This window comes from Pogonomyrmex barbatus, unplaced genomic scaffold (assembly GCF_055798465.1).
Source record: "Pogonomyrmex barbatus isolate J1 unplaced genomic scaffold, ASM5579846v1 scaffold2, whole genome shotgun sequence".
NCBI classification, from domain to species: Eukaryota; Metazoa; Arthropoda; class Insecta; order Hymenoptera; family Formicidae; genus Pogonomyrmex; species Pogonomyrmex barbatus.
In genome coordinates, this window is record NW_028297116.1 from 24,290,840 (window position 1) to 24,362,928 (window position 72,089).

General features: G+C 37.1%; 1 protein-coding gene and 3 pseudogenes across 1 annotated transcript; all 4 read right to left on the reverse strand.

Annotated features, from left to right (window-relative positions):
* Positions 1 to 15,861: 15,861 nt before the first annotated feature.
* On the reverse strand, positions 15,862 to 20,389 carry LOC148936806 (uncharacterized; annotated as a pseudogene).
* Positions 20,390 to 20,627: 238 nt separating this feature from the next.
* On the reverse strand, positions 20,628 to 21,297 carry LOC148936807 (uncharacterized; annotated as a pseudogene).
* A 6,172-nt stretch (positions 21,298 to 27,469) lies between these two features.
* LOC148936808 (uncharacterized) lies at positions 27,470 to 30,211 on the reverse strand (annotated as a pseudogene).
* On the reverse strand, positions 30,204 to 33,161 carry LOC105430045 (uncharacterized). The gene has a single exon (XM_089076634.1). The coding sequence runs from the start codon at positions 33,018 to 33,020 to the stop codon at positions 32,313 to 32,315; it is 708 nt and encodes a 235-aa protein (XP_088932760.1). The 5' UTR covers positions 33,021 to 33,161; the 3' UTR covers positions 30,204 to 32,312.
* Between the last annotated feature and the right edge of the window lie 38,928 nt (positions 33,162 to 72,089).

Below are 72,089 nucleotides of genomic sequence, written 5' to 3' on the forward strand. Positions count from 1 at the left end.
TCACGTTAACAGTTCGCCGTGATTGCGGGTCGCGCATTCGACATTTACTAGCATCGTGACCACGTTTTTTACAAATCTGACATATTAGTATTTCGTAATTCTGCTGTGAGTTTTGAATGAATTTTCTACAGTTACTGGCTAAATGTCCGTCTTTATAACAAATTTGGCAAGTTTCACGTTGTAAGCTAATATTTTGCATTTTTGCAATATTACCACGCCGTAAATCTGACATTGCGCGTAATTCTCTTTCTATGCGTATCACGTCGGCTACAGTTGCTTTAACATCTATCTGTGAATTTCTTAATATTCTTTGTTCGATCTCCGGTTTTAACCCCTTGACAAAGCATTTACACATGTTCCTTTCTAATGAATTTTTAATATTCTGTTCGGGAAGAGAAGGTCCCGAACTTCGATATGTTTCGAGTATTTGCTTCCCCAAAATTTTCACTCTATTCGCGTATGTTATTACGTCTTCGTCGTTCCCTTGATAGACAATTCCCCTTGTAGTTGATAGACATTTTTCGAAGGACCGTAAATTTGTTTTAAATATTTAGTGATTTGAGCAACGTTGTTAAAGTCTTGATCCTGAATAGTTCGACGTGCTTCTCCGATTATACGCGTTCTAATGATTTTAGCAAATTGAGGCTCAGCCTCATCAGGAAGCATAGATTTCGCCTCCTCGCAACCCTCGATAAAATAATTCAATGGAATATTTTGTCCATCGAAGTATGGAATGACGTCGACGGCGTATTTTAGCGTAGCGAAAGGATTATTTTGCGCCATTTTTAAAGATTCTAAGTTTTTTGCCTTTTCGTCAAAATTATCAGAATTATTACTAGCTGATGATGTTTCGCGTGTGGAAATGTTAGATTCAAATGTTTCGCAAGCAGTTTCGAATCGCTCCTCCGCTATCGAAGTGTCCTCCAGAGAAAAGGTGTTTGGAAGCGAGGAATTTAGATGGAGTGGATGTGTGTACCGTTTTCGATGCGTCTGGTTTGGGTTTACCGCCACACTCTAAACCGAGTTTATAAAGTTCATCTACTTCGGACTTATTCGAACTTGACCTCGTACTCATTCCCGCTAAAGATCGCACTTTTTATATCCTGGACGAGCCCCCAATTTTTATTCTAGCTCTGTTACGTCTGTGATTCTGGATGAAAGATAATATCTTTCGTCAGGAGGAGGAGAACTCGGGTGGACGCACGGAACCTCTTCTGTTCTCACGGAATGACGTCGTGAGGTCGATCCGCGAGTCGAACGCGCGTTAAGGGGGCAGGGATCGGGTCAGCATCGGTGACGTTATTACCTTTGCCTGCGTCCGCGCTATCAGTGGTCCGTTTTTTGGTCAGAGAACCGAATCTTTTTTACCAGGGATGGACCTAGTGCGATCCTCAGGGAGCCGGGAATGGCTCGGGGTCAAGTTTTAGGGTAAAGAAATTAAGACGGAATTCGGGTTAACTAATTTAATAATAATAATAAAATGAATTACAATGTTTTCTTTGTGTACATCAAAAGGGTTGAGATACTGGTTACAAAAAGAAAAGAAAAAATTTTATACATAAAATTTTGAAATATAGTAAATGATAGCAGGCAAAGGAAAATCTGGATTTATATACCCAATTGTTCCAATTGGGGTAAAAAATTAGTGATCGCGAGCATGTCGATGGGATCGGGTTGGAGGTGTGGCGGGGGATTAGGATGGGCGCTGCGGAAAGCCTTGACTGGGACGAGGTAGGGAAGAGGATCATGGGAAATATACATAGGGATGGTATCAGTGATTTGGTGTTTTGAGATCTGATCCCAAAACTGGCTGTCGGGTTTGAACTTTCTTTTGATGAAGAAGGTGCCAGGAGGTGGATGGGTGGGAGAGCGAGGAAATTGGCGGACGAGATTAAAGAACTTCTCCACGTCGAAGTTCTCTGGAGTGCACTGTTTTTCGAATTCGGCCGCGGAGCGGAGGGCGGTGGCGTATTGGTGTAGCGAGATGTTGGCTAGCCCCGATTCTACTTCTATCAATTGCTCCGCAAGTTCTTCGGCGTGGCAAGTTTCGCGACGAATCCGCTTATTTGACTTCTCCCGACGATGTCGCAATGCCCGTTTCGTTCGTCTATTCGGGATGGCGTTCGTTTGGTTCACTATGTAAAAGAGAATTAGATGAAAGAGAAATTGAGGAATCGAGATAAGGCAGCTTCACCGAATCAATCGGTGGCTTGCCAGGTTGGAATATTGTGGAATCGGGGGAGGCAGCTTCACCGAGTTAATCGACGGCTTGCCAAGTCGGAGTGTGAAGAAATCGGGGAAGACAGCTTCACCGAGTTAATCAGCGGCTTGCCAATTTGGAATGTTGGAGTGTTTTAATGAGACAAATATGTAGAGATCGCGAACTAAACTGCCAGTTTACCGCGGGAAAAAGTGATAAAGATGGACTTACTTTTATTGTAGCGGTCGTTGGTGATGGTCGAGAAGTGTAATGGCTAGGCTGAATCGTCGAATCACACGAAAATGTAAGAATCGCGCACAGATTCTAACTGATAAAAAGGATTTGTTGACAACTTCGGATGGTCCCGACCGTGAAGGTGTGGAGCGATGAGAAGCAGGAAGAGAGCGATCCGCTCCAAGTCGCGGTTTTTAAAGGGTTCCGAAGGGGTGGGAATATCTGAGGGCGTGATGGATTTCCGCGTTGGCTTGTCGAATGATAATTTAGGAAAATTGTGACTATAGAGGAAGGAGGGAAGCGGTGTTCTGTGAATTGTGGTTGTTTTTATATTTCCAGATTTCCTAGCGAATGATGGAATTAGTTAGTAAAAATTTTCCCGCCAGTTCACATCCTCAATCGTTCATTGGTGTAGCCGCCAACGGCCACTAATCGTTTCTTTTTGACTGGCGTTTTTTTTTTAGTTTCCCCACCAATTTGGGGAGTGTCACCCTCGAACGATCCGACGCGTTTCTTATCCGTTAGGAATTTGCTTTTGTTAATATTAATTTTTTATTGGTAGGTCATAAACTTGTCGGTGCCGACAAAGCTGTTTATCCCAAGAATTTTTTTTGATAGTGAGACATATCTCGAGAGGAAATTTTGTTTATTTAAGGTTTCCTTAGATCGTTCGAAGCGCTTCATTTATAGATTAGCAGCCGTTGTTTTTTTCTTCCCGAAAGAGAAGAATTCGTGAAGTCCTCCGAACGTAACAATAACAACAAGCTCTCAATTTGCAGACTGATATCGTTCGCCTTGATCCGCTTTATACGGAACTTTTTACCAAACATTGAGTGTTTCCATTTCTCATTATGTTACGTACCTTCGTCTTTGAATGTTGTATTATCAGTTGCGCTAATTTATTTATTAATTTTAATCTTAGTAATATTTTGTGCTATATATGTAAATTTTTTATTTCTATATTTTTTTTTATTTTTATATTAAGCTTTTAATTTTAATTCTTTTCAGTTGGCACTATATAGCACAAGATTGATCTTTATTGACGATTATCTATAACTGGGACTCAATTTCATATTGCTTGATTCTTTGACTTCTTATACTACCTTGTGTACTTCGTAGATATTAATTTTAATAATGCATTTTTTAATGTTACATTCGACACCTATTTATACTGAAGATGGTCCAAATCCGGGACCGAAACGTTTACGAGTCTGTAGTCTGAAAAGTTTTGAGTCTTAACATGAAGATGACGTTACTCGTCAAAACCATTCTAGTACTACAATAGTATATGCTTTGAAAGACTTTTGTGAAAATTTCAGCCATTTTGGCAGTTGTTGTTTGACAGTTTGTGTCAGTCGATGTCAGTGTTTTTGTAAAAATGGAAAAAATTGAATATCGTGCCGTGATTAAATTCTTATATTTGAAAGGCAATACGCCTGCGCAAATTAAACTCGAGTTGGACGCTGTTTACGGGGACTCTGCCCCATCATTTGCCACCGTAAAAAGATGGGCAGCTGAATTTAAACGTGGTCGTATCAGCTTGGCTGATGATGAGCGTTCGGGACGGCCAAAAACTGCGACCACCGCTGATAACATCGAAAATATTCACCAAATGGTACTGGACGACCGTCGAATCAAGGTTAGAGAGATAGCAGAGGCTATGGGCATATCGAAAGAACGCGTTTGTCTGTATATATTGACTGAAGAATTGGATATGCGCAAGCTATCCGCGCATTGGGTGCCGCGCTTGCTCACTTTGGACCAAAAACGAATTCGAATGAACATTTCCAAGGCCCTGTTGGAGCGGTTCAAGAGAAACGAGTCAGATTTTTTGCGTCGATTCATAACTGTAGATGAAACTTGGATCTACTACACTCCAGAGACAAAAGAACAGTCAAAACAGTGGACTGCAAAGGGTGAACCTGCTCCAAAAAAGGTGAAGATGGTTCCATCAGTTGGGAAGGTAATGGCGACTGTTTTTTGGGATAGTCACGGAATTGTGTGTATCGGCTATCTTGAAAAAGGTAAAACAATAACGGGAGCATATTACGCATCATTACTTGATAAGCTGAAGACAGAAATTGCAAAAAAACGGCCGCATTTGAAGAAGAAGAAAGTGCTGTTCCATCAAGACAACGCACCTGCTCACACTATTCTGTTTGGATTAAATTATAAATAGATTGAAAATTAATTATTACTACTATATTATTATTATAATTAGTTATTGTTAATGTTATTGTTAATGTAATTATGTAATTTTATTAATAGTACTAATTATTATATTATTGCAGTTGAAGTTAATTATTGTTTATTATTAATTATTATATTAGTTATTATTTTTTATTATATTATTATTATATATTTATATTGTAATCATTATTAATTTATTATTAATATTATTATATTATTTATTATTCATAAATTATTGATTGATAAAATAATAAGATATATAAATTTATTTTGTTTTGTTATATTTAAATACAATTTAAAAATTAGCTAAAATTAAAAATTAGCTAATATTTTTTGATATATATTTAATAAATTATGTTGACATGTGTGTGTATGTGTTGTTTGTTGTATTAAATAATAATAATGAGATTTTATTTTTATGAGAGATTTATTTAAATTAAGTAATATAATATAGAAGATAAATATAATTAATTGTCATTGCAATTTATTTATATAGAAATAGTGTTTGATTCATAAAAATATAAAATGTTAATATGATATATTGTAATAAATAAATGTAATAATAATAATAATAATAATAATAATAATAATAATAAATGTTAATATGATATTTATAATAAATAAATAAAAAGTTGAAAACAATTATTTTAAAAAAGATTAAATTAAGTTAAGTTAATTTAGTTTATATTATAATTTATTTATTATAAGGGAATAAGATTTTATTAGTAAAAGGAAAATTTGTTTTTTTAATGTTATTATTATAGTTAGTTGAAAATTTATTAGGAAATAATTATTGGATATAGGGAAATGGGAATAGGAGAAAAAGGGAAAGAAGGGAAGGAAAAGAAGATTAATAAACAGGAAAATTTTTAATCATTAATGGTTATTGAATAATGAAAAATTATATAATTATTTATAAATAAATATATTTTATATATTTATAGATAATTAATAATATAATATTTGTGTGATTTTTAAAGATTTGTTTTACGAAATGAGATATAGTATAACCTGATTTTAAAAATAATATTTAATGTTTAATTAGTATTATATATAATATAAAAAGACAAAAATGTAATAATTATGCTATATAATTTTATTATATAATCATGAACTATTGATAATTTAAATATAATTAATGAAGTAATGAAAAGCTAGGAAGAGGTAACAGATATAGAGATAGAAGATATAGAAGAGAAGAATTAATAAGGGTAAGAAGGGGTAAGAGGAGAGAGAGAGAGAGAGAGAGAGAGAGAAAGAGAGAGAGTAAAATTTTTAAATTTTTAATTTTTAATATTAAAATAAAAAATAATTTAAAGTAAAGAATTAATATAATTTATATGAAAGAGAATGATGGATGAAATTTTAATTAAATTTTTCAATTAATTTTTCTGAGTATTCAATAACTAATCCAATAGTTAAAATTTATAATGTTACGTCGCGATTATACGATTCTTCTCTTTCGGGTATTATTTATTAGAATTTAATTAAGCGAATAAACAGGTGACACATGTTTTGTTACGCTGTTAGATCGCAACAGTTACACAACTGATCTCTTCCGGGGACCGGTTATTAGAATTCGGCTAAGCGGGTAATCTCTATAATCTTAATCGCGGAAGAATAATGGTGTTACGCGACGATTGCACGATTCTTTTCTTTCGGATATCAGTTATTAGAATTTATTAGGTGTATAAAAAAGTTCTGAGCTTTTTTTTGTAAAATTCAATCTTTATTCAAAACCAAACAAAAAAATATTAATCAGCGAAATATTCCCTGTTTGCATCAACGACCTTTTGCCATCTTTCGGGTAGCTTGCGAATTCCTTGACGATAGAAGCTCACCGGCTTCGAAGCGATAAAGTCATCAATGCATTTTCGTATCTCTTCAAATCTCACGAAATGTGTATCAGCCAAATGATGTTGCAGCGATCGGAATAGGTAGTAATCGGAAGGCGCCATGTCTGGACTATACGCCGCGTGCGGGAGAAGTTCCCAGCCTAACGCAAAGATATGGTCCTGAGTCGCTTTCACAATATGTGATCGAGCATTGTCATGAAGCAAGATCACTTTACGACGTCCTTGGCCAAATGGCCTCTTTTCTTCTAATGCATCGCTCAAATTGGTCAATTGTTGTTGGTAGCGGTCTGCTGTGATTGTTTCACCCGGTTGTGACAACTCGTAATACAACACACCTTTCCAATCCCACCAGATACAGAGCAAAACCTTCTTGGCGTGGATATTGGGCTTTGGCGTCGATGTCGAAAGTTGACCAGGGTCAATCCATGATTTTCTACGTTTAGGGTTATCATAAAGAATCCACTTTTCATCGCCTGTAATGATTTTGTGCAGAAAATCTTTTTTTCGGAACTTTGAAAGCAAAGTGAGTGCAGTGTCACGCCGACGATTTTTGTTGTCTTCGGACAATTCATGCGGAATCCATCTGCCTTCCTTCTGAACCTTTCCCATCGTATGTAAACGTACGGAAATGGTTTGCTGCGTAACGCCAAGCTGTTCTGCAAGCTCTTTTCAGTTTGCGCAGAGTTTATATCCAGCAGTGCTTGCAATTCGTTCGTTTTAATCTTTTGAGGGCGTCCAGCATGCGGTTCATCTTCAAGACTGAAATCTCCTTGGCGAAATTTTTGGTACCATCTTTTACATGTAGTATGACTTACAGCGTTCTTTCCATATGCAGCACAAATCATTGTAGTGGCTTCAGCAGCATTTTTCTTCATATGAAACGAAGTGGATGGAAAATCGAATATGCTCTTTTGTTATTGCCATCGTGAACATGACTGATTTTTGAGGTTATGTGCATCAAACACCGAACCGTATGGCATTTTAGAAGGCCAAATGTCAACGCTTTAAAACCGCAAAAGGGCGGGAAGATATATAAAATTTAAATTGTTATTTCGGTTGTATGAAATCTAAAGCTCAGAACTTTTTTGTACACCTAATAATTAAGCGGATAAACGGATGACACATGTTCTGTTACGCTGTTAGATCGCGACGATTACGCAACTGATCCCTTCCGGGGATCGGTTACGCTAGAATTCGGTTAAGCGGATAATCCCTATTATCCTAATCGCGGAAGAACAACATGTGTACAGATGTTTTCCTCAACGAAATCACACATATAGCGCCCTTAAAGGTACGACTGCTACTTTTTTTTTCACTCGGCCAGAATAATTTTCAGTCAATTTGTTAGTAATTCAATCAGTCGGTGTCAGTCGAAATATTTTTTTTCACCAAGTATAAGTGACCAAGTTTCCTGGCGACACCACTTCCATCTTCATCACCTCGCAGGTCCCAAGTCTCCAGCTAAAATAATAGTAAGTTTAACTACACATAGTTAATAATAATGTTAATAATAACTCTTGGGTCTCTTCTTCTTATATTTTCTCATTTCTCCCTTACCTCCTTTTTATCCTCTGTCGTTTCTCCTTATATTTCTACTTCTTCTTCTCTCTCTCTTTTCCTCTTTGCTTTGACCATCGACCTCTCGGACTCCCTATGCATTGCGGAGCACTCAGCAGGTTCATGGCCGCCGAATAATTCGGCAAAATCTGTTTTTTCACTGTTTACTTCTCTTAGCCATCGAACCTCTCGAGCCCCCTATGCGTTGCGAAGTACTCAGCAGGCCACTGAATAATTCGGAGAATCTATTCTTTCGCAATTCTCACTTTCTCTGTTCACTTCTCTTGGCTGTCGAACCTCTCGGACTCCCTATGCGTTGTGGAGCACTCAGCAGGTTCATGGTCACCGAATAGTTCGGGAAATCTACTCTTTTACAATTTTCTCTTTCCCTTCTTCATTTCTCTCCTCCGTCGGATTTCTCGACTTCCCGACATATTTCAGAGATAGCCTTAAGGTTTACGTCCAATAATATTTCTCTCACACCCCAACTAATCCATTTCTTCCAATGAAATTTAATTACATCAAAAAATTACATCATCTTCTCTTTCCGGCGCTCAGAGACGGAGGCGAGCGCTGAAGAGGCTCCGTTATCGTCGCAATAAGCGAGCCCGTCGAGCAGCCAATTACCCCTTGGCAAGGACATCTGAGATTTTTACGCAGACTGACGAAACCACGAGTTGCTCCGGCACAACACTTTATTCACCGGGTATTTCCTCTCCGTCCTACTCCCCGATTAGACCATCTGAGGCTGGGTCACCCCTAGATTTCAGCGTACTCTCTTCCCGGAGCGCCATGACCCGGATTTCCAAATCCAAGATCCAAATTTCCTCAATAAAGAATCCTTGGACGAGTTCTGCGAACTCCGAACTTCTTACCCTCCCCCTTTAGATCTTATCACCAGAAATTCGACCTCCTCCCCGAAATAACCACACACACACACACACACACACACACACACACACACACACACACACACACACACACACACACACACACACACACACACACACACACACACACACACACACACACACACACGGATACAAAAATATAAATTTAAATATATAAAATAATTCAACGTAGAATAAGAATAGTTATAAAATGTGGGCAAACATACCAATACAATTGATTTCGTACATAAAAATCGAATAATGCATTCGAAAATTTCCTAAAATATTCAATCATATGTACATTATATAAATCTCCGCTCCTTTACTCATCTCGAACACAAAAAAAAACATTTGTAATACCTTTTTATTGATCAAATGTAAATATGCCTTAAACAAATATATTTAAAAACAAGAAGTAATAATATATATCTTGTAGTTTTATTAAATTTGTATCCATTCAAAATTATCAATTATATGTAGAATTCAAATTATTTAACGTTTAGTTATTTCCTCTCTCTTTCGTTCCTCGCTATCCCAAGATTCACACATGGTCCTGTCCCTGGCAAAAGAAATTAGATTCTCTTGCCTAAATTACGGACCGACGGGCGCACGTCACGCAGTCGAAGTCATAGCGTCTTTCTCAAGATGTTGACTCGCACTCGTGGATCTGCATGGTGCATCCGACTCGTAGGAATGTCTCAGCGCGCCCACCTGCGAGAGGGTATTTGGAGCGTCCTTTCTAGCCCATCCATTTTCCAAAAAAAAAAAAATAATTACCTCGGGCTGGACATAACAATAAAAATATAACTATTATAAATATAGCTACTAAAATTATTTCAATTCTAATTTTAAAATTTATGAGAATAATTAATTGGATTAAAAGAGAAATTTCAATATCAAAGATTAGAAAAATGAGACTGATTAAGAAAAATTGAATTCTAAAAGATAGATGATTTAGCGCAACAGGGTCAAATCCACATTCAAATGGCGATATTTTTTCATGGACATTAATTTGAGGTTTTTTGAAAAAAAAATATTTAAAAGGAATAAAATAGAAGAAATTATTAAAAAAGAAAATAATAAATATATTAAAGAAATTATTATTTATTAGGTGTACAAAAAAGTTCTGAGCTTTAGATTTCATACAACCGAAATAACAATTTAAATTTTATATATCTTCCCGCCCTTTTGCGGTTTTAAAGCGTTGAAATTTGGCCTTCTAAAATGCCATATGGTTTGACGTTTGATGCACATAACCTCAAAAATCAGTAGTGTTCACGATGGCAATAACAAAAGAGCATATTCGATTTTCTATCCACTTCGCGTTTCATCTGAAGAAAAATGCTGCTGAAGCCACTGCAATGATTTGTGCTGCATATGGAGAGAACGCTGTAAGTCATACTACATGTAAAAGATGGTATCAAAAATTTCATCAAGGAGATATATTTTAAGGAGAATAATTTTAAAATGGTGAATAAATGAATAAATTTAAATTTTAGTTTACAATAAAAGAAAATAACTGAAATTTTTTTATAGAATTTGAAAAATATAATGGTAGGATTAAAAAAAGAAAAATTTATAACAAAATTTATAATATTAATATAATATAACAAAGTATAATTAATAATTAATAATATATTTAAAGATTTATGTATATATACTGATGATTGTTTATTATAATATAAATATAAACAGTAGAAAATTTGAGATATATTATGATTATATTATGAATATTATTGATTTTATATACAAAAAAAGGATAATGAAAATGGAAATTATCGATTTTTAGATAAAATAAATTTGTATAGCAATTTTAAAATTTTATTATAATAGAATAGAATAATGGGATGGGAGTCAATGAATTTAAATAATTATTAAAAATTAAAATGTGAAATAATTGTTGTGATAGAATAATGAATAAAGTATTTGTTTAATGATAAATTAATTTTAATTTATTTTTGAATATTATATAATAAGATAAAAATAAATAATAAATGATGATAATAATGGATATAATTAATATTAATTTAAAGTATTATTATAATGTATATAATAATTATATAATAATTTAGAAGTCAAACTAATATAAAAATAAATATTTTTATATATTTATAAAGGGATTTTTAAGATCTTAATTAATTTAGTACCTTCATCAATAGATTGAAATATATAAAAATAATCAAACAACATCAATAAAATGTCAATATCAAACTCTTGCTTCAAATGGTGATAAGAAGAAAAATAAAATGAATTTAAGCGGGTAAAACAAAAAGAAATAATGTACCAATTATTACATGAAGACCATGGAATCCCGTAGCAATAAAAAAAAGTTGATCCACAGACTGATCAGCAATAGAAAAGGGTGATTCATTATATTCAATTAATTGAAGTATAGTAAAATATACTCTTAAAAGGATAGTAATTATTAGTCTTTTTTTTTCTTTCTTCTATATTTTTATTTAAAATTCTATAATGACATCATGTAATCGTTAGTCCGAATGATACTAAGATAATAGTGTTTATTAATGGAATATCAAAAAGATTAAAAGAGATAATACCAGGGGAAGTCATAATTGTTTAATTTCCATTCTAGGCGCAAGAGAAGAATGGAAGAGAAGAATTATTTATTTTTATTTAATCATAACTAATTTTGGCGCTTAAACTTCTCTGCTCTGCTATCTGTCTTAAATCTCGCTAACTACTGTTCAAAGCGCTCTCCCGTCAATTAAACATCCGCGCCAAATCTGAAGAGATTATTTTAACTAACACTCCCTTTTAATTCAGGTTCAAGCTCTGTTCGCGCGCTCCAGACTTCTCAAATCCTGTTTTAATATATACTTGTATAACGCTTATCTATTAACTTCTCTAAGTGCTTCTCTTTTATATATTAGTGTGTATATTAGTGTTGTCGTCACGTTTGCTTAAATTCGTTTAATCTAATTTTTGGTTCAAGCTACCAGCACGTCTCTATGTTTTTTAAATTTGAGATGATCCAACAATTTCATTAACAAATCTGCCGGTTGATTTTGCGAGCTACAGTATTTTATGACATTGTTATTTTCCGCGATCTTTTCTTGAATAAAACGAAACCTAATGTCGATATGTTTTGAGCATCTATTACATGCCTATTTTAATTATGTATATCGCACTCTGATTATCTATATGAAGTTCCGCGGTTACACTTTGTTCCCTTAGTTCCTCTAACACCGCTTTAAGATATAAAATTTCTTTACAACATTTCGCCGCCGCAATGAACTTTGCTTCGATGCTGGATAGTGCGACGACTGATTGCTTCCTTGAACACCAGCTCACAGGCCAGCCCGCAGTAGTTTATCATGTAGTCGGCGGTGCTTTTTCGGGGGAGGGGGGGAGGCGTTCTGGATCGTCTGCGTAATCCGAGTCGCAATAGGCTACTAATCTGTCCAGGTCCTTTTCTCCGCCGTTCTTAGCCCGAGTTCCTTGTTTCCCTGTAAATATCTTAATATTTTTTTGACATTTAAGAAATCTTTGTCTTTCGGATTCTGTGAATATCTGCTACTATAATTCACCGTGTAACTCAAGTCGAGTCTTGTTTTTGCGGTTAAATACAATAAACTTCCTACCGCTTGTCGGTATGGGAGGGTTTCCCTAAGGTTATCCATTTTAATTTCATCTTCCGGTAACATCGATGTGCTTGCAAATTTCGCATTTTCCATTCTATACGTTCCGAGAATTTGCTTGGTATAAGTTTTCTTGGCTGAGTTTGATGCTCTCTTTCAATTTTTTAAATTCCATTTCAAGAAATCTCAAAGGGTTTTCTTTTTCTGTCAGTTCGAACTCAATTTTTAAGTTTTTTATCAATTTCTGGATCTCTCTCTTATATTTTCCAACGATGATACCATCATCTATGTATATTGCTAGGAGTACTGATCCGTCTCGATGTCTAAACAAGCAGTTTTCTGTTTTCAGGTTTTCCAACCCTTGTCTTTTTAAAGATTTAGTGAATCTTTCATTCCATTTCTTCGGTGCTTATTTTAACCCATATAGAACCTTTTTCAGTTTGCAAACTTTTTCTTTGAATTCTTCGTATCCTTCCGGTAATAGCATATATATTTCTTCTTCTATTTCTCCGTAAAGGAAGACGGTTTTGATCAAATTTTATTACATTTTACTAGTTTTCTACAGCAGCTAGAGCGAGGATTATCCGCAGCGGCGCGCTGTTCATTACCGGGCTGTATATTTCTTCGTAGTTTATCTCTTCTCTTTGTTCACAGCCTCTTACAACTAATCTGGCTTTATATCTTTCTTTCTCTTTGATTTTGAAAATCCATTTATTAATGAGTACCTTTTTATTCTGCACCTTTTCTTCGTCGACCAATTCTCAGGTTTTGTTTATTGCCAGCGATGATTTTTCTTCCTGTATAACCCTTTTCCAATGTTTATTGTCCTTATTGTTTACTGCCTCCTCATAGATTAAGTAAATACAATCCGGGAATCTTTGTGGAGGTTTTCTTTTCCTAGCAGACTTCCGCAACAATCTTTCCTCCCTTTCTATATTTTCATCACTTGATGTATTCTGATCTTCCACTATGTTCATTGGGTCGTTTTCTTCCGCAACAGTTTGGCTATCCTTCTGCTCCTCTGTTTCGGCTTCTTCCCATTCGTCTATTTTCCTCGCTTCATCTCTATCCTCATTTATCACTACGGAATCTTTCTCTTCTTCTCACTGGGTGACTCGTCAAAAAGTACATCTCGCGAGATCACAACTTTCTTTCTCGTCGGGTTCCACAGTTTGTAAGCATTTTGAGTATATCTTATGAATCTGTAGCACTTATTTCTTTTATCCAGTTTTTTCAACTGACCTAGTTCTTTACCATAGGCTTCGCATCCAAATATTTTGAGCCACTTTAAGTTTGGTTTTGTTCCGTACCATAACTCGAAAGCAGTTTTACTACTCGTTTTGTTCGGACTCCTATTGTGCAAAAAAGCCGCCATCCGAACAACGTTTCCCACAATTCCTTACTATTTTCATGAAAGAGCATTGAAGTTGAAGAGCATTGCTCTGATCTTTTCGACTAGCGTCTATTGAGGCGCTCTGCCTTTCCGTTTAGTTGCGGCGAATACGGAGCTGTATAGTCTATGTTAATTCTCTTTTTCTTGCTTCAATTTTTAAACTCTTTGTTCGCGTATTCTTCCCCGTTATCACACTGTAAGTTAGCGATTTTCTTATTCCATTTCGTTTCGACGAGAGCTGCGTATTCTTTAAATTTTTCCAAAGCTTCCGATTTATTCTCCAGCAGGTAAACCATCGTAGTTCATATAGTCATCTAGGAACATTATAAAATATCTTTTTTTATCCCACGTGTTGGGACTTATTGGCCCGCAGATGTCGGAATGGATTATTTCTAGAGGGACGCTTTGCTCTTGTTCTTTGATCTTGGAATGATGTTCTCGCTTGCTTCGCTTCTATGCAGACTTTGCATCTTCCTTCTAATCTCGTAAAATCTCCTTTCTTTATCTTCATTCCTTGCGATAATTATTGAGATAATTGTTGCGACTCGATTATAGCAACTCGATCATATTGTCCGGGCTTAAATGGCTCAGTCTTCTGTGCCGTTTCCGCTTCATTTCTTGCGGCAGCTACATGGGCTTGTTGATTTTGTTACTTTCCTGATTCCAGAGCATAGAGTTGTTATACCCCGAATGAGCTACAACGATAATATTAGAGATAGTCGGGTTCGTTAAGCCTAAGGAGTTGGGACTTCGAGCAGGATCAAAAGAATGTAAGGACCTTCTTGAATTCACTAACACACTTTCTTTATTTTAATTGGTTTATTCAATAAATGCACAAATTCTTGAGATTAGTATTTCTTATTTTATTACTTTACACACGGTTAAACGTCGGCGGGCGGCTCGGCGCGTATCGCGTTACTCTGGCGGCCGACGACCGAGTATGTCACCTGAGACGCTGATAGTACGGCTCGTGTGAACTTCGCCGCGCTTTTGTAATATCTTGCGCGATGTTTATAATAATGATTCGTTTATAATAATGATTCGAACGACACGTTATTCATGACTCTGACGACTCCGCCTTGTATAACCGGTTATATAGTCTGATCGATGCCCGATCAGCATTCTGATCGGTTGCGTGATATTGATTGATCAATATTACGCTTGGTTTGATTATCAAATTTAGAAATTTGCTGATAGGCTTTTCGCAATGTTCTCGCGTGATACATTTCTGCGGTCTTTCCGCAAGTCTTTCCAAAGACTTTCGAAAGACTGGTCGCAATTTCGGCGGTCACACATTTGTGTCGTCTTTCGAAAAACTTTTCGAGATTCATGCGGCCTAATTTTGTTGCCATACGGACTACTTTTATTATTGGTTGTAGATCTGGCTACAACAGTCTTAAATCATTTTTCCTTTCTCGGAAAACTATTTTATTGTCTTTAGTAACCAAGACTCTGTCCCTTTCAAACAGGACTTTGCCTCCTTTTCGGGTTATAGCACTTATCGAGAACAAGTTTTTTTTCAAATCAGGGAACGTAGAATACGTTGTTCAACACACAGTTCGGAAAATCCACCTTTCCTTTCCCTCGGGCTTCCATGGATCCTTGCTTCTTCGCTACTCGTACTTCTGTGCAGAGTTGCAGTCTTCTTCAGTATTTTTATGTCATTCGTCATGTGCGACGTTGACCCTGAGTCTATGATCCATTTCTTGGAGTTAGATTCCTCTTAGGAAGGACATTTAATAGTTTTCTTCTTTATTTTCATTCTTTCCCTTTGTTCTGAAAAAACAATGTTTTTCAGAGTGGTTCTGCTTTTTACATATTCTACATCCCATTCTAATCTTCGTTTTGCAATCTTTTGCAATATGTCCTGTTTTTTGGCACGCGAAACATTTAATTCTTTTACTCACTGTTTCGGTTCCGTTTTCCGTTCTGCACGAGCGACTTATGTGTCCCCTTTTTCCACATCTGAAAGATCCCACTTTCTCTCGTCTGCTTTAAACGTTATCTGGTCTTCGTCATTCATTGTCTTACTTCTTGTTTCTTCCACCAAGAGTTTTGCCGTGAGATTTGTCAATGTCCTTTCTTCTACTGGTGCCGATTCCCACGCACTCGTGAAGAATTTATAATTATCGGACAAAGTTGTTAGTATCTGGAGATGATCATGTTATCGTTAATTTTCTCGCCTAACATCTTTAATCTATAGGTTAGATTTTTAAGTTCCGCTATATGTGTAGTCACATCAATAGGTTTCTTTTGCTTGTATTCAAAAAACTTTTGCATCAACGCGCACTTTTGCTGTTCCGAGTCTCTTTCGTAGATCGTTTTTAGTCTGCCCCATTTCAAAACTAATCTAGCTCATAATATGTAGCAGCTGTTTATCTATTGTTGTGACTATGATTCTTTGTGCTTTCGCGTCATTTTTTTCCATAACTCAGACTGTACCGTTTCCATCAAAGGTTATGCCGTTTCATAGAGTCTATTTGCTTTTAAAATTATTCCCACCTGGAATTTCCGATAGCCTCCCTTAAGTTTCTCCACACAATCCAGATTTTCTCCACTTGTGCTTATTGCCACCTTCCTCCTTCTTTACTTCTTTTATTTTAATCAATTTTCAGTTTTCCGCGTGTCGCCACGTGCGTGGACCCCATAACCTCTTGGAATCGGAGGGAAGGGCGTGCGGAAAAATAACCTCTGTGTAGTCTGTGTTTACTCGAAAAATATGATGTATTAGAGATGATGTATAACAGTATTACAGCGTGCAAAAGAACAGTTAATTGCCGAACAATGTTTCTTCGATACAACCGGAAGATATCCGCATTCTAGGCTCCGCTATACCAGAAAGAGGGCTATTCTCCTCCTTTGTTTTCCACGCATGCGCTTAAGCTTCTCTGCTCTGCTATCTGTCTTAAATCTCGCTAACTACCACGGTTCAGGACGCTCTCCCGCCTGCTTTATCAATTAAACGTCCGCGCCAAACCCGAATCTGGATTATTTTAACTAACAGTATATGAACAATCTATATGACAATTTATATGAACAATCTCATAAAATATTAAGTTTTTCGTAAAATAAACGAAGTAAATCAGTATAATTATATTAAAAACTTAAAATTTTCCTTAAGGATCCTTTATCTTTTATATTTGATTGAAATTATGTGTTCATAAATAGTGTATATTCGTGTGTATAAATCGTATAAATACGTATAAATTGTACAATATCAACTAAATTCGTAATATCTCGGAAATGTCCCTTATTTAGATATTATTATTTATACCTAGTTTGATGCCTAATATATTATGTATAAATTTTCATAATTTAATGTATATCTTTCTATTTGAAAAAGAAATACAGTTTTGTATAATTTAATTTGAAGTTGTAAGCATTTTGATATTATATAATCATTTTTATCCGACAATTTACAAGTTTTATGTTGTAAAATAAATGTAGACACTTCGTCTGGAGAAGATTCACCAATAATTGGTGCAAAGTAATTTATTTTAATTTTTAACCTAAAGTAATAAATGAAAATGTTGAATACCTCTTGAATATCTTAATATTCTCATTGTCAAAAATAATGTATTATTTCTCCAATCGGATAATCTTTGGAATAAATAAAATCAAGCATTGCTCGAAACTTATTGTCGAGAAATCTCGATGTTGATACAGGATCTCTAGCAATGAGAACACTGATAAATAAAGAAGTCTCATTAGCCTCCTTTTACTTCACGAATATATTCGCCTAATTCATTCCACATATACTCGCTAGGACTCAATGTTAGAAATCATGTTGCAGGACCGTAATGTTGTCATATAATTTAAATCACTTCTTGGTTTACGCCAATATTGTTCCGTATTTCTTAAAGTAGAAAAAATAGTATTTAAATCAGATTCTAATAAATCTTTTTGCAATGCTTCTAAATATTCTGAAGCCGGTCTCGCAAATTAGTTATATTCAATTTATGATAAATACCACGATTTAATTGACGCATATTCGCATTATTTAATAAATAAAATAAATATTGTTGGTTTAATCTATATTGTGGATGTTTAGATTTCAAACGACATTTGATAAATTTATGATCATGAAGTTTAATCGGTCTAGTTGACATTGTCCATTAATATCAAAGGAATATAAATCTGGGAAACACGGACCTAAAACTTTTTCACGGTTATCTAAAGGTAAATCTTGAATTTTTAACATTTGATATAAATTGGTAGCAGATTCACGTGTTTTTTTTTCATATAAAGGATTCATATAAAGGATAAATGATATATTGATCATTATGACCATCACTGTCATCAACAATTTGAGTTAATATTGCTTTGTACTGATTATTTAAAACAGTTTCAACGTTATTGTTCGTTTCTTTCATTGTATCTTTTGGATTCAATAATTTGTGATCATCATCCAAAACAAATTCATCATTGTTTTCCGTTTCTTGTATTTGAAATTCTATTATTTCAATTTCTTTAAACATAATGTATCGTGAGTTTCTGACAGTATAATATGACGATAAAGAGGATTGTTACGCTTACCCATTATCATATTAAAGCATCAAATACTTTTTTAACATTTACCATTTCTTCCTAAATAATCTTGGATTTTGTCGGAATACTTCTAACTAAAATGTATAATTCATGATTTACATTTATTAGTAAGGATCGGTATCCTTACATAATTTGTTTCACGTTTCTTGTAAAGGAAGTTTAAACGAAAAGTTCTTTTACTTTTTGTATCATTTGCCTTTGAGACAATTTTTTGTTAATTACAGTTCCCATTTTAACAACAGTTTGAAATACCTTAGCTCTTTGTATGAGAATTTTTTCGAATGTGTTAAGAGATACTATTACTTCGAGTACATTATGAACAATAAGATTATTTAAAACGTAATACGCAGGCATTAATCCGTTACGGAATTTGCGTTCGCAATAATCATATATATATTGTGAATTAATATTTTGTTCTTTTATATACGACATTAAATCTCTCCAAATTGGAATATTTATTTATGTTTCAAATTTATTAATTTCGGATACATTTCTTTTGTAACAAAGTCTTTCACATAATACACAAACCTATCGAGGTGTGTCCATGGAGCACTTAATTAAAGCTTTAAATGCGTTTTTCTATTTATAAATAATATCCTCATCACCCAAAACATTATCAGTATACTGATGTTTGTACATACGATTTGCTGTTTTTTGTGCCAAAGTTATAATTTCATTTAACATATCTAAATCAGCAGAAGTTAAAGCTGTCTCTAAATTTAACATCTTTTTATAGAAATTAGTTATATGATAAATTAAACGTTTAAAATATCTGACTTTTGAAAAATGAAGAGATAACAATTGAACAGGAAGAAACATTGCTTTGCAAAGAGTTGTATCTATGTAACAAATATGTGTGTGGCCTAATTTCGAATTCTCTTTTATTGTACATTTATGAATTTTCTGTAATTCCGATATTTTCTTGAAAGTAAATGTATTTATCGCTCGAAGGTATGTTTCATAACGATCAATTAAAAGCGGATCATCGGTTTTACATAATTCATTGCATAATCAAGATTTGTTTGTTTGTCCTTTCATCAAATAATAATACATTTGTATTTTAACTTTTTAAGTCCACAAATTGTGATAAAGTAATGTTACAATACATAGAATCAATAAAATAATAATTTTCACGAAGTTGTATGCCTCGATTTGCCACAAAATGCACCTAATTTATCACTAATTGTTTTATTTTATATTATTTAATAGCAAGAGTCAAGCATACCTCTGATTTCTTTTTTAGTAAAGCTAACATTTTATACATATTGCGGATATAACTGTCTCGAATGTGCATACAACATAGGATTTTTTCGGCTTTTAATCGTTTTTTCAGTTTGATTTTTAATATCAAGTTTATTATAAATCTCCTTAATAACTTTAAGATTATGAAATTTAATATTATTTTGTGACCAAAACTTTTCATATTTTCTAATATTTTTTGCAACATCGCGATTATTATTTCTAATAAGAGTGGACTTCAATTTCTTTTTTTCATAATGTCATTTATTATATAACGGTCATAATTTATTTCTTTTTGTCTATTTCGTTCGTGCTGAAAATTTTTTACATAACGTATTCGTTTTTTTTTGCGCGATTATTTTCTAAATTCTTTTTGTATCGATGCATTTGCTTAATACAATTATTTTCTAAGTTCTGTTCGTAAAACGTTTTTTAGCATGATTATTTTTTAAATCGTGTTAATATCAATAACGTTTTTTAGCACGTTTATTTTCTAAATCTTGTTGATATCGCTGAGGCTTTATAGTATGATTGTTCAAATCCTCTTCGTATTGATGATGTTTTTTGGTAAGATTATTTTCTAAATTTTTTTTATTTCCCTTCTGAGAACATTCAATTATATTTCTTTCAGTCTGAACATTATTGACTAGTACTTCCATAACATTGTTTGCAGCACTTTGCATTAACTATAAAACCTCTGGATATAAATGTTGATCTTTATATTGAGAACACTCATTTTTATTTTATTCAGTTTGAATATTATTAATTTGCGTTAATAATTGTATTTCTTTAGAAATGCTTTGCGATAACTGTATTTCCTTTATTGTATTTTGAAGCGTTAACTGTATTTTATTTAATTCTTGTTTAGTAGTATAAACATCGCGATATTTTTTTAATCGATTCGCTTTCTGCTGTTCCGTTTCATATTGACATATTGTTCGAACGAATCGCTTCAGCTTCTCTCGCTCGTATTACTGGTAACGGAAGTACTTTTTGAACAACATTCTGTGAATTTTGAGGAAAATGTTCAATTACATTTGTTTCAAGAATTTTTATCAAATGAGAACGCATTAACTTATGATTATATTTTACTTTATCGGGTTTAATATAATAAATCGGGTTTAATATAATGAAACTGCAAAAGCTAGCGAAAACACCACAGTCACTATAGTTCGGTTGACGTTGTACAATAGAGAATTTGACAGGACGTTTCTGAAAATCGTATGTTGGAAATAATTTTTTTAAAAATTGTTCATGATGTTTATGTAAAATTTTATTATTTAAAGAATCATATATAAATATATTTTTTTATCATATATAAATATATTTTTTTATCAACTACATACCCAATGTCCATTTAATGAACATTCAGATGAACTATGTAATATTTATATATGTTTTTTATCTATCGTATCTATTGTATGGGTATCTATTGTATAGGTTGTATGATATCAGATAATTATATTCACTATGTTTCCACAGGCATATATTCTGAACAACTTCGTAAAAGATGTTGGAAATGGTCTATAAGTACATCTGTCAATTATTCACCGCGAACAATGATACCTTTTTCTTTAGGCATTAAAATCATAAAGTTCTTTGAATGTACAGACATTTTTGTACTATGGATTACTGGTAATGGAAGTATTTTTTGAGTAACATTCTGTGGATCTTGAGGAAAATACTCAATTACATTTGTTTCAAGAATTTTTATCAAATGAGAATGCATTAATTTATGATCATACTTTATCGAATTTAATATTAAATAATAATGAAATTGCAAAAGCTATAGCGAAAACACCACAGTCACTATAGTTCGGTTGGCGTTGTACAATAAGAAATTTGACAGAACCTTTCTGAAAATCATGAAAATTAATTAATCGGGACCGATTATTTCGCAAGTACAATGTATTTGTAAAAAAAGTTATTTTCAAATTAAAATATGTATTATTTATAAACCTAACATTCTATTGATAAATAGAATGTAAAATACCATTTTATTTAACGAAAACAAAACGTAATATTAATATAAATCTTTAAGAAATAAAATTTTTAACAAATAAATGGCATAAATTTTACACATTATATAAATTAAAAATATACTATAAATTAAATATATAATAAATTAAATATATTATATTACATTTGTATTGAATAAATTTATTCTATCATAAAATTTGGGTTAAATGTATACATAATTTATTTTAAACTAAAATTGAGATTATATTTCTTTTTTATTAAAATATTAACATAATATCAGTATTTCTATTTAACACATTCATCATATGTCAATTTAACACAAAAATTTAAGCAGACGTTTTGAAACGTTGTGATTTTTGTTAATGCATTTTTCCCAACAGTATACAAGTACTTGCAAGATTCGAAATATTACTTATAAGTATTTTTCGTCATAAAAATTGAATCTTTTACAAGTAGTATTCGAATTCTAAGAATTAATTGTTAAATATATCTCTTTTTTTATTTCTTTCTTTATCCCTCTATCTTTTTTTTCCTCTTTCTTTATCTCTCTCTTTCTTTTTCTCTCTTTCTGTTTCTTTCTATAAGAAATTTATTTGTTTTTTGCAAATAATATAAGAATTAAAATTATTCTAGACGACGTAGCATAACAATTACCTTTTAAATTATACTACAAATTAATGAAATTAATGAAACTTACAAATTAATGAAATTTTTTTATTTTAAGATTACTTTTTATTATTAAGTTTTACTTTTTATACCTATCTCCGTCTCTTCCTTATTTTGTTCTCGATCTTTCTTCCTCGTTTTCTCTCTCTCTCTCTCTCTCTCTCTCTCTCTCCCTCTCTCTACGTCTCTTTCTTTCTATAAGAATAAAAAATATAATAGTCAATCATCAGTTTTAACAAGCATGGAACAGCAATATACTACAAATTAAATTAAAATTAATCATAAAGCGTCTAAGGTCTGATTGCACCAATATTATTTGGGCTTTAAGTGAGACTTAATACATAATATAATATAAAATATCACTTATTAAAATAACGTTGATGCATCCGAATCTAAGATTTACAGAGAGTTACCTGAATTTTTCCTGATTTCCTGTTTAAAAGTTATTATAAGATTATATTATACAATTTCTAATTAATGATTCCGTTATTATTTAATTCTGAACTTTTTAAATTAATAATATAAGTCAATACAAATGTTATTTTATTCTTGACATTCAATGAGTAATAAGGAAAGCGATACTTACATCGATTTATGTTACTAAAAACTTGTACTGCAATGTTATTATTAATTTTATTAAAACGAACTTTATTAAAACGAACGCCCTTTGTTCTGTTGTCTAATCGAGTGAAGCCAACATCTAGAAAGACAGCGAGAATAAAGGGGCTGATTTTCTTACTGCGTCATTTGTCCGCGCAAAAGGAAATGGAGAACAAAGGAGCTCGATATGTTAGCTTCACTTTTCTGATCATATGCGGAGTCCATGTATACTACATCCATAATTAAAATCCTTGACATTCAATGAATAATAAGGACAAAGCGATACTTACACCAATTTGTCACTAAAAAAACTTTTACTGGAAGCAATATGAAATGTCAACTAATTTATATATTACTTCCAAAACGCGAAACCATCTATATTAATGCGGGATCTACAGTGCATCATAATGTCGTTATGATTCTATAACCGACCAATCAGAGAAGAAAATATTTTTTGTTCTCCTCCATAGACATTTATATATACTAGATCGCTAACTTGCCTCAAATACATGGCCCCAAAACACATGTATAAAACTTATGTGCATGCATATGAAGTAAGGGAACACGCATACGCATGAAAATCCCATATTCCCCCACGAGGGTCGTTCGATAAGTCCGAAGGGATCAAAAAATTGGAACACCGCTGGACTAAGTGTGTAGAGCTCCAAAAAGATTATGTCAAAAAATGAAAATTTTCCGAAAAATAGGTGATTTTATTGCTTTTTTACCTGACTTATCGAACGACCCCCACGAGGGTCGTTCGATAAGTCAGGTAAAAAAGCAATAAAATCACCTATTTTTCGGAAAATTTTCATTTTTTGACATAATCTTTTTGGAGCTCTACACACTTAGTCCAGCGGTGTTCCAATTTTTTGATCCCTTCGGAAAAGTAGGAAGTCTCGAAGACTTCAAAATACGCATCCAGCGATGATCTCCTCATCAGACGAAAATTTTTTTCTCCCAAGCCAGCTCTTGAGAGGGAATAGAAAGTTTGGGAAAGTTTGGGAATAGAAAGAAGTCACAAGAGACTAAATCAGGATGGGGGATAGGATGGATGGGGCAGCAATTTGAAAGCAATTTTGCCATTGCGACTGTAGAGGTGTGAGCCGGAGCATTGTTATGGTGAAAGATGACCTTTTGCGCGCCAATCTCGACCGTTTCGTTTGCAGCTCTTCATATAAACGATTCAGAAGTGAGAAGAATAATATGCTCCTGTGATTGTTTGACCCTTCTGTAAGTAGTGAAGATGATTCCTTGGGAATCCCACAAAAACAGTGGCCATTATCTTCCTGACCGACAAAACAGTCTTTGCCTTCTTCGGCACACATTCATCAGGCACTGTTCATTGCTTCGACTGTTGTTTTGACTCGAGTGATGGATCCAAGTCTCGTCTACGATCACGAATCGACGCCAAAAGTCTTGTGGATTGCGCTTAAGCATCGACAAACACTGCTGCGAAATGTCTTTTCGCATGCGTTTTTGATCAATGGTTCGCAATTGCGGCACCCATCACATAAAGCTTTTTCATTTCTTTTTTTCATTTCTAATTCTTTGTGCAGGATATTATGTATCCTATCTACTGAGATACAATCTCAGCTATGTCACGCACCTTCATTCGGCGATCTTCCATGATGATACGATAGATTTTTTCAATTATTTCTGGCGTGACTTCAACTGGATGTCCGGGGCGCATTTCATTTTTGATTGATGTCTAGCCTCTTTTGAATTCATTAATCCAAAAATAAATCTTCAACGCGGGTGCAGAGTCCCCGCGAACTTCGTCCAATTTGGCTTTAATCTGCGCAGCCGTCCACTTCTTCAAATAAAAATGTTTAATCACTGCACGGAATTCGTCTTTCACCATTTTTACAACTGCTGTCATGCGCACTTCCAACGTCTGTCACATGTAAACTAAGCGTCGCTTTTGGCTGAAATTTGGTATGAGGCAGTTTGTATAGTATTACTTCCTGCCATATACTACACAGTTCATTGTGGCGCTATCTCGTAAAAATTTACCTGACTCATCGAGCGACCTTTGTATGCTACATATGCTGACATACGAAATTTATTTTATATGTATTTGAAAAACAAATATTTCTAACAAACATGTAATATTTTTTTATTTTTTTCTATAATTGTTGTAGCTTTAATTCTTTTCTTGAAGAAAAAAGTTTCTTTAATAATAAGTTGTTACGCCTTTTAGAAATATATATATATATTTTTTTATATAGTATTATTAAAACAACTTATTGTTAAAGAAACTTTTTTCTTCAAGAGTTGTTATGCCTTTTTCAAATACGGCTGTTTTGGCAATTTCTGCCTTCAGCTTATCAAGTAATGATGCGTAATGATGCATAACGCTCCCATTATTATTTTATCTTTTTCAAGATAGTCGATACACACAATTCCATGACTATCCCAAAAAACAGTCGCCATTACTTTCCCAGCTGATGGAATCGTCTTCATCTTTTTTGGAGCAGATTCACCCTTTGCAGTCCACTGTTTTGACTATTTTTTTGTCTCTGGAGTGTAGTGGATCGAAGTTTCATCTACAGTTATGAATCGACGCAAAAAATCTGACTCGTTTCGCTCCAACAGGACCTTAGAAATGTTTATTCGAATTCGTTTTTGATCCAAAGTGAGCAAGCGCGGCACCCAACGCGCGGATAGCTTGCGCATATCCAATTCTTCAGTCAATATATACAAACAAACGCGTTCTTTCGATATGCCCATAGCTTCTGCTATCTCTCTAACCTTGATTCGATGGTCGTCCAGTACCATTTGATGAACATTTTCGAACAATTTCGTTATCAGCGGTGGTCGCAGTTTTTGCCCGAACGCTCATCAACCAAGCTGATACGACCACGTTTAAATTCAGCTGCCTCTCTTTTTACGGTGGCAAATGATGGGGCAGAGTCCCCGTAAACAGCGTTAAACTCGATTTTAATTTGCGCAGGCGTATTGTCTTTCAAATGTAAGAATTTAATCACGGCACGATATTCAATTTTTTCCATTTTTACAAAAATACTGACATCGAGTGACACAAACAACTGTCAAACAATAACTGAACGTCTAAAATGGTTGAAATTTTCACAAAAGTCTTTCAAAGCATATACTATTATAGCATATAATATTATACTAGAATGATTTTGATGAGTAACGTCATCTTCATATTAAGGCTCAAAACTTTTCAATCTATCTCGTATATATATTTTCTTATCCTACTCGTTCGCTTTACCCTACTTCTCTCTCCGTGTTTCGCCTCGCCTATCTATCTATCTTATCCACCTATCCTGCCTACCGTTCATCTCTCTTCCTCTCTCTCCCTTACCTATCCTACGGACTTCCGTCGCCGTTTACAATTTTCATTTCCTCTTCCATTCTCACACACATTCTCTCATCCACTCACTCGCCCACCTCTCCACCTCTATCTCTTTCCCCCTCCATCTCCGTCATCCAAAGCTCTCTCTCCCCTTCCTCTCTTAGAATTCTTCCACATACCTTCCACCTTTCAGCTCCCTCCTCCTCCTTCTTTTCATGTCCTACATTCTTCCCAAATATGTTTCCATGTCTCTATTCCCCCTCCACATAGTCTGCAAATCTTTTTTCCTCTTCCTCCCAGTATTTCCCTTCTCTCATCTCATTACCCAACCAAAATCTTGTCATCCTTCTTCATCTATTCTCTCCCCACCCCTTCTTCAAATGGATTCGAAAACGGATTTGAAAACCCAAATAAGAAGGGAGGGTGTGCGTCACGGCGGGGCCCGACCACGAACCAGTCGTGAAAACTCGCAATTATTTTGCGAAAAAATACCACCTCAGCCAGGAATCGAACCTGGATCTCCTGCTTACCGGGCAGGCATCTTATCCTTTCGACCGAGGCATGTGATGATATTTATCGCAAATAACGTGTTTAGAATAACACGTCAACAATACAATGACACATATATATATATATTACAATATACATATATACATGTATTCTTTTTCGAATCCCCACGACCGGTACTCCAGAGAGATGATGGTCCCACCCCCTCGAATGCACTTCACCCCTTCGTGTCGAGACTGACGTTTCTTATGTGCACCATCTCGCAAGTAGGAGCGGTAGAATCTACTTCACTACTCCACTAAGAGCTACTTGGTACTCCAGAGAGATGATGGTCCTACTCTCTCGATGGATGCAGGTCGGACCGCAGCGGCGACACCCTCCAACGCCATTGGCAAATATACAAATAATCCTCCTGGAGCACAACAGGAGAAATTGCATCAAGCATGGCTCGAGCCCCCGAATAAGAAGGGAGGGTGTGCGTCACGGCGGGGCCCGACCACGAACCAGTCGTGAAAACTCGCAATTATTTTGCGAAAAAATACCACCTCAGCCAGGAATCGAACCTGGATCTCCTGCTTACCGGGCAGGCATCTTATCCTTTCGACCACCGAGGCATGTGATAATATTTATCGCAAATAACGTGTTTAGAATAACACGTCAACAATATAATGACACATATATATATATATTACAATATACATATATACATGTATTCTTTTTCGAATCCATACATTGGTATCTCTTCCCCCTTTACGAACCTGTACCATGTACAAAATTTTGCATTCTCTATCCTTTCTCATCTCTCATCCCTTTGCATCTCCTTGTCTTTTTCCTCTAGCTCCTCGAATTTTATCTCATCGTTCCTCCTTTTCCTTTCCCATTCCTTTATACTTATTCCTCTCTCCTCAAAAAACTGCTCTCTCCCCCTCTCCCATCCCGCAAGCTCCCTCTCTTTTACTCCCTTCTCCCTCATCTCTTGTACGCATCTCTGCGCCAATATGCTGCCCCTCCCTTCTAACCTCTCAACCTCTCCTCGAATCCCCATGCCCTTTGCTCTACTCCTTAATTTCTCTCTCTTCGTTTCCTCCCTCACTAGATATCCCGGCGTCCTTCCCTCTATCACCAAAATCCATCTTAAAAACTTCTCCTGTATCCTTTCCACTCCCTCTCTTTCCTTCTAGCCCCAAATTTCCACACCATACCACTGTCCATATCAACCTATTAAAGAGCCACACCCTTCGTAACCTTTCCGAACCTTCTTTTTCTTATCCCCTATACCTGCCCCATTACCGCAGCTTTCGCTATCTTGTCCCTCACATGGGCTTCCTGCCCCCCATTTCTTTGTAACTTATATCCTAGGTATTTAAACTCCTTCACTTCCTCAATTCTTTTTCCCTTCCACTTCCATCCTATCTTACTCATCCTCCTTTCACCTTTCCTAAATCTTAAAATCTTCGTCTCCTCTGTGTTCAACTCCAATCCTTTCTCTTCCAAGTATCTCTCCAACCTTTCCATCATACTCCTCATTACTCCCTCCTCCTCCGCCATCAGCACCACGTCGTCCGCATACGTCAAAGAGTATATCTTTCTCTCTCCCAACTTTATCCCTTCCCATTTTACCCTTCCTAACTTCTCCTCTAAATCCGCCATTAACAAGTTGAATAACATGGGATTTAGGGGGCATCACTGTCTCACTCCTCTCGCCGTCCAAAAACCTTCCCCTACTTGTCCCCCCAAACTTACTCTGCTCCTAATCTCATTTAAAATCTCCTCTATTCTCTCCACCAACCTCTCCCTCATTCCCGCTCTCCCTCATCGTTCTTGCCAGTTCCCTTCTATTCACCGAATCAAAGGCCGCTTTTAGGTCTACAAACAATGTTACTAGTTTCTCTCCCTTTTTCCCAATCTGCTTATTTACTATGTAGTTCAAAACGTAAATATTATCAACTGTTCCCATCCCTTTCCTAAAACTAATCTCCTCCTATCTGATTCGTGGTATCCACCTCTGGTATCAATCTCTTTTCCTCCACTTCCTCCCTTAGCCTCTCCGCCAACACTGCCGCGTATATTTTATACAGTCGGCATTACTATTACTCCCCTGTAATTCTCCACTCTTTCCCCCTACCTCTTTTTTACTATCGGCACTATTACTCCCTCCTTCCACTCCTCCGACCACTCCTCCCCCCTCCACATCCTATTACAGACCCCCCAAATCCATTTCTCGATCTCCTCTCCGCCATATCTCCAGACCTCATTCGGAATTCCGTTTACTCCCATCGCCTTTCTGTCCTTTCCTAGTCCACTAATCACTCTACGTATCTCTCCTCTATCTATATCCCTCTCCTCTCCGGCTCTCCTTCCACCCCTTTCTCCCCATATCACTCTATTTCCTACTCCCCCAAGTAAATTCTTAAAATATGCCTCCCTTCCTATATCCCATCTATTTATTTTATCTTCTTCCACTTTTTCCTTTCTTTATTTACTAACCTCCATACCTGTCTTTTCGTTTTCACTTCCTCTGTTTCTCTTTCCTACTTCTCACTCTCCTTTCTCTTCTTCCTATCACACAGCTCCTTATATTCCCTCTTTTCCTCCCCTATACTCCTGACCCTCTCTACGTTCTTTCCTCCATTCCCTCACCGCTTTCTTGACCTTTCCCTTTTTCGTTTCACACTCCTCATCCCACCATCCTTTCCTTTTTTTCTTCTTCCCCTTTCTTTCCTCCTCCTGTCTTTCCAACGTATTCCTTATCCTTCACCCTAACTCCTTTATTATCTCTTGTATATTACTCTCTGCTAGCTCCATTCTCCCCAACCTCCCTTTAAACGCTTCTCTTCCTTTCTCATCCCATATTCCTCTACATACTCTTCCCTTCATCCTTCCTCTATCTCTTCTCTTATATTCTCCTCCCTTCATCCACACCATCACTGGATGATGGTCCGAGTCTACCCGATCCCCTATCTCCAAGCGAGCTACCTCCTCCATTACTTCCTCCTCTGCTAAGACGATTACGTAATCTATTACCGATTCCCCCCTCTCTCCTATATATATGTTCAATTCCCTTCCTCATCCCCTTTCATTCCTCCGTTCAAAATAAACCAACCCCTTTCTTTAATCCACTCCACTAATCTTCTTCCTTCCCTATTCGTCTTTCTATCTCTCGAATTCCTTCTTTCTTCCTCCCACCCCTCCCAGTTTATTCTGTCTCCTTCTCTCCCCGTTCTTGCGTTAAAATCTTCCCCAATTATCGTCCCTCCATCTTCCTTTCCCTCCATCCATTCCCTCATCTCCTTTAATTTTCTTTCCATCCTCATTTATATATATTCCCACCACCCTTAAAATCCCCTTATCATATTTCACTTTTCCTATCATCATTCCTTCTATCTTTGTAATGGAGCGCATCCCTCCGCTTCGTTCCTCCTCCGATTTTCCCCCGACCGTCCATCCGTCGGGAACCGCTGAACAACAGGCGGAGTGCGGCAGTGGCTGCAAGAAGCATTTATGTCTCCCTTTTTTAATCGCTGTAAATTCGCGAACTCCGAAGCGTCGGAGCAAAGCAAGAATACCACGAAAATATACCTATTTTCATGGTATTCCCCCGCACCGCGCCACGCGTCGCGTCATCAAGCGCTAGCGCACCCCACGCCGCACCACGCGCCGTACCACCGAGCGTGGATGCGTTCCGCGCCGCATCGACGCCGCGCCACGCAAGCGAGCGAGCATCCCGCACCGTGCCACGACCGTGTCAACAAGCGCGTGACCAACCCCGCACCGCGCCGTTACCACCGAATTCCTCCTCTTGAACATCCCCCGCTCCTATTCCTTATAATCCCAAAAAACCAATTATATCCGATCCTTTTTTCCGATCCTGGGGAGAGGAATGCTAACCCCGAGATCGACCAATCCGACCGATCCGATCGAAAATACCGAGGTCGATCTCGGGTATAAAAAGATCGCTCTCTACAGGAAAGCTCTTTCCTGTTCCTCGCTCGTTTTCCGAGAGCACGTCTTAAGGAAGCGAGTATCCGAACCCTGGTAGAAAGCCTGAGTTTTGTTGGGGCCCTCCCCAACGCGCCAAGTTCGCTTGGCCTGGCCGAATCTCCGAATCTCTCACGGCAAGCCGAGAGCTGCTGGAGTCTCCCCAGCGCGTCGAGTCCGCTCAATCCGACTCCGCCGTTCCCGAGATTTCACTGCCGGGCATCGGGGTTCTCCCCGATACCACCGTTCCTTTCCGAGCACCGGGGTACGCCCCGGTCGGCCGAGTACACTCGACACTGATGCCTCTTTCTTCGCACACAGCTGGAGCCCTCCCCTGCTGGCCGAGTTCACTCGGCACTCACTGAGACAGACGGGAGGGGTACATCCCCCGTCAGCCGAGCGCTCTCGGCAGGGAACGGGCCCACCCGTTCTCCGACCTAAACAGTCAAACGCCCTCGCGAATACTTCACCTTCGCGACAGCGCTTTAACATCACCGTCGATTTAAAGATCCGCGGCGAGCACGTGCGACACCGCCGCCGCCGCGCGCGCCCCGCGCCACCGAATTTCGCGCAGCGAACAGTATCGCGTCAACCGCCGAAGCAATACCTCATTTCTATTCTAAACCATACGCGCGCGCCGATCGCCGTCTCGTCCGTCCACGGCCACAACCATTCACGAAGATCGGTGCATTCCAATGCACCATCCATTATCGTCCTGTTAAGTGAATAAATCATTATTTCTTTATTCCAATTCACGTCTAACCCCAACAAGCGAATTTCTGTCTCCAACGTCCTCGCTTCCCCCTCCTGGTAACCGACTGACCGCTCTTCGCGCGGGAAAGCGAGACCGTTTTATCTTTTTCGAATCTTCCTCTTCCCGCATCACCAACTCTTTCCTTATATCCAAAATCATTCCCCCCATCGCTCTTCCCTTTTTATTCCTCCTTTTCGCCTCCTGAATCCTTCATTCATATCCATCTGGCAATCTCTCTCTATATTTCTCTCAGTCCTTCCCTTCCACTCACGTTTCTATCAGCATCATTACATCTCATCCCTCCAGCCCTCCAAAAATCTCTATCCTTATTTCCTAAACTTGCCACATTTCAAAATGCTATACTTAATTCCGTCTGTATTGTCTTCTTCTTATCCTCTTCCTCTTCTCTCTGCCCTCCATACAATTTTCTTCTTCCCCTGTCTTTCTCTACCAACTCTTTACTCTTCTTTTCACCTTCTTTTCACCTTCACCCCCTCCCCCAGTTATTCCCTCTGGTTCTGTATCCCCTCCTCCTGTCATTTCCTCTTTCCTTCCCCCTTTTTCTATTCTTCCTTATCTTTCCGCTCACTCCAGCCTGTCCCTCTCCCGTCCCTTCATTCATCCTTCTCCTCATTCCATACTCACCATTCCCCTTCAATCCAAATTCCTTTCTGCCCTAACCTCACTCTTTTGCCTTTTGCCTCCTCTATCATTACTTTCTATCTAATTCTCCTCTCACTCCATGTCAGATCCTCCTCTATTCATATATCCCTTCCCTTCAGCTTCCATTTACTCTGCATTATCTTCTCTTCTCCTCCTCACTTTCCACTTTCACAATCACCATATTTCCCCTTTCCCTCCTACCTGCTTCTATCTTCCTTATTTCTTCCACCTTCACCTCCTCCACTTCTTCTTTCAGTCCTCCCTCCCCTTTCTTCAATCCCTTCAACAAAATATTCCTTTTTCTCTCTCCTCCCTCCCTTCTGTTCACATCTTCTCTCTTTCTTACTCTCTTTCTCCATTCCTTCTCCCCTCCCTCCTTCTTCCTACATCGTTCTTTACTTTCCTCCCTCTCCTTTCCTCTGCCTTCCTCTATCCTCTCTATCTTTAATCCCTCTAACTCCCATTCCATCTTCTCAATCTTCTCTTTTAACTCCTCCCTCTCTTTGTTCCATCTCTTCTCTCTCATCTTCAGATTCTCTTTCATCTTCTCTACTTCTATCCTCACCGCTTCCTTTTGAGCATCCGCTATCTCCTTTATCTCTTCTTTCACCTCTTTCAATCCCTCTTTCACTTCTTCCTTCAACTCCCTAACTAACTCTTTCAATTCCTCATTCCCTCCCTTTCCTATCGACAATCTCCCCAACTTCTTGCTTCTTTTAAAAATTTCCGCCTCATCTACCGAATCATTTCCTAATACTTCTCTTTTCCTCTTCGTCTGTTCCTCTAAACTCTTCTCCAAGCTATCGCTTCTCTCTCTATCCACTCTCGCCAACGTCTTCTCCATCACTACTTTACCTATTTTATGCCCACTGCTCTCTGTCTTATTACCTCTGCGGCCGCCACCTACTAAAGACACTAGTTCTATACTAGTGACTTTCACTATTCCGTCTCATCCGCTCCCTTTCTCCCAACTCTCTCACCACTCTTCTCCCCTTACCCCTTATCTAATCTCAATCCCCTTATTTCTTTCCTCTTTCCGCCTTAATCTCTTTCGCCCTACATTCCCTCCACTCCTATGCATTCCCCTCTCTCCTTCCCTCTCTCTCCGCACAAACACTCTCTCTCCTTCACTCCACTTCTCACTATCGCATCACACACTCTCTTACAAATATTCGCCGACTCTATCCTACACGATCGGAAACGGAAGTCCGGTAGCATTATAATGGGAGATTTTAATATAAATATGAAAGTCAATAACTGTCAGAATAAGTTAATTATGAAGAATGAGAATTATGAATTTATGAAATGGGTTTAAAGCAATTGGTTAATGAATCAACAAGAATTGTAAATATTTCAGAGACGATAATTGATTTAGTCTTTACAAATGAAGAAGTACAAGTGATAGTAAAACACGAACCAAAAATAACGGATCATATAATAGTTGTTATATACTGGAATGTAAGTGTGGAAAAGAGAGAAAATAGAATGATTGTGTGTAGAGATTATAAAAGAATGAATGTAAATGAATTTATGAGATTAATTGATAGCAGTCTAAATGCAATTGAGGCTAATAATGTAAATGTCCTGGCGAATTTAATAAATGAGATTGTAAAATGCCTTGGTGAGGTTGCATCACATAGGAAAATTACTCTAAGAAATAGCTGGCAGTTCAAACAGTGATTTTCTGAAGAGATTCGTCGAATGATAAAGCAAAGAGATGGGACTTACAAGCTTAGCACGAATTAGTAAGTGTAATGATGATTGGGAATTATTTCGACAACTCAGAAACAAGATGATTAACGAATGTAGAAAAGCTAAGAGAAACTACTTTGAATTAAAATTAGATAAAAATAAAAAAGATCCCAAACAGATGTGGGGATGGCTTACTTAAGGAGTTGTTAAAGGGAAATTCTTGTAGGGATAATACATACAAAGAGATTCAGTGTGGTATTTAATAATAATATATATAATAATAATATATATAAGATAATAATATATATGATATATATGGCAAATGTATTTAATAAATATTTTGTAGATAGCTTACTTATGACTGTAGAAGATAATTATATAATGGTTATAACAACGAATAAATTTACCGAAAGTAAATTTGAAGCGTTTAGTGCAATTAATGTGGATAAATTATATCAAGTAGTTTAACTAGAAAACTAGAAAATAAACTAAAAAATAAAAGTGCTACAGAGGAGGGAATAACTGTGGAGATAATGAAAAGAGTAGTAACAGTTGCAGATTCAAAAATTTTATATTTTAAATAGATCTTTAGAGGAAGAAATATTTCCAAGCGAATGGAAAGAAGCAACAGTAGTTCCTATATCAAAAATAAGAATGATAAAAATTGAAAAGTTCAGACCAATAAATAAGTTTACCGATTTACCGATTTATGAGAAAATACTAGAAATAATAGTTTACAGGCAATTGGTATACTATTTGGGGAGAAATAATTTATTAGAAGAGTATCAATCAAGGTTTAGGGCAAAGCATTCATGTGAGACTGCACTACAATGGATTATATTGAGCTGAAAGAAATGTGTGGGAAAGTTGATAAAATTGTATTTTTAGATTTAGGAAGAGCATTTGAGTTAGTAGATAGAAATTTTAATGGAGAAAATGAAATGGTATGAAATAGAAGGGATAGTAAACTGGTTTAAGAGTTATTTGGAAAACACAACACAAAGAGTAAAGTTCAATAGAGTATTATTAGATCCTATTGCTGCTGGGAGTTCCACAGGGATCAGTATTAGGACCACTGTTGTTTCTATTTATATAAATGATTTATCTAGGGTTATTTGTGACAATTGTGAAATTAGACTATTTGCAGATGATGCACTAATATATACAACAGGGTATTCAAGTAAAAAAATAAATAATAACGAGCAGATGGGAAAAATTCAAGAGTGGTTAAAGATTAACAGATTACAGTTAAATGTAAACAAAACCAAAGTTATGTTAGTTAGAGGGATAAGAAAAAAAGTTTCGGAAAGCAATATAAATGTAAAGATAGAAAATACAGTATTGGAAGTTGTTAGTGAAATTAAATATTTAAGCGTCATAATAGATAAAAATCTGATTTTTACAGCATATAAATAGATGTACAACAAGAGAGGTACAGAAAATGTTATTATACGATGGGATTAAAATGTACAATAGTTTGTCAAATGAGATAAAAAGGAAAAAAGACTGCGTAGCTTCAAGAAAGCACTAGTGCCATACATTAGGAGTAAAGAGGAATAATGCAATAGTAGAAGTATCGATAGATAGGTAAATATAATATATGTAATTTTAAGTACTTTAGTTTTTAAATAATGTAATTGTAGCTATTGAAGTACACGTCGATCTGAACATCGAATGTAATAGGTGATTTACAGGACCTACTTTGTTTCCTCCTTCTGCCGATGTTCCAGGATCGGGTAAACTTTCCACTCGTACGCGAAGGCTTAGCAAGGTATGCGTGAGATATAGATAATCTTCCGTACCCGGATACGACGAATTCTATAGGTGCATCATCCACGAGCGAAGTTATCGGTTTGTAATAAACCCATTGTGAACTCTCGATATTGATAGGAGGTAAACTAAAAGCTCGCTCTTTAAACACTCGCTCGAGTGAGTATGAAGAAAGGACATATCTTCAAATTTACCTTAACCGCACTCACGTCGGTTAAGCGAACATCGAATACGGTGCGCTTTTTCCCGCTATTTCGTCGATATTTCATTGCCTTTTTATTTTTTCCCGCTTTCCTCCTCGATGATTTTTTTTTAATCGTTTTTTTCATGCCGATTTTCGATGATTTCTTTTTTTTACCGACTTGTCTGCGTTTACGAACCATGCTTCTCCCGGATTTACCGGTTGCGTGCGTCGTGCCCTCCGAAAGGAAACTAAGTATTTTCGCGGATGTTTTATATCCTGATCACCCCTCATCAAGTTACTTATATTTTCTTTGACTTTTCGCTTGAGATTTCCCCCCGATTCCTTGACTCGCGTTTTGACTGCTTCCTTGAACGGATTGTTTTCAACATCCTTTATCATGGCAATTCCGGTGCGTAAAGCTTTTTTTCCGACTGCGCGCATTCCCCTGCTTAGGTAAGGAAGTATTCTTCTAAATAATCCTCCGAGGAAACTTCCGATCCCATGACCACGCTGATAGGCTGAACCGACGAAAATTCGAAGAATTCCTCCTTCCCTACCTCCACCACCGCTCTGCATTTCGTAATGCAGACTCGGAATACTACGTCGTATTTCATGCGAAATTAGTTTTTTCTCAAAGCTCCGTAGACTTTCCACCGCAAATGATAATTAACGGACACGTCTAAAGTGTAATGTCACTATCAGTGTTCCGGATACGAATGGTATTTTTTCTCCACGATGATCTTTTATATCTATTTCAATTTTACGGAATTTTGTTTGACGCAGTAGAGTATATCGCAGAGTGGAGAAATATTTTACCAGATTCGTTCCGTACATACAGTAATTACAGTCGGGTATTTCGACTGGAACGATTCGAAGCGGACTTCGCCACTTATGTAAAGCTCGCAAATATCGCAATAAACGTACATTTTATCGGGGATACCGTGCCATAGATTACAGAGTTCTATAATTCAGGAAGATATAACGCGTCCTCCGTCACCGATGATAAAATCGAGTTTGAAAAATGGAGTTAAATCATTGGAATTAGGTAATTTGTGATGGTAAAAAAGGCTGGTATCATTAATGTTGATTTTTCCCAATATTTGAAAAATATTAGCAGGCAGGTTTATAATGTTAATGAACGAAAGTGCAGTTTTCGTCATATTCGATGCTTATGAGGACATTACCACCGGAGCCTTTTTGTAGTTCGAAAGTAAAATGCGAATCTACACTCTCTATTAATCGCGTAAATAAGATCCTCTTTATTTTCATAAATACCTGGTCGTAAGTATGATTCTTTCACCGTAAACTTATCAGCATTCTTCTTATCCTTTACGCTCTTCAAATCGGCGAATCTAATTTTATTATCGTTTTGACGTACATGAAAAAAACTGGAGGAAAATTGAATCTCGCTAAGCGCGACTTCCCATTCTCCGAATAAATGTATACTGTGAGGTAATTGTGTGAAAGAAGAGTATGTATTTCCTGAAAAATACTTCTTACTGCTATTGCTCGGAAGAATCATGAAAAATTGTTCCTCCTCCATCTTGAAGAAAAGTTAAACTCGAAGCGGGAATCCAACTGTCGAATTTATTGGGATATCCTCGCCAACTAACTAGCAGCTGTTTATTAGCACCGCGTCCTCTGCTCTTTATCACGCGTTCGACGATAAATTCTTCTTCCGCCAAATTTTTATCGACTCGTGCTAATTCTTGTTCATAAAAAATCCCATCGATGTGTTCTCCCGCTAAATCACACAATTCGTACACGCGGGGTCTTCGCCAATGGAGACAAACTTGAAATATCTCCTCGCTCCACCGCGCTTCGTATCCTTTCTCGAAAGTGGCTTTTGCTCTACTGACACGAACGAGATTGTTAATATTAGCTTTTCGTTTTATTACTTTTGGCGCCCACTTCTCTCTCCCCCTACTGCTCTATATTTTCGCATGACATGCGAGCATTTTTTCTCGTAACGGCCGCCGGTTGCATCCTGATGGACGAATGACGAGTGTGTAAGCGCGCACGATATCTTGCAACACTTCGATGTAACGCCGCGTATTTTTATGCGTAAAATTCGCTCCTTTAACGTTCTATTGAAGCGTTCAACGACGGCAGCTTTGAAGTCCGATTACGAGCTCGATAACGTATGCCTCTTTCTTTCAGAAAATCTTGTAACGGTCGCGCGATAAATTCTTTGCCCTTGTCGGTCTTTGTAAGTACACGGGTACTCGACCATCGCTTCTCGAGAGAACATTTTGGAAGGCCCTTGTCACGTAATTATTCGTTTTATCTCGCAACGGTTCTACTCAGACAAATTTATTAAGTACGTCGATAATCATGAGAAGATAAAAAATCCGTCGTTGTAATTTTTGAGATTACAAAGTTCGATCAAATCTGCCTCCCACAGATCGTCGATATTCGTCACGTTGTAACGTAATCGTGGAAATTTTCGTTTCGACGGTGCAGCGTGTACGCGTCTTGCGATTCGAGCCACCGAACTACTTCTTTACGAAAGAAATTCGGTTTAGCTGCACTTGACAGGTTATCCGTTGCCGAATATCCCGCATAATGCGCTGGATCGTAGTACAAATTTTCAAGCCCGGTCATTTCAATTCACACCAATCGAGTAAGCGTCTCTTTCTCACCTGTAGAGAATCTTTCGTGAACATTATAGGGATATCGGCTTTACGAAAACGAGGCGAAAGAAACAATGCGTAGTTCGCTCGCTCTTCTTCATCAGTCTTGTGTTTTTGTCTCTTTCTTGTGCGTCATACTCTCCTCCTCGTCGTCGTTGTCGAAAGTTTTCTCGGTACTTTCGGAGTGGAACTTGCTCGTGGTGATGATAATATCTCGATAAATGTGGTTGCTAACAATTCCTTATTTCCTACGAGTACAGCCGGAGTGTTTGTCGTACGCAATAATCGCGCAAACTGACTTCTTCCTATTGCTTTCATGATTTTTCTCTCGCGCATCGCATCGTTTATCAGTTCCGTGATATTCGAATCTTTTATAACATTACCGTCGATAGTCACGATTCCTTCCTCTTCCCAAGTAATTCTCGCGGGTACTGCTTTATCAATTAAATGTTTTAAAAGTAAACACGCCTTGGTACGAAAACTTTTCGGCACATTTTCTAATATTTTTTCAACGCTTTGTTGTTCGCGCTTACGCAGAGAGTCGACCCGTAGTATATTACTTACATACTCATCAAGATGAGAAAGTTTGCTTGATTGACTTTGTGATTCGCGCGCCAGTTCCGCTATGTCTCCCTCCTGCGCATCTGAATTATTCTCATCAATGGCGTCGAATCTTCCTTTTGCGATTTATCAAAATAGGGATATTGCCAAAGTATTTCTTTATACAATTTCCATTTCTCACTTATATCGCGCGGGATGGGTGAATTAAGAATCCTGCTCATATCGGAATCGAATCGTGACAAAGTCGTTCCAGGTGTTTGTACAGAATTTAAATTTTCTCCATGTATCATCTCCGAATTCTGCCGCGTGGAGTTTTTCCCTCGTGTCTATTAGCGATTGCTAATATTGTTGGAGGCGGTGCTGCATTCTTTCGAGATTTTCCGTAGAAATCAAGATCATCTTCTTTGCCCTTTCCATAACTCAGTCTGTTTCTCTCTCTCTCTCTCTCTCTCTCTCTCTCTCTCTCTCTCTCTCTCTCTCTGACTACCCACCGATAATTTTCGAAAATAGGAACGATAGTATAGGTCCGATGAAATACGGTAAAAATCCGCCTCGCTGTAGTAATAGTCTTTTCTTACTTTTCCAATTACCGACAAAATTCTCGCTATGCGACGCAAAGTTGTTTTATATTTGCTTAGACGATTTTTTTCGAACGGAACGTTACTCTTAAGAGTATTGAAAACGCACTCGCAGATACAACGAATGAATTTTTCGTCCGCCTGGCGTAAGAAAGAGACGCGCTTTTGTTCAAATAACACAGCGCTTTGAGAAAACAGATATTTTTCTTACCGATCGAACGTTCTGCGGTTTTTTCTCGCATTAACCGGAAGAAGACATTCTCTTCTTCCTCGCGAGAAAGTTGCGCGACTGTCGCGAGAGAATGCGAGTACGATACTTTTATACGAAACGTCCGGAAAAGGATCTGCGCAATACGTCAACGTAGTCCGTATCATCGGGAAATATGCACGTGCGAAAATGATCATCGGGAGTCGATTGTTTCAGATCGAGCAATAAATATCTGTGAGGTTGAGACGTGGCGTCGTGATACGCTTCCTCGAGGAACTTTGGATCGTTCGAATAGACTTAACGAGAGATAACGAATTTGCGCGCGATCTCGTGGATTTTTGAAAACCACAAAGTAATTCGCGTTGAGAGATATATCGCGTTGTCCACATCCCTGATGAAAGAGATTTTGCGTGATGAGAATTACGCTGAGATTCTTATGATGATTTCCCTTGGTAAACAGATCTACGATCGCTTCGCTCCAGGACGATTCCCTCATAAGATCGTCAATTATTATCAATTTCGCACGGGATCGTTAGAATAATCTTCCGGACGTGATAATCCCTCGTGAAATTCGATTGTGAAATCTCGAGTTTCGTATTGAAGCTGCTGATAAGCATTCTGCCACTCGGCATAATAAAACAAAATTCTCTCAAACAGACATCTGACGTAACGGGTAAATGATGAAGAAATCTCTTTACAAAGATTGTTTTCCCGCACACGACCGATGTCCATGGATGTTTTCGCGAAATGAACGTCTTGCGCGTCGTTCTTAGTTTAATAAACAATGGGATGGGACATTTGAGATTCTTGATTTTTTCTCAGAGAGATTTTTGAGATTTTTGAGATTTTTTAGATTAGCTTACTCGCGGAAGAGCACCTCTGCGGCGGGGGTATGCTCGCGCCAACATCTTTGCGTAACTCACACTCGACCGCGAAAAGCCTCGCTCGTACGCTCGTGCGAGCGTTCACCGCGAGAACACCGACGCTAACGAGCTTGTACGCGGTGCTCCTCGAATGCTAATTCAAGCCGAAGAAATTTGCTCGCAAAAAAAGTGATTGAATACTTACTTGCGGACGTAAAAATTTATACTTTTTTCTTTTACAAAGTATTTTATTCTCCATCGAAAATTCAAAATTTTTTCTGTATAAAAAATTAATTTTAAAAGAAAGTATGTGTTATAGTAATGTGGAGAAAAATTGAGAGTTTAAAAAACTTTAATTTTACAAAAGGTTTATTATACTTTTTCTTACAATTAGAAAAATAAACATTTTTATTACATTTTCTCTTAATAAAAGTAAACACAAATTCACATTTTTAATTTTACAAAATGTTTTCTAATCGAAACTTCGAATAATAAACATTTTTCGAATTACATTTTTCTCTTAAATTTACTTAATAACTAAAATAAAATAAACTTAATTTTTACAAACATATTTATTTGGTATACATACTTACATTCGCACGAGGACGGGGAAAATCCGAGCCTTAACCTAACTTAATTTTAAGTAAATATCACATAAAACCGTACGAATAAGAAAGGCGATTGTCGATAAATCGATGTTTTAATAAAACTGGAGCACATGTTTTTATCTCGTTTTCGCGTTATTACCTCGTGAAACGCTGTGCGATGAATTGCTTTAAATCGCAGATTTATCTCTTCTCTCTCCTCTCTTTCCCTATTTAATAATAAATTATAAATACTATTAAAATTAAGCAGCCGCGAGTTTTCAAAATTTAGTTTGATCCCCTTTATCTTACATGTTTCATATTTGTGTCCGTCCGATATACATACCACGTACGCGTAAAATTTCGGTCCGCCAGATACAAACGCCTCGATGAAGCTACCACATCCGTAACTCTCGAGTTTGTCAGTCACCCAAAAAATCACCTGTACGCGGTTCGTAGTCGTTGGGATCACCGCTGCTCGTATATATACAAGAATCTGTATTATAATATAATACGCGCTGGTCTAATTTTTCCAAATATTCGTATAATTTTAAACGCTCTTGTGCCATCGTGTACGCCACTATCACCACATTAGTTATTGGTGAAGGTATCATCGCTTCGCTCTTTAACCACCTCATGAAACATATATTGCATCCTCGTTGACGGGCAATATGCCGATTATCTCATGTTCCGGGCTTGACAACAATTCGGCGAAACGTTAAGGGGTTCTTATTATTTCCGTATTCGGCAAGTTACTTCGCTGGCCGAATTTTCCCCAAAACGAATTGAGACAGAGTTTGGCCACGGAGCGTAAGCCGGAATTACGTACGATGTTATTTTTATTAAGAATGATACCTTCGGTTGCTTCGTACTCCCTCAGTAACATTCTTTAACAACATCGTCGTTCTCGTACTCGCTCAGCCATCCACTCGCCTCTTGCTTTAGTTGTAAAAAGGTGTTGATATACCCGGCAAACAATCCACCCTGTTGCATTTCGAGATTATATCGCGTGGATTTGTATTGCCAAATCTCATCTACCTATGTCACGAGATATCCTTTTTCGATTGCTTTGCGTAATTCACAGGATACCCATGTGCCCTCGAACTCACGCTCCGCAGGATCATCGTGAGTGCACGCATCGCGAGAAAATGTTTCACAGCATGTACGACAAAGAGCGAATAATAATTTACCGTACATGATACGGCAATACCAAATGGAAAAGATCACGCGGGGTGAGTACTCGACAATGTACGAGACTCTCGACTGGACTGAAATTAAAATTTGGCGCAATTCCAATTAACCTATTGCATTCCTCGCCTACATAAATATCTGGATGATTAGAAAAACTCCAGTCTTGAGTATGTACGGATACAGAGAACATACGTTTACGTAGCGTATTCTCGATACTCGAAACCTCGTATCGAGTCACGATATTGCCGATGCGTCCACCAAAAAATGCGTCATGAGAATCGAGAGGCGAGATTTGTACCATAGGGTGATTTTCAAGAAATTCTCATATCTCTCGATTCTCACGCATTTCTTCGTCAAAAACGCACTTCCATTTTTCCGTTAGGATATATCCCTGCTGACGTAACCGCTAAGACGTTGCAACCGTTCGTTCATAACACGTGTCAATCGTATCTTTAAAATTCCCGAGCGTTTTATCGCGATTTATTGGATAAGATGGGCATCTGTGAAAAAAACATCCGTGAAATTGCAAGACATGACGTTGCGTCTCACCTCCATTCTCACATTCATAATACCCATCGACAAGCATGCCTTCCGCTAATCGATACTCGCGTCCGCGTCCCGCGTGAATTATTCGATGACCGATCTCGCGTTCCTTCAAAATTAGCCATTGCACGGCTTTGCGCGACTGGTTATCTTTAAATCGGTATCCACCCGATGGAATGATTCCTATTTCTCCTTCACGCAAAAAGTTTTTCCGAAAAACTCTCATGCACGTTGAAGCGATAGTTGCATATTCCTCGAACACACGGACACACGTTTTCCCACTTTAAGAATATTTTTCTAAACGCATGCTTGTCGAAGGATATCAATGTCAGTGCGACAATATTCGAGTATTTCGCGTTGAAAATCAAATATGGTATTTTTTTCTGTCATTTTCGCGTGCCACGCAAAAAAACGTTTCCTCTGTTTGCATTGTTTCGGGCGAATAATAATGAACATCCGGTAGCGGCTCGACATATGTTTGATTATCAATAATATTAAATAAGTGAGGAAAGACACCTTTGTCACAAGTATCCAGATAATCCGAAGGCCTTCTGTAAACGCAATCTGACAAACGCATCGGCATATAATACTATCGATAAATTTCGTACGATTTGCTGATAAGACCATAATTTTTGTTCCGTTCAAAATTATACGAAGTTCTAATCCGGAGTAATTTTCAACAATGTACCGCAGGATAAACTGTGTGTCGAACGATTTCGTGTTATGCGCTATACAAATGATCCGAGTAAAATGTTTCGTAAGGCGTGTTACAAATTCGACAAATTGTTTTACAGGATTCTCCCGAAAAACAAATTCGCGCACTCCACACCAGTCGCAGCGCACCGACAAATTATCTATCTCCGCACACGAATCGCAAATCTGTTGCGCGACGCAGAGAGTCGAGATGTGAATTTTTATATCGGTTCCCTCAAGCGATTGATCTTGACGCGTCTCAAAATCATAAAACATGAATGCCGTTCGTCCCTTTTCGCGTTCCCGCTCATCCGCGTTATTCTGCTGGCTCTCTCTCGTAATTACAGAAGAATCCCCGTCGGACTCAACAGCGGAGGAGGATCTGTCTTCACGAGAGAGTTGCATGTAGCAAAACGGTTTTTGCGAACTGCAAATTTTACAAAAAGAAACGCCACATTTGTGTTTTTTTGTCGCTTTTATAATCTGTCCGTAACCTTCGCAAAGTCAAATGGTATTACAGACATTCGCCGGAGTTTTTCCGTCATACGACTTTGTCGCGAGATGATGCTCGAAGCATGCGTTTCCAAAGAACAAATAGAATGCAAACGTTTGCAAATTTCACACCTAACAAGTTTTACGATTTCGCGCCTATCACACGGCGGCACGTTGTTACATTTATTTGAGAAGCGATGACTTCTTTCCGCGATATTCGATATTGCATGATATGCAATAACCTCTTCTACTTCCCGCGACCACTTTTAAATTTAAAATAGGATTATAATGATGTTGACGTTCGTAATATATAATATTTAATCGGTATAAGGGCTCGCGTTCTAGACGAGTACCGCGGTTTCGTCGAATAAAGACAAAATTATAAACAACAATCGCGATATCGGATGCGGCGAGAAAGCGTTGGAAACATTCTATTTCCCGAATCTCACATGTGCAATGATGACGCCAGCCCTCCTCGTCAAATCCAGCGCGAGATCGCGTTGTAACGAGGAATTCTGAGTCTTACCGCTCGTGGTGGTTCCATTGTTCGTGAAGTTCCCCCGCTCGCAACGTTCATGATAAATTTGCGCGGCTATGAAAGAGCGAGGAAAACACAACTTATCCGAATTGGAGATTGTTAAAATCGAACGTTTCGCAACGTCTTCCCGTGTAAGTTTATTCGAAACGCGCCCGCGATCTCTGGGTGCCGTGACATTGAAAACGCGTACGTTAAAATTCTGCGCAATATCGAGACCACCGGCGCTTTGCGCTACTGAACTCACAAGACGCCAAATGTCCTCATGAGTTAAGTCGCGTGCCGGTCGAAACGATAATCCTACCGGACTGTGCGTTAAATCTTTCGAATCAAATGAAAATCCCATGCGGTTCGGAGGTATGCAACAAATTTCAGCGAATACGTTTTCAAGCCAATTATAAAGCTCGACTCCTTCGGGTAGCGGACGTAAACGGAATATCACCTCCCTTCCTAATATCTCAAAATTTCTAAACCGGCGCGAATTTTCTCTGATTAATAGTAAATGGTTAAAATTTCTACCTCGTGCTTGTTCCCTTTCCTCCTCCTTCTCCTCCTCTGTTTCCTCTTCCACTGGTCCCTCTCTCACCTCTTCTTCCTCCCTTTCTTCGTCAGGTGTTTCCTGCTCCTGTTCCTCTTCCTCTTCCTCTTCCAAATTCTCCTGAGCAGGGAGTATTTGATTTCCTCCACGGCTGCGGCTCTTCGATGTTCGCTTTTGCATAAAAGTTACAAAAATTAGAATTTTATTTTATAAAAAATACTTTGATAATGTTTCGAATATTATGTTCATATTTAATTTAATAAACGTGCATACATGATATTTTTCGCCGAGGTAACCCGCCTTTTAACTTTTAACGTCTCCTTCTCACATGATGAATAGGGTTGAGAGGAATTCCTATTAAAAAAATTCGATAATTTAAAATTAAATACGCACATAAATCGAGAAATTAAGAAAAAAATTTATATATCAGCAGGAGGTGTTTCTCTTCGGCTTCTCGTTCTTCCTCGCGTTCCTCCTCTTCCTCCTCCTTCTCTTCCCCCTCCCCCTCCCCCTCCCCCCTCTTCTTCCTCTTCCTGCTCTTCTTTCTGTTCTTCATCCCCTCCCTCTTCCGGGATTACGGGAGAATACATATGATCGTATTCTAGGAAAAAAGTATATCATAAATTTTTATTCACGATATTAATATTATGCCCTTAATTAATATAATTATTATGTCTTTTAATTAATTTTTTCTCTTTATCAACTTACTAGGCGAAAACACACGCTGGTCGGGAGTACTTACTTCTGTATCTGAAAAACAAAGCTGTATTAAGATTTTTTATCTTTTACTATTTGTTTTAGAGATTATTTATTTGAAAATGTAAACCTATCAGACGAGAGCTGGATAACTTCTGAAGGCGCCTCTTCCTCCTGCATTAATTCAACACGCGCTCTTCCTAAAAGTATTTAATATTTTAATCTTAGAAAATTGTAAAAAATTATATTTTTAATATTATTCCTGTCTAGTTTTTTTTAGTGATACTACACGCTGGTCTTGCTTCTGGCTCTTCTTCCGCGTGTCGTCTCCGAATCTGCGTGAGAGGATACACTAATGCAGTAACCCTTTGACGAGCATTTCCTTCTACAATTTATTATTAAAAATTAGCTAAACCGAGTTTGTTATTCGAATTACTTATATATAGAAATAGTAGCGCGATGCTTACCATTATGGAGATGCGAGAGGAGATTTTGGATGTGTCCACTCACATTCTCCTCCGTGTCCAGCTGCATGTCACGACTTAATTATTTCTCCGGCAATCCGGAGTTACCGCGCGTCGGTACCAAAGTATCCTAATTCATACAATACTCCCAATATTGTATCCTAATATTGTAAGTTTTCGCTTAAAAGTGAACATTTAATCAAAATTCTCTCGTCAAGTAATATGGTCGGACCACAAGAAGCTGCAATCCCGCTAAAGTAGAAAATATTCGCAAGATATTTAAGAACTCTGTGCAAAATGTGCAATAAAATTTGTTGCTTTCTACGACGTATCCTCTCAATACTTCTCATACGAAGAAATTACACGTGGGATTACAATTATCTAAGAAGAGTATCTTCGAGCTTATCGTCAAATTGAGTGGTAATTCTGCAAAAGAAATCAGTTTTGATTCGAACACGTGGCAGCAATTTCAAGAGAATATTCGAGACAACGCGTACTTTAATGGAAGCAACAAAAGCAAAGTAAATCTTATCACATTTGCAAATATTCATCAACTTCACCTCTGCCTACGGAGCGAAAGCTTTATTGGTGATGTATAAGGAAAATGAAAATTTTCCTAAAGAAAGCAGTACTCGAAATACGCAAGCAGACTTGAAAGCGGAGGAACAACCACCGTCGAAAAAAAGAAAAACTTACCGTCGCAGTTGTAATGCAGCAAGTTATTTTTCAAGGAATGAAGAATATTATCAAATGTGTCGATGCTCGTATAAATCAGCTAGCATCTTGTCGTCGATACTGTTAACGAGTACGCACGTTATTTGATCAAGGAGAGAACTATGTCTACCTAACAATTACATCGACGCCGATATCATCAAACTCACTCTCCAAAGCAACTAAAAGGATAATCGAAGTTGCTGTAAGAACGCAAATAAATAATTTATCATATATATATTGTCGCGCTCGCGACGAATTTACTCGTGTTACACTTGCGCCAAGGAAGAAAGAGAGAGAGAGAGAGAGAGAGAGAGAGAGAGAGAGAGAGAGAGAGAGAGAGAGAGAGAGAGAGAGAGAGAGAGAGAGAGAGAGAGCGTTTAGGAAATGTAGGAACACATTTTATTAAACACAGAAGCACGGGAACTAATAAGAGAGCTTTCTACAATTCAATATAAATTTACCGCGACACGACTTAAACTCGCGCACCATCAACTCTTTCATAACAACAACGCTTGACAACCGCTTGACGACCGCATCGGCAAGGAACAATCTTCAGAAAATTGAAATGAGGGTAACGTCGAGCGGAACACCGCTCGGTCGTAACATTACTCCCTCCCTCCTATTCAAAATTGTCGTCCCGCCAATTCCAAGGAATTCCCTCACAGAAAAATCGGCTTCTTCTTCCATGATGAAATTCTCAGAGAATCTGTCGGCTTCCTGCTCTACCCCGAGCTGCTGCTGCAGGTTACCGAGGGCCGAACCAGTCCCAAACTTTACCCTTCCCAGAAGTTCTGTGCCGCTGCGAGATCATCTTTCCTCTTCTTTTTTCTTTCCTGATGCTTCTTCATCTTGTACTTGTGTCTTGCGCACTTCTCTCTTGAATCTTCGGACAAGAGGCGAAGCTACCATGAAACCTTTCGTCCTTATGGACACCCCAAGTTCCCGCCTCGGCATTCGCCTTAAGTCTCTCGGAAAAACCACAGTTCAAAAACATCGAGGGTGAGGCGGTCTTTTTAAAAAAAGAATTTCCTTAGCCGGATGTTCGGGCAGTAAGCAAAAGATTTTCCTCTTAAAGCGGTGCCAACAAACCTCAAACAAGAAACGAAAACATACAATATCTACCTAAAGAACTCTTTCAAATTAATTGTTTCCCAAAAATGAAATATCCACATATCTCTTTTTACACTTTTACAGGCTTCGGTTCTTTTCCCACAAATTTTTCCTTTCCTTAAATGGAGCTAATCTATCTAAATGTACCACCTTATTTTTATGTCTTTTCGTTTCGTTTTACGAATGCAATAAACTATGTCATTCATTCTTCTAATCACTTTATAAGGTCCTTCCCAACTACTTTGCAACTTGGGAGCTGTACCTCGCATTCTTTGAGGATTATAAAACCAAACCCTCTGACCAGGCACAAAATTCAACCGTCAGTCCTTTCGATCATAATTTATTTTTGCCCTTTGAGATCTTACATCCATACGTTGACTCGCAACATGGACTCGCTTTATGGATATAATTCATTTTCTTCCTCAATCTAAATGAATATCCTCCTTCTTGAGAAACATTACCGATTTCAGGAGAACAATCAGAAAGAAGATCTATAGGCAATCTTAATTCTCTACCCAAATTCAACTCTGCAGGAATAAAATCTGTGACCTCATGTTTAGAAGATCTGTAAGCCAATAATCCTAAAGGAACCCAACGATCCCAATCTCTCTGGTTTTTTGAAATAAATTTAGATAAACAATTTAACAAAGTCTGATGTCGTTTCCACCTGATTGTTGGATTGTGGATGAAGAGGAGTAATGCGAATTTATTCTTAAAATTTGACATAACTCCTGAAACATTCGCGATTCGAAATTCCTTCCCTAATCCGTATGTATTTCTAATGGCACTCCATGCCTAAATACTATCTGACTTACAAAGACTTCTGCCATTGTACTAGCTTTGATATTTCTCAATGGAAAAGCTTCCACTCATTTTGAGAAGCAATCAGTCATTACTAATAAATATTTATTCCCGGAAGAAGAAAATGGTAAGGGGCCTAACATGTCCATCTGCATCCTCTCAAAGGGAGCTCCCACATTATAAATCTGAAAAGCAGATTTTCCCTTTCCAGCAGTTTTTTAGCATATTTTAACACAAACTTTACAGGTCCTAATCCAATGTTTCACATCTTGTTTACATGTCGCCCAAAAGAAACGTTTCCGAATCTTGTCAAGAATTTTATTAATTCCAAAATGTTCTCTTGTAAAAGAATCATGAGTCTCCTTCAAAATCTGTTGCATTATTTTGTGAGGAACAATTTGAAAAATAACAGTTTTTAAATCAGGAGATTCCCATCTCCTACAAAGAATTTCATCCTTAATAATCAGAAAATCCCATTAAGACCAATAAATTTTCGAAGAAGTATTTCTGGAAATAATTTCATGTCAAAAAGGGCGTTTATTTCCTTACTCCGAAGAATTTCAACAATCAAAGGATGTTCTAACTGCGCTGCCCGCCAATCCTTCGATTCTTTTCCCTCTAAAATTATCCTTCCCAAATATTCCCTTTTGTTTTTCCTCCTTTTGTTTTCTTCTTCTTTTCTTTCCACTCTGGTGCAATAATAATTGCAGTCACTTTCCGCACAGGGGCATCTTGATAATCCATCAGCGTTCCCATGCGATTTCCCTGCTCGATGAGAAATTTCGAAATTATTGCTGAAGATGTTCCAACCAGCGGGCCAACTGACCTTCTAGTTCCCTAAAAGACATCAACCAACGGAGAGTAACATGATCAGTTCTTATTAAAAATTCTTGTCCCAAATAAGAAGGGAGGGTGTGCGTCACGGCAGGGCTCGACTACGAATCAGTCGTGAAAACTCGTAATTATTTTGCGAAAAAATACCACCTCAGCCAGGAATCGAACCTGGATCTCCTGCTTATCGGGCAGGCATCTTATCTCTTCGACTACCAAGGCATGTGATGATATTTATAGCAAATAACGTATTTAGAATAACACGTCAACAATACAATACATTTATAATGATGAAAACTTTTCAAAAAGTCGACTATTGCTAACAACTCTCTACGAGTAACGCAATAATTTATTTCGATTTTATTTAACATCCTACTGAAATAAGCAATTACTCTCTCTTTTCCTTTTTGAATCTGGGATAAAACAGCACCAATGCCATGACTCGAGGTGTCAGTATCCAAAATGAATTTTCCTGTCTCAATTGGAAAAGACAAGACAGGGGAAGAAATCAAACATCACTTAAGCTTTTCAAATGCCTCCTGACAATGTTTATTCCAAACAAACCTACATTGTTTCTCCGTCAAGGAAAATAGGGGTTTTGCAATTTGCGAAAATCCTCTAACAAATTTCCTATAATAGGAACAAAACTCCAAAAAGCTACGGACTTGCTTCTTATTCCGCGGAACAGGCCATTCCTGCACGAAAGCAATCTTTTCAGAGTCAGTAGAGATTCCTTCTTCCGAGACTTCATGTCCTAAATATTTAACTTTCCTTCCAAACAGAGCTCTTTCTTTGAATTTATTTTTAAATTTGCTGCTCTGAGTCGAAAAAAACTTCCCATAGATTGACCAACATCTTTTCGGTTTTACTGAAAAGGTTTTACTGAAAATCACAATATTATCTAAATAAATAGATTTTATTTAATATCTGAAGAACTCTTTCCATTAACCTCTCAAAAGTCGCTGGAGCATACATAATTCAAATGACATCAAATTACCACAAACCGTTTCCTATTGAGAATGCTGTCTTTTCCTTATTTTCTGGACGAAGTTTCACCTGCCAGTACCCACTTTTTAAATCCAACATGGAAAACCAAGAATTTCCTGACAATCGATCAAGAAGATCAATTCTTCGCAATGAATAATAATCTTTTTTAGTGATTGCATTGAGCTTTCTATAATCCACACAGATTCAACGTCCTGTTCTTCTTCTTTACCATAACCGCGGGTAAAACCCAAGGACTATGAGATTTTTTAATCACTCCTTGTTATTTCATCTTTAGGCTTCATAAACCCCAATTATTATTGGTTTACATTATACATATATATTATTGGTTTACATATATATTATTGGTTTACACCAATTGATTTATCTCATTATTTTGTGCAGAAAAATATTAAGATACGTTTACCAAAAAATAATTAATTTATTTTATATTTTATGTTAAAGTACGATGAAAAAGTAAATAAAAAAGCAAAATATCTCATAAATTAGTAACTTTTTGATTTGTGCCTTAATATTATATTATATAATATTTTTATATCCAGAATAATTAGAGGAATCATATTGCATAACAAAAAGTATATGATTCCATTTAAAAGAAATGGCAATCATAAAAGTGGCGCTCGAAAGTGACGCTTTACAATGAAATTGATAATGTTATCATCTTTCCTCTTCGAAGTTATAAAACTTTTATCTGAAATGTTTTTCCATATCTTTTATATTTTTTGAGATATCTTTTTGAGATATTTGACATATTACGTTTGAAAAAAGAACACCCATAAATAAAGTACAATATAATATATTAATAATAGAACATTCAACGTTTTGTTTGTTTATAAAAATAAAAATAATTTAGCAAAGAAAATATCTAAGTGACAGTTTGAGGCGAAAGGCATACGAGCATGTTTCTCACAGGGCGACGCTCCTGAGGCACAGCCGTTCGACTGCTCGAGCGATGGTGGAGGAACTGTAGGCGTTGCCTTCGAAATCGGACCGAAATGTTCAACTCCGATTCCGAACGCTGGTATAAAAGGTTTGTGGCGTCCTTTGCCACCTATTGCGCCGCTTGACGCGCCTGCCGTCTAGCGCCATTGTCCACCGAGAAAGCAGACGGTTATACCACGACCAGTGTGATAACTTCCGTTTTCTTCCCCGTCAGCCAGAGCTTATTGAGCGGCCATTACGCCAGGGGTCGGTAAGTGAGCACTGCTCGCGGGCGCTCAATGCCCGCGGGCAACAGTCGAACGCGCTGGGGCTAGCGTTAGGCGGCTAGACGCAATAAAATGAGGAGAGGGAATAGCAGGAATGTCTGTTCGTTGAACGTGCTATTCAAGGAGTAAAAAAATATTGTATTGCACAAATTCAGATCCAGAATTAGCATAAATTAGTAACTATCTATATTTTAAATAAACCATTCTTACAATAATATTAAATAAACAGCTCTTATAACATTTAATTAATATTTGATTCATATTCAGTTTTCCGATATTATATACGATATATAAGGTGTTATCGTTTTGGCACAACTTAAACGAATTATTGCATTTAAATGTGAATCTGTTAACTGTTCGCGTAATCGCGATTTATTTAATTTCATAATAGAAAATAATTGTTCACATGAATCCGCAAGAAAGGCGAGATTGGCAATCCAGGAAAGCTGTGATAGTTCAGGCACAGACTTATCTTTCATTTGTAAAATATAATTGTTTCTTCGCGTAAATGAAAGAAACGCTGAAGAGTTTTATCTCGACTAAGCCATCGTGTTTCGCAAAAATATAAGATATCGGCATAATCTGACTCCAAAGAAGATAAAAATTCGCGAAATTGACGATGATTCAATCCGATAGTTTTAATAAAATTTATAACTTTGATTACTTTGAATTTTCATTAGTTCGTCATACTTTAAAGATTTTGCACATAATGATTCTTGATGGATGATACAATGGATCGAATGTATTTCTTGTTTTGATTGTGCTAGTTTAGACTTTAAATGTCCTACGAAACCCATATTGTGTCCAATCATTGCTGCAGCACCATCAGTAGCAACTGAAGTTAATTTATCCCAAGATGAATTTATGTTTTTTATTGCTTCTTCAACACTAAACAATATATCTTCTCCAGTTGTAGTACCTTTCAGAGGTATTATATTTAAAAGTTCCTTAGTATTGGGTGTACAAAAAAGTTCTGAGCTTTAGATTTCATACAACCGAAATAACAATTTAAATTTTATATATCTTCCGTCCTTTTGCGGTTTTAAAGCGTTGACATTTGGCCTTCTAAAATGTCATACGGTTTGGCGTTTGATGCACATAACCTCAAAAATCAGTAGTGTTCACGATGGCAATAACAAAAGAGCATATTCAATTTTCCATCCACTTCTCGTTTCATCTGAAGAAAAATGCTGCTGAAGCCACTGCAATGATTTGTGCTGCATATGGAGAGAACGTTGTAAGTCATACTACATGTTAAAGATGATATCAAAAATTTCGCCAAGGAGATTTCAGTCTTGAAGATGAACCGCGTGCTGGAAAGATTGAAACGGACGAATTGCAAGCACTGCTGGATATAAATTCTGCGCAAGCTGAAAAGGAGCTTGCAGAACAGCTTGGCGTTACGCAGCAAACCATTTTCGTACGTTTACATACGATGGGAAAGGTTCAAAAGGAAGGCAGATGTTTCCTCATGAATTGTCCGAAGACAACAAAAATCGTTGGCGTGACACTGCACTCACTTTGCTTTCAAGTACCGGAAAAAAGATTTTCTGCACAAAATCATTACAGGCGATGAAAACTGGATTCTTTATGATAACCCTAAACGTAGAAAATCATGAGTTGACCCTGATCAACCTTCGACATCGACGCCAAAGCCCAATATCCACGCCAAGAAGGTTTTGTATCTGGTGGGATTGGAAAGGTGTGTTGTATTACGAGTTGTTACACCCGGATGAAATAATCATGGCAGACCGCTACCAACAACAATTGACCAATTTGAGCGATGCATTAGAAAAAAAGAGGCCATTTACTGGCCAAGGACATCGTAAAGTGATCTTGCTTCATGACAATGCTCGATCACATGTTGCGAAAGCGACTCAGGACCATATCTTTGCGTTAGGTTGAGAACTTCTCCCGCACGCGGCGTATAGCCCAGACATGGCGCCTTCCGATTACTTCCGGTCGCTGCAGCATCATTTGGCTGATACACATTTCGTGAGATTTGAAGAGATACGAAAATGCATTGATGACTTTATCGCTTCGAAGCCGGTGAGCTTCTATCTATTCAAGGAATTCGCAAGCTACTCGAAAGATGGCAAAAGGTCATTGATGCAAACGGGGAATATTTCGTTGATTAATATTTTTTTGTTTGTTTTTGAATAAAGATTGAATTTTACAAAAAAAAGCTTAGAATTTTTTTGTACACCTAATAATAGAGAGGTTGCTATCCACACCACGAATAAAAATTGCCAATTGTGCAGTCAACGATATTAGTACTCTTGTCGAGAGCTAATGAAAAAGCAATAAAATTGTTTGCTTTTAGTACCAATTGTCGCTCGAGATGTTCAGCTAATTTTTCAATGCGACGTACTATAATTCGAGAAGAGAGACTAATTGATTTAAATTTATTAATATCATTAGGATATATTGTTTCTGTGACAATTTCTAAACATTGTTTGACAAATGGACCAATGCTAAATGAACGTGATTCATGTGCAATAAGATAAGCAATTTTGTAACTGGCATACAATGCAGGTTTACTTAATTCCAATTCTTCTTCCTGTATTAGAATAATATCTTTATTAAATGTAATGTATCTGATACAAAATTTTTTATAAAAACATATATATATATATATTTATATATACGAGGGTAGTCTGAAAAATTTTGAGCCTTAACATGAAAATGACGTTACTCGTCAAAACCAGTACTACAATAGTATATACTTTGAAAGACTTTTGTGAAAATTTCAGCCATTTTGAACGCTCAATTGTTGTTTGACAGTTGTTTGTGTCAGTCGATGTCAGTGTTTTTGTAAAAATGGAAAAAATTGAATATCGTGCCATGATTAAATTCTTATATTTGAAAGGCAATACGCCTGCGCAAATTAAAATCGAATTGGACGCTGTTTACGGAGACTCTGCCCCATCATTTGCCACCGTAAAAAGATGGGCAGCTGAATTTAAACGTGGTCGTACCAATTTAGCTGATGATGAGCGTTTGGGACGACCAAAAACTGCGACCACTGCTGTTAACATCGAAAATGTTCATCAAATGGTACTGGACGATCGTCGAATCATCACCATCGAAGGTTAGAGAGATAGCAGAAGCTATGGGCATATCGAAAGAACGCGTTTATCATATATTGACTGAATTGGATATGCGCAAGCTATCCGCGCGTTGGGTGCCGCGCTTGCTCACTTTGGACCAAAAACGAATTCGAATGAATATTTCCAAGGCCCTGTTGGAGCGGTTCAAGCGAAACGAGTCAGATTTTTTGCGTCGATTCATAACTGTAGATGAAACTTAGATTCACCACTACACTCCAGAAACAAAAGAACAGTCAAAACAGTGGACTGCAAAGGGTGAACCTGCTCCGAAAAAGGTGAAGACGGTTCCATCAGTTGGGAAGGTAATGGCGACTGTTTTTTGGGATAGTCACGGAATTGTGTGTATCGACTATCTTGAAAAAGATAAAACAATAACGGGAGCGTATTACGCATCATTACTTGATAAGCTGAAGGCAGAAATTGCAAAAAAACGGTCGCATTTGAAGAAAAAGAAAGTGCTGTTCCATTAAGACAACGCACCTGCTCACACTTCGGCGGTTGCCATGGCCAAAATTCACGAACTGTACTTCGAATTGGTTGACCACTCATCGTATTCACCAGATCTGGCCCCCAGCGACTTTTTCCTGTTCCTTAAGCTTAAAGTTTCGCTTGAAGGACAGAGATTTTCATTGAACGAAGAGGTCATCGCATACGTAAACGCCTATTTTGCGAAACAAGACGCCAACTACTATTTGGAGGGGTTAAAGAGGTTAGAGTATCGATAGGAAAAGTGTATCGACTTAAAAGGAGATTATGTTGAAAAATAAAACTATATTTGACCGAAAAAATACCTGTTTCTATGTTAGGCTCAAAACTTTTCAGGCTATCCTCGTATTTATATATATTTATACATGTTTATATGCATATAAGTTTTTATAAGAAAAATTTTTTACCGGATATAATTAAATATAATGAATTAAATTAAAACTGACTATAGTAAAAAACGCCTATTTTATATTATAATAGTATATATATATTATGAAAATTATTTTATTGTTGGAAACAGCTGATTTTAAATCGTGCAAAAGTTGAATTCGCTCCAATCCTTCTATCTTGTCATAAGTGGCTCCATGTTTTGTGTTACAATGTCTTCCGACATTATATTTCTTTGACTTCATAATGGTTCCACAGATCAAACATTGCGCTTGATTATCATGCTTCATTATGAACCACTTCTCTTCCCATGAAGAACTGTCCGAACTTGAACTTAAGGTTCTTTTCCTTTGATTATCCATTACAAACATTAAATTATAAGATTGCAAATGTGCCTGACTGTTCTAGACAAGAGACAATTTAATTATACTCTGCTTAGTTATTGTTTTTCTTTTATTTTGAGCAGATTAATATTAGCAGATGTTTATTTTGAAATTGTTGGAAGTTTTCTTCGCAGAAAAAGAACTATTCTTCTGGATTTAAAAATATAATTTTAAATGCTAAGTTAAATGCTAAGTTAAACATGAGATATTATATTCATAATATTATGGTATTCATAATTTTATGGTTGTATTGTAAGTTTATATTTTAATACATTGTTATTGTTTATATTATTGTTTTATTTTCTTTGTTTATATATTTAAATTTTCGTTTTTTTTAAACATATTTAATATATTAATTATATAATTTTTAATTTAGCACAAATTTTGACAACTTACAATATTTAAAAATAGAGATAAGCATTTTAATTAAAATTTTCCTATAATGAATGCTTATTATTATTATTAGGACAATCAAAACATGCTAGAGCATATTTCTTTTTTTGACTAATAAAAAAATTAACTAGATATAAGTTGAATTCATAAGAATTTATGTATTTTAAGTCTTATATATATTACAATATATTTTTGCATATTTCATCTTTAAACGGTTTAGCTGTTATAAAAAAATTTTATGATTACAAAGATTCAAGTACTAATAGCTTAAGACTACACTATCGTTCATATATACACGCAACGCTATTTTTGTAAGTGTTAAATGCGGAACTTTATCCTAAGGTACTAAAAATATTAGATACGCTCCTGAGATGTGCACAACACGGGTGCTCGCGGACGCTCGTAGGCGCCCGTGCTCAATTTTAGCGTTTTGCCAATCCCTGCATTACGCGGTTCCTCGTGCCTGCCATCGAACGCACAGACAGCCACACGTCTAGCGCAGGGAGAGAGGGAGAGAGAGTTCCAGATATCATCCCGGTCGTCCGTGTTGTGCGAGTGTGTGACCGCGCTCTGTGTCGAGTGTCGCGATCGTGTCTGTGTCGTGCGACCACAGGCGTTCCGCCTGTTGCGCCGGGTGCTCGTTCTTCTCGCTCTCCGCCTCCACCTCTCTCGCCTGCGCGCGAGACGCTGGTGCGCCCGTTCCTTTTCTCTCGCTCGCGTGTGTGCTGCCTCTCTTTCTCGCTCGCGAGGGTATGTCTTAGCCGCGACCTGCGTGCGTCTCATTCACGTCCGCATCTGTTCCGTTCCATCCTGTTTTATTCTGCGTTTTATCCGCGTTCTGTGCAATCGTCAAGGTTCCGCGTCTCGCCCTGTGCGTTTCTCTTTTGCGTGCGCCCTGTTTTACCCGCGTTGCGTTTCATGCTCGTCTGCGTTGCGTCTGTCAATCGTTTGCGTCGCGCCCTTTCAATTTCTTTAATCAGCGTTAGGCGTGCAGTCGTCCGCGATCTCCTGTGATTCGCGAGCGTTCCGCGTTGCTACGCAGTGTGCGTTGTCCGGCGATCCGCCTGCTCTTTCGCGAGCGATCTTTTTCAGCGTTTCTTTTTCTGTTTCTCTTTATTTCAGCGTTTTCTAGTCTCGAACGTTCCTTCGCGTCCGCGGTGCCCTTGCAGACATTGTACGTTCCGCAAAATAACATTTGTCACACGCATTCTTCATGTTCGCGGTGCCCTTGTGGCATTGTATCATTTTGATTTTCTTTGTCCTGTGATATTAGCTGTAAGCCGTGTAAATATCGCGTTCGCGTTTTTGTTTGGCGAATAACCGACTGTCTAGAAATTATTATCCGTTGTCTGTTGAAATAAACAAGTCAGAATTTCGCGAGACGTTGCTGGCAACGATCGAACTTCAAATCGTGGTGGTATTATTTAATTGTCTTGCTTCTTGCTTCTCCGACTTTTCAGAGATCAGCCTAAATCATAGACCGGCAACGCCTTATCTATCATAAATTGGTGACCCCGACGTTCGACCTTCGTCAGCGCGTTATTCTGCCTCGTGTGTATTTCGCGGTGCGAATCTCTTTGTTCTTATCTTTGCGCTCGTGCGTTTTTGTGGTCGTCCAGTGCCTCTGTGCAACCGTGTCCGGTGTTCAATTCAGTGCGTGCTCTGTGCGGTCAGTGCCGTTCGTATCCAAAATGATGGACCGTTGCGTTCAGTTCAGCGCGACAACAGCTCAGCGGTCCAGCCTTCGTCACAACGCTCTCATCGCCCAGGAAGCCCACCCAACGAGGCATCTTCAGTCTTCCGGCTTTTGGCGCGAAACAACTCGCACACGCCTGATCTTCAAGATAATGCCGTCGAGTCTATCAACAGCTGCAGACTGCCGCCTTTCTGGAAAACCAATCCAGAACTCTGGTTCTTCCAGTTCGAATCGGTTTTCGCTTCGAGTCGTATCCGCTCAGACGACTCCAAGTATTACCTAGTCATCAGCGCTCTGGACCCGGAATCTCTGGCGGAGGTCTCCGAAATAATTCGTGCCCTGCCTACCTCGAAAAAATATATTTTTCTCAAGGAAAGTATCACTCGCCGTTTCACGGATTCCGCTGATCGCCAGCTGCAGAAACTAGTCAACGAGCTCGAGCTGGGTGACAGGAAGCTCTCGCAGCTCCTGTGCCAGATGCGCAGCCTCTCCGAAGACAAAGCCTCGGAAGAGATTCTCAGAGTCAAGTGGCTCTCTCTTCTGCCACCAAACGCGCAGCGATTCCTGAAAATATTCAGCGCTCCCTGGATGAGCTTGCCGTCACAGCGGATCATTTATTGGAGGGCAGCAGTAGCTCTTATGTGATGTCCATGTCGCATCCTATTCGTTCTTCGTCGCCAGCCAGACGCATTCAGGCACAATCAACCAACCTCGATATCTTGACAGGTCACCTGTTAGAAATCAAGAGCTCCTTGGCACAGCTCATTTCACTGATTCGCGAGCTCCATTCCAGACCGGTTTCTCCAGCCTCGCACTTCAGTAGATCTCGCTCCTACTCGCCAAGAGCCTCCTCGCCTGCGCCGCAAGGCATCTGCTACTATCATTGGCGATTCGATGCTGCGGCTCAGCATTGCACCACACCTTGCTCTTTCAAGGTCAATCAGCCATCAGAACAGCCGTTAAACTAAAACGGCTATCGGCTTCTGAGGCGGCCGTCGACAGCAGCAATAACAGCGCAATCGCCTTGCCTTCCACGGAACTCCGGCTTCACGTCTATGACCGGACAACCAACCAAATCAAATTCCTGATTAGTTCCGCTGTCTCTTTGGTCCCGAAACGTCTCATTGTCAAACTCAGGCCATTCGACGCACGTTTGTACGCCGCAAACGACTCGCCTATCAACACATTCGGCGAGAAGATTCTGACCGTCGACTTCGGCCTTCATCGAGTCTTCAAATGGATTTTCGTAATAATCGACGCTCAATTGGTCATCATCGGAGCAGATTTCCTCCATTATGGTCTAATCCTAGATTTAAAAAAGTTCTACGAGATGCCCTTACCTCGCTCTCCAGCAAAGGCAATTTCGCCGTGGCTTCTGTTTTCGGGATTTCTTCTGGTCTGCCCGGCCTGCCTCCGGACTCAGCCGCTAAACTATCAGACTCTCGTCAAGGAAGTCGAGGATCTCGGCAAAGCCAAGCCTCGTTTTCCATCAGCCTCAGCCCACGTCGAACACCACATCGTAACGTCTGGGCCTCCGGTAGCCGAACGAACTCGCAGACTTGCAGCCGAAAAACTTAAAGCTGCACGCGAGGATTTCGAATTGATGCTACATCATGGGTTCATCCGCCCTTCGAGCAGTCAATGGATCGCTACACATGGTGTACGGCAAAAAGAAGGATGGTTGGCGTGCCACAGGCGACTACAGACGATTGAACGCCCTGACAGATACCCGATTCCTCGCATAAATGACATTTTTCAACGTCTTCACGGTAAAAGCATTTTTTCAATCCTGGATCTTGAGCGAGTCTATTTCGAGATTCCGGTCGCTCAAGCTGACATGATGAGCCAAGACAGCCGTCACCACACCTTTCCGCCTCTTCGAATATCTGGGCATGCCTCTTGGTCTACGAAATGCCACGCAGACTTTCTAGAGGTACATGGACAATATCTTCAGAGGGTATGACTTCGTCAGTTGTTATATTGACGATATCATTATTGCCTTCAGTTTGCACGAGGAACATCTGCAACATCTCAGGACGGTATTCGAGCTGTTGCGCTCCTACCAACTAACGGTCAACTGGAGCAAGGGCCAAATCGGATAGAAGGAGCTGAACTACCTTGGCTATACGCTCAGCTCTCAAGGATTCAAGCCTCCAACTGAGCGTATTGAAGCCAGGCGTATCCGAAACCAGAAATTGTCTCAGATCTCCGTCGTTTCTTGGGGCTGATCAACTACTACAGACGAACCGTTTCGAACGCTACTCAACTACAAGCTCCACTCTGTGTTTTCCTACAAGGTGCAAAGAAGAAAGACAAGCGCAAGATTCCTTGGACAACGGAGTCCGAAGCAGTGTTTTAAGCCTGCAGATCTGGCCTTGCCTCGGCTACGTCTTCATATCTCTCGCCTTCAGTTCCGCTACGGCTCACCACCGACGCCTCGGACTCCGCCATCGGCGCTTTTCTTGAACAACTTTCAGAAGATTCCTGGAGACCTCTTGGTTTTTTCTCAAGAAAGCTCAGCCGCTCGGAGAGGAATTACAGCACGTACGACCGAGAACTTCTTGCGATCTTCGCCTCGATCAAATTCTTCCAGCACATCCTCGAGGGTAAACAGTTTATGATCCGAACCGATCACCGTTCTCTGGTCTACGCTTTCTCACAGCGCTCGGAGAAGGCTTTCTCACCTCGCCAATGCCGCCAGCTTGATTTCATCAGCCAGTTCAGCACCTCCATCTCTCACGTGAAGGGCGATGAAAATACAGTTGCCGATGCTCTCTCCCGAGTCAACGCAATCACCATGCCATCGCTTTGGATGCTGCTACGCTTCACCAGACTCAGACTGAGGACAACGAATTGCCCTTCCTCCAGAAGAACACCTCGCTCAATCTTCTCAGAGTCACTATCGAGGGTCACGATATCTTCTGTGACGTCTCCTCTGGTTGGGTGAGACCTTACATCCCGGAAAGCCTCAGACGTCAAGCCTTCGCTGTGGTGCACGAGCTCTCTCACCCCAGCGGAAGGGTTACGGCTCGCACTCTGAGGGAGAAATTCATTTGGCCAGGAATCAAAAAGAACGTTCTCTGTTGGGCTCGAGAATGCCTTTCGTATCAACGGACGAAAGTCCACCGCCACACTCCAGCCAAAATCATTGTGCCGGATGATCGCTTCAATCATGTCCATCTAGACATCATCGTGTTGCCTCAGGTAAACGATCTTAAATACTGTCTTACGATAATCGATCGTTATCAGATGGCCAGCAGTGATTCCGCTCAAGGACATCCAGGCAAGCACAGTGGCCACAGCGTTTTATGGTAGCTGGGTCTGCTAGTTCGGCACACTGCTTACCATAACCACGGACCAAGGCATCCAGTTTGAGTCAGCTTTCTTTTCAGCCCTTGCAAGAATGGTTGGAGCGCGGAGAACCCACTCTACTTCGTACCATCCTCAATCTAACGGAATCATCGAACGTTGACACAGGACCTTGAAGGCGGCCCTGATGTGCAACCCGGTCATATCATGGCCACAGCTATTACCGACTATCCTGCTGGGCCTGCGCACTACCGTAAAAGAGGATCTTCAGACCTCCCCGGCTGAGTTACTCTTCGGCACGTCTCTCCGCATTCTGGGTAAGTTTTTCGTCACTCAAGATCTCCCAATTGATCCGCAGGAATTTCTTCCAGTACTCAGGGACCACATCAAGTCAATCAGACCCACGCCCATGGCCTACCACACCAGGCCACGCCACTTCGTCCTCCAGGACTTAGTCACGTGCACCCACGTGTTCAAACGGGTGGACTCGGTGAAAAGGCCTCTGAAGTCGCCCTATACCGGCGGTATCCACATCAGGTCGTACGGAGACTCAACAACAAGGTTTTCGTCATCTTTGTCAATGGAATGGAGAAGACGGTCTCAGCCGACTGTCTCAGCTTATCTGGCATCTACTTCAGAGCCAGTGCATTTTCAGCAGCCAGTGCATCAACTGTCAGCATCTACAGCTCCTACTAAGAGGATTCATTTTTCGTGCCCTTCGCCACTGGCGAAAATCACTGAGAGGGAAGTGGCTGTGGCGTCCTTGCCACCTACTTCTGCTGCGTCGCTTGGTGCGTCCGCCGCCGAGCGCCACTGTCGAGGAAGCAGACGATTATGCCACGACCAGTGTGGTAACTTCCGCCTTCTTCCCCGTCAGCCACATCTTGTTAAGCGGCCATTACGCGGTTCGTGCCTGCCATCGAACGCACAGACAGCCACACGTCTAGCGCAGGGAGAGAGGGAGAGAGATTTCCAGGTATCATCCCGGTCGTCCGTGTTGCGAATGTGTGACCGCGCCCTGTGTAGTGTCGGGTGTCGCGTACATGCCGGGTTCTGTGCTGTGTCACAATTGTGTCTATGTCGTGCGACCACGTGCAACGTTTCGCCTGTTGCGTCGGGTGCTCGCCGCCCCTCTCGCTCTCCGTGCGCCTCCACCTTTCTCGCCTGCGCGCGAGACGCTGGTGCGCCCGTTCCTTCTCTCTCGCTCGTGTGTGACCGGCTGGTTCTCGCTCTCTTTCTCGCTCACGTGTGTGCTGCCTCTCTTTTTCGCTCGCATGTGTGCTGCCTTTTTTTCTTGCTCGCGAGCGTGTGTCTTATCCACGACCTGCGTGCGTCTCATCCGCGTCCGCGTCTGTTCCGTTCCGTCCCGTCTTATTCTGCATTTTATCCGCGTTCTGTGCAATCGTCAAGATTCCGCGTCTCGCCCTCTGCGTTTCTCTTTTGCGTGCGCCCTGTTTTATTCGCATCCGCGTTGCATTTCATGCTCATCTGCGTTGCATCTGTCAATCGTTTGCGTCGCGCCCTTTCAGTTTCTTTAATCAGCGTTAGGCGTGCGGCAGCCGCCCGCGATCTCCTGCGATTCGCGAGCGTTCCGCGTGGCTACGCAGCGTGCGTTTTCCGGCAATCCGCCTCTTCTTTCGCGAGCGATCTTTTTCAGCATTTCTTTTTCTGTTTCTCTTTGTTTCAGCGTTTTCTAGTCTCGAACGTTCCTTTGTGTCCGCGGTGCCCTTGCAGGCATTGTACGTTCCGCAAAATAACATTTGTCACGCGCATTCTTCGTGTTCGCGGTGCCTTTGTGGCATTGTATCGTCTCGATTTTCTTTGTCCTGTGATATTAGCTGTAAGCCTGTAAGTGTACTATTAGCTGTAACTGTAAGTGTAAATATCGCGTTCGCGTTTTTGTTTGGCGAACCGACTGTGTAGAAATTATTATCCGTTGTCTGTTGAAATAAACAAGACCGAGTCAGAACTTCGCGAGACGTTGCTGGCGACGATCGAACTTCAAATCGTGGTGGTATCATTTAGTTGTCTTGTAACCTTCCTGCTTCTCCGACTTTTCAGAGATCAGCCTAAATCATAGACCGGCAACGCCTTTTCCACAGGTTTGATATCAATAATTAATAACATTTGATGGCGCCAAGTTATATGAACTATTAGACAAATCATTTTAAAAAATAAAACTCAAGTGATAGAATTTTTAAATTTTAGAAAATAAAATCTAAGCATATATCATTGTAAACATTTAAGATTTTTCCTACTATAACCCAAGTAATAATTATCAATAAAATTCGATATAATTATTGCACTTGTATCTATATACTATATGTCGAAATTAGCACAAACTTATAATAATCAATAATTATAACTCAATAATTATAATTATATTCTTTATATTCGAGTATTTAAATATATATTATATTATAAAAGATTTGATGCTTTATGTAATAATAATATTATCGTTTCATTAAACATATTTGTTTAATTGATATAAGTACTAAATTTTTAAAATATTCCTTCAACGTCGTGCAATGTTGATATTAAATTTTTTATGCAAATAATACTTGTTATTTGGATTTAACTGACGTTAATAATAGATAGGATTAAATTAAGGCAATTTGGTAACACAATCTTTTTTAAAGAATTAAAACTACTACCACATAAGTTAAAATAAAAAAAACTCCAATAAAAATAGAAAGACACGCATCACAAGTTCTATTTTTTTTTAATTTTAAAATAAAAGATATTGCCAGTTAGATTTTATTTTTTAATTTGTTACCACAATTCTTTCTTCAAGCGTGCCCTTATAATTAATACTCTTTTTTTAACTTTTTTTAAAAAGATATATGTATATATATTTATAAAAAGATCTATATATACATCTATATATATATATATATATATATATATATATATATATATATACATAAATTTATTATCAAAATATTCTTTCTTTTGAAATTATAGTTAGGGTTTTAATCTTAGAAATATAAAATTTCAATAAATGTAAATGACGAAGATTATAAGTGAAAGAAATCGAAGAACGAAATATATAATTATAACTGATACACTAATATTGACAATTATATGATTATTATTTATTCATTAATATTCAATGTATGAACTATATATTCCTTAAATAAATATTAATTTTTTTCACTTGTAATCTTGATCACTTACATGAATATTGAAATTTTATATTTCTTAAAAAGTGTTATTAAGACATAATATTTGACTTTTTAATGTATTAGTATGCACAAAACATGATGTAATCTTCCATAAACTTTTGTTCATGTTACTCATTTTCCTTTTCATATTTTTGTCAATATTTCTTATATAAAGTAATAATTTAAATTATTGTGGGTCACCGACACAAACTCAGCAATTTCCTCTTGAATAATTATTTAATATTTATTTATTGTAAAATGTTTTATTTTAATTTTTAGTTAATATTTAAATGTCATTAAGTACTAGTATTAATTATTAATTATTTTTAATACAAAAAGTACTTTATAAATAAAAATATATAGGTTAAGAATAGATATGTCTATATTTGGACAAGAGATCGTATGTATATCGTAATATATACATCTATATAACTATATATGTATTAATAATTATGTTAAAATATACATGTGATATATATATATATATATATATATATATATATATATATATCCTATAAATCAAAATGTCTTATACCATTTTGCGATATTCGCAATAATTTTCAAGTTATTAAATATTAAAATTGCACAAATAAGAACGCGCGGGGAGAAAACACTCGCCCGCCTGACCCATAGGACGGCCCAGCGTGACAATGGCCATCCGGCGCTCGGCGATGGGCGAATCGCGGGCGGCGAGGGAAAGAATAGTAGCCGTCGCTTACTCTTCCCATTCGTCCTATTTATCTCGCTCCCGTCTACCTTCTCACGAGCGATGAGGACAGTGCTACGGGACACCCTGTATATATACATATATAAACATACATATATATTTTTTTATATAAATATATATATGTATATGTATGTATATGTATTTTAACATAATTATTAATGTTTATATAGTTTATAAAAGTAAATTGATAACAGCATCGCGCATCCAATGATGCCCGTCACACCGCCAATTCGGCAAGTCGAAAATCCGAAAATCATAGCATTGAAGAATTGAACGTGATCGAGAAAGAAGAAGGCAGCAATAGTAATCTGTTTTTCTCTACCATTCGAAGCTAATCGAAGCGCGAAGCATACACGGACGAGCGCTTATCGAGAAAGAAAAAGACAGCAATAATGATTTGTTCTTCTCTTCCGTTCGAAGCGCGGAGCATACACGGACGAACGCTTACACTAGTGTGTGTGTGTGCCAGCCTATCCCCTTCACGTGCTGCAGCGTGGCTGCAACGTACATGATCTGGCATCCCTACCTCGCGGCCGTCAATGTCGCTGCTTCTCCTCGCGGCTGTCAACGCCGCAGTTTTTCATCGCGGCCGTCAACATTATAGTTATAATTTTTGAGTAATTATAGTTAATTTATGACCTTTTATCTTTAATTTTTAATAAATTTAAATATTTATAGTTTTAGTATTTTTATAATAATAAGAATTTTTCTATTATCTCTATTTAAAAAAAATAATAATATAGAAAATTAAAACATTTATAAAAATTTGCAGTTCTATTGTATTAAAAAAATTATATAATTTTAATATATTATATATAATATTTAATATTTTAATATATTATATTATATTAAATGTTACAAATTTAAAGAACTTTCTTATTTTAAGATTTTTCTGATTATTTACGGAAGATTAATACAAATATTACAAATATATAAATATTTTCTAAGAATCATATCAAAATTTCATAAGATTATACCAAAGCAAAATTGTACCAATCAGCTCGTATAAATTCACAAGAGAAAAGAAAGGCCAATGAATGAGCGAAAACAAAGTGACGTGACAAATTCAAATAAATATTTATTGTAAAAATAACAATTAGCAGAATCATCTTCAATATAATTTAGATATTGTATGTTTCGGTTCCATGGAGCCTTCTTCAGCAATTTTTCTTAACAAACGCGATAAAAAACGAAGGAAAATTGTGAATGCATAAAAACGGTAAAATTACAGAACGTGTTATATCTAGATTTAAGCGCAAACAAGGTTTAACGGTTATAAAATGTAAATAATATAATAATTATAAGAGTAAATTTAAGAATTGACAGTCAGCAACTATCACATCCAAACCAACAAATGTCGTTATATAAAATTGTTATGGAGACAACAGAGAGTCGAAAAATGAAATTATCTTACAAAATAATATCGATATTGTTTTCTTATTCTCGCACTGATGTAGCTCAGTCTCACAATCTTGCGGAAATCCCAAATGGCACCGTATAACGGGAGAACTTCATCGTTGATAAGTGATTGAATAATTCCGAGTACTTAAAAATAGTTTGTAAAAGTTGTCAAGTATGTGGAGTCCAAGAGTCGATATTAACGTACGAAATGTGAAATCTAAAGACTGAGTGGAATGAAAATTAATCGAAGTAAAAGATTGGGAAAAGTTAAAATGTTTGTGAGACTTACACATCAGTGCAAAAATAAGATATGACAAACCAAGTGGTCAAAATGTCGTGTCTGACGAAATGGAATGACTTTTTTGTTCAGTAATTCTATTCTTTGATTACATTGTGTTCGGCTGTCGAATGTTAGTAACAATACTGAATTTGACATTGTGGCCAAACAATGAAAGAAATGTTCAAAAAATGTATAATAAAGACTTAAGGGGAAGGGGATAAATAAAATATTTATATTGTGGATAAAAGTCTGAGAACGTCAAAATATGATTCATTGAGTAATTCCGTGTCTTTATTCGAATTGATACTCTCTCTCTCTCTCTCTCTCTCTCTCTCTCTCTCTCTCTCTCTCTCTCTCTCTCTCTCTCTCTCTCTCTGTCCTTAATAAAAATCATCTCCGATATCAATTTTTTTTGATAATTCGGTTCATGATCAAGAATCCGTACGTTTTCCTAATCATTCATGTTTTAAAGAGGAAACATGTTCCGAGATGACCGTATGTTTAGAGCAATCATATTTGATGTTATTCATATGTTCTTTTATTCTTGTTTTTAAAAATTTCTTCGTTTGGCCAACATAAGAAACAGAGCAATTTTTGCATTTTAATTTGGTAGACTACATTGTTGTTCATCATAAAATGTTTCCTATCTTTGTGCACCATTATGAATCTGTTACATTTATTGAATATTCTGTAGCCTATCATAATATCAATATTGTTAACTGTCGAAGCCACTACCTCTGAAATTCCTTTCAGATACGGAACAATGAACGTCTTTTTTTATTACAATTGTCAGAAGAAAATTTCATAATTTTTTGGATGTAAACTTTATTATTTAAATATAATTTTTTTTTGTAATTTTTTAAATTTAAATATTTGATTATTTATAAAAATTCATAGTCTTTGTTTAAATTGGTACATGAAAAATGTTATGAAGAAAATGTTATGATAAAAGAAATGTTATGATAAAAAAATGAAAAATATTAAGATAAAAATTGTTATTATTATGTACGGCATGAAACATTATATCAAATTTAATGACAAAGAACTGTACTTAGTCACTCATTAATCGTTAAAGCCCGGATGCCACCTAATTAAGAACTTGCACGAATACACTATGTGACGTCTATGTGCTTTAGTTAGAACAGTTTAGATAATCTTCGTCACTATATTTAGCCTGTTTCACGCATGTTTGAATATATGTTAAAAATGTGTTACAGTCGATTTTGTATGATTATTTTGTGTACAGATTAAATTAAAGAGATATTCTAATCTTCGATCAAGTCAATATCCTTTGTTACAGCAGGTAATTTGTATTTTTATTAATTTGTGTGTTTACTAATTTTTATATTTGCATTTATAATTAATACAGAAGAATGTAGTATTATAGCTTCTTCATTTATAATAATTTTCTTAATAACTAATATTTTAAATTAAGAACTTAACAATTACATTCGTCAAAATATTATTCAATCGTCTTAAACATGTCTTTTTTATAATTTAATAAGACATCTTATAATATTTAAGATGTCTTTTAGACATCTTTAGACGTCTAAATAATGTTCTCTGGGTATTGTTTAGTGGCTATATTTTTGGCTAGTAGTAACAAAAATTTATAGAAATTTGAAAAAAACATATTTCTTGTATTTAAATTGTTTTGAATGTCAAATAAATAGATTGGAATTATAAAAAAAATTGTAAATATAAAGTAAAAATAATATAATTTTTAACACACAATTATATTTATGATTTTTGAAGTAACAAATTTAAAATACAAAATACATACAAAAATTTTGTTCAATTTAAATATTATTCGGATATATGTAATTGATTGTTTTATATTTTATATATATTTAACTTATATATTCGGTACCTATAAAAAAAAATATTAATTATTATTTTATTATTTTTTTTTTCCAATAAATGATAAAGATTTTGATTACCAAATCTGATCTAAGCTCTACTCTACAATTAAAAGTAATTAATAATATACAGAGAGATTTTGAGATACCATAGGTGTTGAATAATTAAATAAAATAAAATAATTAAAATAAAATTAAACATACATAAAATAATTGACTATGTATATAATAATGTTAAAATTAGAAAAAGTTTTTGAATGTTTTAAATTTATCATTTCATTAGAAACCACGTTTCGATGAAATAAAAGATCATTAAAAAAACCATATCATTTTAAATTTCAAGTTAAAAGTTAAAATTTGGTGTCACTTATATTTAATATATATATATATATATATATACAAACACAAATACACATAGAATATATAAGGAATATAAAGGGCAATTGATAGTTTTTGTTTAATATATAATATTTGAAATTATCATTTTTTTTTCTTTCATAGTTCTGTGTATTTTTTTCGTCCAAAATTCACATTGAGCTCTTTCTCGCATTAACCTTTTCTTTTAGTTTAACAACAAATAAATGTACATATATACATATATATATATATATATATATATATATATATATATATATATAATCATATTCAAAGTTAAAAGATGCTTCACATATTGCATACTAAGAGTATAAAACTGCAGAAAATTTACTAAAGGTATTGATAAAAATGGCTTGTAAACAAGCAAAACATTTAATAGATGTAATCAAGGAATAAATATATTTTTACACTGATGTATTATTGCATTAATTACACTGCGCTGTTTATTCTTAATTGCTCTTTTGATACTTTAATGTTTTTATTTCAAGATATTTCCTATTAATTTATTCATTGTTAAAATCTTTAAATATCTAAAATATGTCTTTATAATAATTTTATTATGATTATTTTTAAATTATAAAATTAAATACAAATTTTATTAAATGTTTGTGAACTGTAAATAGACTTGCAAACACTAATCTTAACTCGCAACACAGAAGTACTGTGTAATTTACATATTAGACCGAGGACGAACTCTGTCCGCAATTTACCATTTGCAAAGTGATACGCTTTTACTGTTCTTAACCTGATGTCACTCTAGACAACACTCATTGTCATCAAAATACAACATTCTTCCCGTATCCTTGAAAGTATACTTTATGCTCTCACATAATATAAATTAGGAATTCTGATAACAATTTATAGATAGGTTTTTTTCAATATTTTCTATTTTAAAAATTCTTTCAACACACACACACACACACACACACACACACACACACGCGCGCGCGCGCGCATACGCGTACACATGTATTAAGTAAATTAAATATAATTACATATCCCATAATTAGTAATACAACATTCATGTACAGGTGAATTAAACTAATTATAAACAGAAAATATCATTTTCACAGTTAATGTAAAATTGATTAAAAATTAGTTGAATTAGTATATTACAGTTCATGAAATGTTAGCAATAATTTATGCACGGAGTCCATAAACTACACGACCGGTTTTAAAAGTTGAAAAATTATGCATAACAATTATATAATTATGTTAATATAACATTTAGCTAAAGTTGACAATAAAAAGGATTAGTGATTTAAACCGTTAGCGCATGCACGCATTCACGCACGCATCACATACGCACACATCACATACGCACGCACCACATACGCACGCACCATGCACGCACGCACATCACATTTAAATTATATGTACAGGGTGTCCTATTTTAATTTTTATGTCGAAATTTTTATGTCTCGGAAAATGAGAAATATTGAAAAATGTTTCAGACAAATGTTATAAGATTTTGAGAGACCACAAGATTTCGAAAAATTACAAGATATGATATTAATTCATTTATAGATAAAGTTATCAAGATTTTTTTATGGTCCTTATTTTCTTAAATGGAATTATATATTTTTTATTACGCAATATGATTCCTCCAGTTATTCTGGATGTAAAAGTATTAAGGTATAATTATCAAAAAATCAATAATTTATATAATGTTTTATATTTTATTAGCATATCTTGTAAAGTACTTTTTTATAATCGTATCTTAATACATATATGAATTAAATAATAAGACAAATTACTTGGTGTAAAGAAGATATATAATTATGTTAAAAAAATAACATCATTAGCAACACGCAGGTATGCTTTTTTTTAAACAACTATATACTTTCTTTACACTAATTTGTTTCATTGTTTTGTGAAGAAATGTACTAAGATATAATATTAAAAAATGAATAATTTACGAGATATTTTATATTTTATGTCAGAATATCTCAAAACGAAGTATAAAAATATCTCGTAAACTATTGAGTTTTTGATAAATATCTTAATACTTTTACATCCAGAATAGCTAGAAGAATCATATTGCATAACAAAAAATATATGATTTTTATTTAGAAAGCGATTATAAAAAGATCTCGATAGTAACTTCATTTGTAAACAGATCAATATCGATATAATCCATTTTTTTAAATGGCATGGCATATTTTCATTAATGTTGTAATGTAATTCATAAAAAACAAATTTAACCATATATGATAGGTTGTTCTTTGGATGATCTTGAATATAAAAATATATGCATAAAATATATGCATAAAATTTATATTTTTCGAAATATTCAGGCGTCCCGACACTTTTGTGACACTTGTATGTGTACACACACACACACACACACACACACACACACACACACACACACACACACACACACACACACACACACACAGAGGTGTCCCAAAAGAGTTGGAACACCTAAATATCTCGAAAAATATAA

What these genes read in the sequence shown, in the direction of transcription:
- LOC105430045 (XM_089076634.1), bottom strand. Translation starts at nt 33,020, where the DNA reads ATGGAGAAGACGTTGGCGAGAGTGGATAGAGAGAGAAGCGATAGCTTG.